Source organism: Anopheles arabiensis, chromosome X (genome assembly GCF_016920715.1).
Source record: "Anopheles arabiensis isolate DONGOLA chromosome X, AaraD3, whole genome shotgun sequence".
Taxonomy (NCBI): Eukaryota; Metazoa; Arthropoda; class Insecta; order Diptera; family Culicidae; genus Anopheles; species Anopheles arabiensis.
This window is the reverse complement of record NC_053519.1, coordinates 14,222,733-14,292,911: the sequence shown is the minus strand read 5'-3', so window position 1 is coordinate 14,292,911 and position 70,179 is coordinate 14,222,733. Positions and strand designations below refer to the sequence as shown.

At 49.0% G+C, this 70,179-nt stretch overlaps 4 protein-coding genes across 15 annotated transcripts in view; 2 read left to right on the top strand and 2 right to left on the bottom strand.

The window, feature by feature from the left end:
• Nucleotides 1-9,078, bottom strand: part of LOC120905895 — a 10,772-nt gene extending 1,694 nt beyond the window's left edge. The window contains exons 1-4 of one of the 6 annotated variants that reach the window (XM_040317201.1): nt 8,751-9,078; nt 7,703-8,014; nt 656-5,215; nt 410-588 (exon numbers count right to left, since the gene is read on the bottom strand). In XM_040317201.1, coding sequence (XP_040173135.1) covers nt 410-588; nt 656-5,188 — 4,712 coding nt within the window. In that variant the 5' untranslated portion in view covers nt 5,189-5,215; nt 7,703-8,014; nt 8,751-9,078. The other 5 variants (XM_040317203.1, XM_040317200.1, XM_040317202.1 and 2 more) reach the window with 5 other exon arrangements.
• A 3,306-nt stretch (nt 9,079-12,384) lies between these two features.
• Nucleotides 12,385-23,647, top strand: LOC120905997 (inositol polyphosphate-4-phosphatase type I A). Of its 5 annotated transcripts, none has more exons than XM_040317387.1 (8): nt 12,385-12,515; nt 13,169-13,450; nt 14,122-14,208; nt 14,757-14,921; nt 14,994-15,194; nt 16,896-17,539; nt 17,613-20,614; nt 21,647-23,647. In XM_040317387.1, exons 2-8 carry the CDS (start codon nt 13,333-13,335, stop codon nt 21,777-21,779), a joined length of 4,350 nt encoding a protein of 1,449 aa, XP_040173321.1. In that variant the 5' UTR covers nt 12,385-12,515; nt 13,169-13,332; the 3' UTR covers nt 21,780-23,647. The 5 variants fall into 5 exon arrangements, with proteins under 5 accessions (XP_040173321.1, XP_040173318.1, XP_040173322.1 ...); XM_040317384.1 differs by having other exon boundaries at nt 14,994-15,224; XM_040317385.1 differs by lacking the exon at nt 12,385-12,515 and adding an exon at nt 12,596-12,972 and having other exon boundaries at nt 14,994-15,224.
• An 858-nt stretch (nt 23,648-24,505) lies between these two features.
• LOC120906376 lies at nt 24,506-49,654 on the bottom strand. 2 transcript variants are annotated; one of them, XM_040317988.1, is made up of 9 exons: nt 48,518-49,651; nt 39,371-39,601; nt 35,001-35,213; nt 34,291-34,932; nt 34,036-34,215; nt 33,265-33,957; nt 32,304-32,970; nt 26,687-26,947; nt 24,506-26,605 (listed from the first exon to the last, which is right to left on the bottom strand). In XM_040317988.1, exons 1-9 carry the CDS (start codon nt 48,606-48,608, stop codon nt 26,389-26,391), a joined length of 3,195 nt encoding a protein of 1,064 aa, XP_040173922.1. In that variant the 5' UTR covers nt 48,609-49,651; the 3' UTR covers nt 24,506-26,388. The 2 variants fall into 2 exon arrangements, with proteins under 2 accessions (XP_040173922.1, XP_040173923.1); XM_040317989.1 differs by lacking the exons at nt 24,506-26,605; nt 26,687-26,947 and adding an exon at nt 28,528-30,778 and having other exon boundaries at nt 48,518-49,654.
• Nucleotides 49,655-68,750: 19,096 nt separating this feature from the next.
• Nucleotides 68,751-70,179, top strand: part of LOC120906395 (patj homolog) — a 14,087-nt gene continuing 12,658 nt past the window's right edge. Inside the window, exon 1 of one of the 2 annotated variants that reach the window (XM_040318019.1) lies at nt 68,751-68,860. The gene's annotated coding sequence lies outside the window, so the exon portion shown is untranslated. Of the gene's footprint in view, nt 68,861-68,922; nt 69,044-70,179 lie in introns of those variants that run through there. The other variant, XM_040318020.1, reaches the window with a different exon arrangement.

Genomic DNA, 70,179 nt, shown 5'->3' with positions numbered 1-70,179 from the left:
CGATTCCGGATTTGACTCCGGAGCTGATTCCGGAATCGATTGCCGGAGCCGTTTTCGTAGCCGATTTCGGAGCTGACTTCGATTCCGGAACCGATTCTGGAACCATTTACGGAGCCGATTCCGCAACCAGTTTCATAGACGAATCCGGAATCAGTTCCGGAGCCGATTTCGAAAACCGTTCGGGAGCCGATTCCGGTTCTTTAGCCAATTCCGGAACCAATTCCAGAGCCGATTCCGATTCCGGAACCAATTCCGGAGCTGATTCCGATTCCGGAGCCGTTTCCGGAAACTGATTCTGGAAACCTTTTATCCGGAATCGATTCCAGAAAACTTCGGAGCTGGCCGGTATCAATTCCGATAAAAACGTCATTTTTTCACAACGAACCACACACATACACACAAAACATACCGAACCACAATCTCCAGAACCTTCTCGCTGTAGTGAATCGGCCGGATCAGCGCATCGTTCGCGATGACCTCGTACAGTGTCAGCTTGTACCAGGGATGTTTGGTTTTGGCTGCCAGCTCCTTGCAGATGTCTGCCGCCGTTTTGGTCGGCGTTACGTCCACGTTAACTTGTGCTTTATCCTAGCGGTAGAGAAAAAGGAAGCGTTTAACAAACGATGGAATCGAGGTGGGCACCGCATACACTCACCTCCCGGCCGACGCTATTCCTTCCGACCACGCGCAACGACTCGTCCTCCGGCGGGCTGTCGCAGTCGATCGTGATCCACACCTTCAGGTCGCCGGAGTGCTTCACCGCGTCGGACAGGTTCTCGGCCGCCGCGTGGTACTTCTTCAGCACCGACAGCATCAGCTGCTCCTTGTACAGCTCGTCGGCGTCCACCGGGAACAGGCTGCTGTACAGCCGGATCAGATCGGCCACCACGTCCGCGTCCTGCTGATGGTAGCCGCCCCGGCCCTCCTGCACCGTGTTCTGGCTCGCGTTCGCCAGCAGCACCGAGCCCCAGATCATCGCCAGGTTCGGCACGCCCATCCGGTTGTGCGCCTCCAGCGACGCAATGAACGCCAGATGCCCGAGCAGCTTCTTGAGCGTGCAGTACTCGAGCCGCGGCAACCGCTCGAGCAGCTGCCGGTACGACTCGATCTTCAGCTGCTGCCCATCGGCCGACCCGCTCAGCGACCCGATCGCCACGAACGAGGCGGCATAGCTGCCGAAGAACGACCCCGGCAGCTCGCGGACGAACTTCTTCAGCGCGCCCGCGACATCGTACTCGTTGTAGTCGTTGCGCGTCAGCTGCACGCCGAACGCGTCCTCGTTGAACAGCTGCAGGATGCGCACCACCGCCGACTGCGAGCCCGACTTCCGGTAGATGCCCTCCGACATCGAGCCGTGCGCGTAGATGAAGTTGATGCACTTGTCGATCAGCACCGGCACGTCGCCCCGCGTCAGCTGCTGGCTGTGCAGCGTCGGCCCGTTCTTGTGCGCCACCTGCCGGATCACCTTCAGCCAGATGTGCGTTTCGCGCGGCGACCCCATCACGAAGTACAGCGTCGTGTACGGCGGACAGTCGATGAACAGGCTGGGCCCGCCCTCCACGTACAAGTTGCCGATCGTGGCCGGCTCGTTCTCCACCACCCCGATGCAGCGCGCCTTGCGCAGGTCCAGCTCCTCCAGCCGGTGCTCGTTGAAGCTGTACAGATAGAGCCGCCGCTTCGCCAGCAGCAACCACGCGCCGGCCCACCCAGCCGACACCGACTTCTTCACGTAACACCAGCCGGCGCGCAAAAACTCCCGCAGCAGCTCGCCCTCCCCGCCGAACACGTCCGTCACCGACTGCAGTATCTTCGCCATCCACAGGTTCCGATCCGACCGCTTGTGCGTGCCGAACATGTACGACTGGCGCGTCAGCTTCACGTTGCCGCTCGTGCCGCTCGTGATCAGCAGATCCGGATGCGTCGACATGGAGGCCGCGGCCAGGGCGGACGAACCGGCACCGCCGCCGGCCGACCCGGCCGACCCGGCTCCCTTCGGCACACCGAGCACCACCTCGAAGCAGTGCAGGTCGAGCCGGCCCTCGCCCGCGAACTTGTGCTGCAGGATGCTCTGCACCGAGAGGATGTGCCGCAGATGGATCGCCTCCTTCGGCAGCGTTTGCTGCGGATCGAGGTACGTCTGGAAGATGCGCTCGCGCAGCACCACCGACCGGGGCGCCAGCTCGTTCAGCACGTCCGCGATCTTGCCCGAGGGGAACTTGAGCACGTGGCCCTTGTGCGAGATCAGCCGCTCGGTTAGCTTCGGCTTCGGCACCATCTCGAGCGTGGTTAGGACGGTGGAGCCGGTGGCGGCGGAGGACGCCGAGTCCCCCTTGCTGAAGCTTGGCTTGCGCTTGAGCGCATTCAGCAGCTTCGTGGCGACGCTCGGTGACTTGGTTGCGGCGGTGGTGGTGGTGGTGGTAGTGGTGGGTGTTGCGGCAAGCCCACGCTCGAACAGTGGGTCCGTGCCGCCGATCGCTTCAAAGTAGGTGGGAAGATAGGACGCTCGCGCATCGTCGATCAGTGCGTCTCCCTTCTCGGCCGGCGCCACCGTACCGGCGGCAGACGACGAACCCGCCATGAAGGGAGTTTTGCTCACTTTCTGCACCGCATCCCGCCCGGAACTGCCGCCTTGCGGGTGATGCTCGTTCACCGGGTCCACGGTCGCCCGCTTCTTGAAGTGGTTCGTGTTAATCGCTATCTCCTCCTTCCCGGCCGGGCCCTCCCTCTCCACGTACCAGCTCGTTTGTGGTCCGCGGGAGTAGCTCAAATCGACCTGCTCGTCCCCATTACTGACCGGCGGTTCGTCCTCGGTTCGGGCCAGGTGCGGCTCGATCAGCCGCTCCTCCAGCTCTACCAGATTGTCCACGCTGCCGGTCGGTAGGTTCAGGTTTTGATGTATGATCTGGCTGACGGTTTGTTCGGCCGGCCTGGACGGACGGTTGGACTTTCGGCGCGCCGGTTTGGATGGCACTGCCCGGTCTGGTGGTGGTGCTCCCGCCTCCGCCGACGAGGCCGTGCCCGAGATAAACAGCGAGTCCGACCGTTGCGGCGGGCGTGGGCACCGTTGCGGGGGGCCGTCCCGCGACACACGCTTCGGCATCCGGCTGTACGATTCCTCGCCGAGCAGGTTCTCGATCAGGGCCAGGTTGCCGCCCAGTGGTGCCCCTTCCGAGCCGTCCTGCTCGATGATCGCTTCCAGTGCCGCCCCCACGCTCACCACCGCCGTCGTGCCGCCCGCGAGCGGATCGAACTCGTCGATAATGTCCGCTATCGACACCTCGTCGTAGTCGTGGCGGAGCTGCACGTCCAGCACGCCGATCGGTACCGGTTGCAGCAGATCGTGCGGGGTTCGTCGCTTGGCCAGCTGTTCCGCAAGTGGCACGGCGGACGGCGGCTCGCTGTTCTCGTAGAACGGTTCCGGCGTGCTGATCTGCGACACACTCAACGCTTCCTCCTCCTCCTCCTCCCCCTCCTCCTCGTCCACCAGTGCCTCGTACTCCTCACCGTCAGTGTTGCGCCGGTCGGCGGCAGGCGACGACGAGCAGGCGGCCGTCACGTCGTAAAAGTTCCACGAGTCGGAGCGCAAGTTTTGCTGCTGCGCCTGCTCCTCGCCCGCGGACAGACGGCGGGAAAAGATGCGTCGCAGGGCGCCGCCGGTGCGTGCCGAGGTGGGGGACAACTTGGCCGACGCCGACGGTTTGTTGGCCGTCGCTTTGTCGCGCACGCGCACACCGCCCGACCGGGACTCGGCTTGGTTCAGCTCGTGCACCGTGTTGTCCTCCTCCGAGCCAGCCCCGCCGTCCACTTCCTCGTGCTGCAGCGAGCCGCCACCACCACCACCACCGCCCGACAGGCTGCTGCTCGAGCTGGAAATCGCTGGGCGCGGAATGATGTTCAGCTTGCCGTAAATGCCATCGCTCGTCCCTCCGCCGCTACTATCCACCGCTGCTGCCGGCGGTCCGACGTAGAAGATCGATTCGTACAGGTTCGACTCGCTCTTGTTCTTGCTGGTGCGCGCCAGCGCGCCCGGCGCGGGCGAATGATCGTTCGCGCACGGTGCTCGGTCCCGCTTCGGCACCACGTGGCTGTACAGGCTCTGGCTTGCTGGCACGTTGCGCTGGAACCGACCGGTGGGCCGGCCGGACTCGCCACCCTCCGACGAGGCGAGACTGCTGCTGCTCACGTGCACACTGCTGCCTCCGCGGGACGACGGAGCGGTGGACGTGGCCGGCGAACCGGGCGACCGGAACAGATTGGTCGGTTTGTTGCTCTTCTTCGGCGTGTCGTAGGTCGCCTGCTGGGCTTCCGCATTGTTCAGCGCCAGCGGACTGTCGAACCGTATCTTGCGCATCACGTCAGGCGAGGTGAGTGAGTGTGGCCGCGGCGCCGTCCCCTTGCCGCTCGTTTCGGCCGTGCTTTCCCGGGGCGAATCGTCCTTGCCATCTGCGGCGCGCTGCTCCGGCTTGCCTCCCACCGATGCCTGGCTGGCGCTCTTGCCCAGCAGCTTGCCGGCCGCGCTCTGGCGCGCCTCCTGGCTCCAGCCCTCCAGCCGATGGGCCACCTTCTTCGTCTTGTGCGCGACCCGCTCGCCGATCGACTCGGTCAGCATGCGGGACGCGGTGCCGATCGTTTTGAACAGATCGCCCGGCGACAGTGTCTTGTATTTGCCACCCTCCCCGCCCACCGTGTGGCCACGATCCTCCTCGTCCTGCTTGTTGGCAGCCGCCGCCGGTTCCCGCAGCTCGTTGCGTATCTGCAGCTCGCTGAAGCTGTCCCGAAGGTTCGTCGTCTCACTCGCAGCAGGAGGAGCAGCAGGAGGAGGAGCAGCAACAGTCGCCCGGTTGCTTCCCGCCCCGCCCTGCGCCGGACTCGGTGGGGCTGGCCGCACGATCACCACATTCTGGTAACGTTCATCCTGCCGGTGGTGGTGGTCGTCGTCAGCGCTCGTCGTGGCGGCGGCGCCGCTCGGGCTCGACTCTTCCTCCACCAGCACTATCTTGGTGCGCTGCCGAGGGGCCGGCACCGGTGTGTGATTCGTGGCTGGCGGTTGTGGCGACGCAGGAATTGGCTCTAGCGCAACGTTTACGTATTGCGTCGCTTCTTGCTGCGCATTCGATTCGACGTGCTGGCGCGGCCGCGGCTGCGGTACCGGCGTTTGCTGGGGTTTATCTCCGCTCAAGTTATTCATCGCTAATGCCAGCCAGCGCACGATGATCTACAACAGCGTGGAGAAAGAGAAACAAAAGCAATGAGTAAGAACGCTACACACACTTCCATCCGTCACATTTCGCAGCGGCGCATGGGTCGGCCCGATAAGCCGTAACGCTGCGGATGAGTCAGAGGAAATGAATGTGTAAAAAGGGCATAAAATGGAGCTGTGCATGTGTGTGTGTGTGTGTGTGTGTATGTATCTACGTGCTAATGGAATATGATGCCTGCTGAGTCGGTGCAAGGTTCTCGGCTTTCAAACAAACAGAGCAGAAAACTCTTCCAATGCGTAACGGTTTATTGTGGCAACTTCTTATCATGTATCAAGATTGGTGTGTGTATGTGTGTGTACAAGCTGCACTAACTTCTTTCGCTGGGAATGATACAGCAATCAAATCAGGGAAAGTAGGCAAAAGACAAAATGAGCATAAAACAAACAACGAGCTGTCGTTTGGTTGCTTTTGTACAAACGATGAAACTGTATAAGAAGATTAACGAGGTCTGAAGTAGTGATGGGAAAAATGAAGTTTTCTGGTATCGATTCCAGAATCGGCTCCGGGATTGGTTCCGGAATTGGAAATGGCTCCGGAATCAGAATTGAGTTCGAGATCGGAGTCGGTTTCGTCACCTCCAGAAGAATGGATGCATTCTCATGGAGATTCCCAGATTGATTTCGCTTCTGAATTTATTATTTCAATTCAAAAACTGATTCTCATTCCGGAGCTAATTCCAATTCTGGAGTCAATTCTGATTCCGTTTACGGAGCAAACTACGATTCTCAGGTCGATTCCGATTCTGGAGCCGATTCTGATTCCGGAACCAGCTCCGTAGTTGATTCCAGAATCGAAATCGACTCCAGAATCGAAATCGGCCCCAGAATCGGAAATGGCTCCAGATTCGGAATCGGTTTTGGATTAGGAATTGGGTGCGAAATCAGAGTTCGGCTTCAAAATCGGAGACGATTTCGGCATCTCCAGAAGAATAGGCGTTTGGGTCCAATGATACTGATTCTCATGCCGGAGCTAATTCCAATTCTGGAGGCAATTCTGATTCCGTTTACGAAGCAAATTCCAGGTCGATTCCAATTTCGGAGCCGATTCTGATTCCGGAACCAGCTCCGTAGTCGACTCTGGAATAGGCTCCGGAGTCAACTTCGGAATCAGCTCCGGAATCGGAATCAATTCCGAACACGGGTAAGTTCGATTCCGAGCACCCACCACTAGCCTAAACCGTTCATGTTATGGAGTGCTTTTACATCGATATAAAAAAGAATTTTAACTTTACATCGATTATATTCTACTTAATGTATCGGACTTAGGAGATAGAGATAGAGATTATTCAATTTGAATTGGGATAACTCTAAATTACATGAACAATCTTTTCTAATTTAGCTTTTTGAACAACTGGATTAATTTGTTTTCTTATATTGAGCACAACCAACTTGAGAAAAGATAGCGTTGTGTGAGACCGGTAGTCATGCGCTCATTTCAAATGGATCTTCATGGGAAATGCATTTTCTTTTCCTCTACTTCTATACTTCAGCCTAAAGGGTAACGGTGTAATTTCTTGGAAATCAATCACACGAAATGCCCATCACGTCGTTCCAATTATCGCCCGCGTGTGTGGCATCCACCAGCACTTTCGTTGAGGCCACAAAATCAGCATTATTAAGTTATCGATGGAACGCATGTGCCTCCGGGGGCGGGGTAATATATCGACCCCTGGCCTGGTGCTGCTGCTGCTTGGGCGGTTCGTTGGTCTTCGCTTATCTCGTGATAACGTCGACGAATATATATCAGACAAGCCGGGAGAGTGTGAGGGTAAAAAAACTGTACCATCAGGCATGGTGAATGATGTGTTCGTTTTTATCGTTTTTTTTTGGTCCCCCTCTAATGTTTGTACTGACACTTTACATCGTTTTTCTACAGGTGTGTTGTGGGGAGCGGTTTTTAGCGAGCAAAGAAAAGCTCGTCGTCTCTCGAGGCGCTTCGGAGTAGTAATGGGTAAAGTTGACAAAAGTCAGGAGTCGACTCCGATCAGACTCCGATAATTTTGACACCGACTGCGGAAGGTAGATCCGCCAAGCATAATCCGTAGTTGTTCGGAGTCGTTCAGAGTTGCCCGGAGTCCTCCGGAGTCTTTTGGAGGTGTTCGGAGTCGTTCGTTCGACTCCGACTCTGAACAACTCCGGACGACTCCAGACGACTCCAGACGACTCAGGACGACTCCGGACGATTCCGAACATCTCCGGACGACTCCAGACAACTCCAGACGACTCAGGACGACCACGACTCCGGGCGGAACTATTGGTTCGGATTTTGTCGGAGTCGGAATCGGACTAACAATAGCCGGAAGCGGATCGGAATCATCACTACTTTGGACTATTTTGTAAACTCCCCACTTTTACGCCTCTTGCTTCTTTTTGAACTGTAGGCGGTACTCACCGCATCGAAATAGATAATTTCCACCGAAATTTTCTTCTGCATGGACTTACCTACCGGCACAATAATTGCATCCAGAGGTGCGCTTCCAAGAAGCAAGGTGATGATGTTCGCTCAACCCACCAAGGCCAGACCCCGTGCGCATAGTTTCCGCAGTCGCAGCAAGTTGCGTTGCCGCAGAAACCGGTTGGACCGCGCGTGCTGCTAGCTTTACACGCCTTGCAAGTGCTGTCCAGTGCGGACTGAGTACACCCCACACACACACACACTCGCCGTCTGTTAGCAGTACACGGAATATGCTCTTTTCACTTCCACTGGAACACAATTTACGACACTTTCAAACACACAAAGAGACGCCAAAGTTGCTGGTGATGAGAACAATAACTGTTGGTTACAAAATTTGCGTTTGACGTGGATGTGTTGATTGGTGGAGCAGGTGAGCGTGTCCGGAACCCGGATACAGCCCGCCAACACTGATTGAAGCAGGGGTGTTGTTTATGTTTTTCTTTAAGCGCTTAGAGTGTGTTGGTTTTCGTTTTTTGAGCACGTTTGTTTAGCTTAAAAAAAAGCGCCGTAAGAAAAATGAACTGCCCTATGCACATGATTTATTTATTTCGCACTAACATCCAGCCACATAAATAAAACGAATAAAGAAATACCAACCAACCAACACCGATCTCGAAAGTGACGAGTAGGCTTATGAGTCATGTATGTTTCTACATAAAAAAAACACACACAGAGACACCATCCCGCTCGCCCGCCTACTGCGCGTTCAATTTAACGCCCCTCCGCGATTGACACAATTGCTCACTCACACATGCCGTCCCTAGTTTGCATACCAATGCACCTCATCCAGTGTGGCCCCAAACTCAACACAAACAAGCACGCACTACGAGGAAGTAGATGATTTATGGCTCCTTTCTTTGGGGCAAATACTGGCTGCGCCAAACCCTTCGAGAGCGCATGAATCACATGTACCCTGCTCTTTGCGCGTTCTGTTGACACAGGCCCGCGCGCTCACACAAACACAAACACAGCGAAATTTGTTTGAATTTGAAATCAGTGAAATAATAATAGTAGGCAATCATAACACAATCCTACCCACCGACACCAACTTCCAGCACACGCAGGTGACAGCGCGTTGTCATGTAATCTTGCGCACTTGCGCCCGCTGTGGCGCACCTTACTGGATATTTACGCACGGCGAAAGCGGCCCGGCCAGACGCGCACGATTGGCACACGGAATTAAAAAAAAAACCACCCACACACACACACACACGCCCCGGATCGCCGTGAAAGCTTCAGCAATGCACCCGCGGCTGCGCACACAGGCACTGGTTGTTCCAGCAAAGAAAGAATGCTATTCCAAGGGAATGGTTCGAATTTCACTGAATAGCGTACGAATGGAAGTGCGGGTGTGTGAGTGTGTGTGTGTGTAGACGAGGAGATAATGCAAAGTGTCGAAGAGGGTAGCACGAGCGAGCGGGTAAGTACAGGCGCCGCCATACTCCCTTGCCAACATGTTCAACGAGGGATGGAAAAATTAACCTTCGTGTCAGCCCTCCGTTTACTCGGGTAAATGTTGCGCTTTTATATAATTTTTAAAAGCTGATGATTGAGTTTAAGAATGAAAAAATTGATGTAAGTTTTTGCCAACTTTATTCATACAAGTAATGGGTAAAGTTGGCAAAAATCCGGCGTTGACTACGATCCGACTTCGATAATTTCGGAGCCGACTCCGGAAGGTACACACTTAAAAATATTTCACGACCTCGGTTAAAAAAACTGCCGAAACCCGTCGGCTCTTTCGATTCTTGCTGATATGTCAGTTGAAAAAACGCAGTAGCCGAAAATCAGTACCATTTAAAACTGAAATATCAGTTAAATAAATATTTGAACCGAAACTCGGCAACACAACATGCCGAGCACATACGTTAACACTGCTGTCACCGAGATAATCCGTCAAAATAACCGAGATTTCAGCTTTACTACTTGGTTTAGCCGAGGCTCGGTATTCTATCTGTCATTCGCCATTCTGTTAATCTCGTGCTAATGAAACGAAAACCTTTCGGAGTGATGTTGTGATGTAAAATAAAAAATGTAAAAAAAAGTGAAAATTAGTCACTCAGCGTGAAAAAAACGAGAATCAGTAGCGTGCGATCGAGCACAGGTATGGAGTGGTGTTGAGGCTAGGAAACTCCATCAGCGCACGCAACCGGTGCTCCTCAGAGCGTCGCTCGGAGCAGTCCCTATTCAAGGATCAGATGTGGAAGCTAATCCGGTTGGTTCAACCTTTGCCAGACCGTTCAGACTTCCAGGATTCATTTCCGGTCACCTACACGAGGTAAGTATCAATACTCGATCACATGAAATCTAAAAAGGGTTCACTCAGACTTGTTTCACTCTGCCCGCTTTACAGAACCGTGCCTGTACCAGTGCCCGCTCCTTGTCCGGCTCATTTTCCTGTACCGGTACCACATCCAAACGCTGTGCCCCATCCGGCGGTTGAATCGGCGCCTGTCCCAACGCTTTCCATCACATCGAAAAAACCCATTTGATACGCAAATAAAATCACTAAAATAAAAATAAAATGTTTTTATATTTAGCCGAAATCTCGATTTGCTCTAACCGAAAATCTCGGTTAAACGTAAACGTCAAAACAAAATGACATTAACCGAGATGTCGGCAAAAGAAATTTAACCGAGATCTTTGCCGAGATCTCAGTTGTGCAGATCTCGGCAAAAATTAACCGAGATTCGGCAAAAAATTTTAAGAGTGTAGGTCCGGCCAACATTATACGGAGTCGTTCGGAATTGTCCGTTGTTGTCTGGAGTCGTTCGGAGCCGGATTCGTCCGGAGCAAGGTGTTTTAATATGGCAAGGTGAAGTTGGTCATAGCAAAATGACATTTCTCAACTTGACATAATTGTTCCGTGGGCTGCGGTATAAAAATCGGTTAGGGCTGATGTGGGGTAATGAAATTTGTATGTAGGGATTGACAGATGTCTCCCACAATGTCGCCCAGCAAAAGCGACACAAATCAACCTTCTAAATACAGGCGGTCTCCGAGATACACGGTTAATGGGAACCGAAAACGTCCGCAAAATACCGCGTATCTCGAATTTCCGCGTAAGTCGAATCTCTTGATTTCCAGCTAAAATATCACTAATTTTCGTGTAATTTTGCAAGCAGGGGGCGGTTTTAGCCTCGTTATTAATTATTTGAGGTGATTCTGACTGAATATGAAACCTTTTGAAATAGTTTTTAACATTCCATCGAAACGGAAATTATTTGGCAATTTACAATTGATGTGTCAAATCAGTACAATTTGCTCAAAGAACTGTCAAATTTAGAAAACCGCGTATCTCCGAATCCGCGTATAAGAGGTACCGTGTATCTCGGGGACCGCCTGTACATACACCTTGGTCCGGAGTCGTCCTTTGAAACAAAGGCCTGTCTATGAAGTGCATGCACAAAGTGAATAAAAAAAAAACACAACGAAATGAAAATGAAAATGAAATGTCTGATAACAAGCATATTGTACCGGACGGCTCCTGTTGACTTCGACCGACTTCGATTGCCTTTGGACGACTCCGCAATTCCCTGATTCAAGTCGACACGGGGTGACTCCGACTCAGAACGACTTCAGGGAAATTCGGACGACTCCAGAGGCGTGCACGGCTTGTGAAGACTCCGGATGACTTCGAACAACTCTGGACGACTTGCGAAGTCTCCCGACGACTCCGGGCGACTCCAGACGATTCCGGCTCCGAACGACTCCGGGGGATTTCGGATGACTCCGAGCGACTTCGAACGACTTCCGAAGACTCCAGACGACTCCGAACGACTCCGGGCGAATTGGGCGGAACTAGTGGTTCGGATTTTTCCGAGTCGGAATCGGACTAGCAATAGCCGGAGTCGGATCGGAGTCGTGGGTTCGCTCCATAGAGCAAATCACTATTCCATACATTTTGTGCGGGTAGTTATACTTTTTAATATTATTTCATCGATCACTTTTGTTGTTTTGAAAACTTTAATTTCAAATTTGGCACAAGCGTACACACTTCAGTGGAATTTTTTTCTGTGCACAAAAGGGAATTTGAAGTTTTCAATTTTTTTTTAAGTTTTTGATGTATCAAATCTTTTTTTTCTCGAGCGTTCAACTTCATAGCATGCCAACTAAGAAAGCATCCATCTACAGTATTTTCCCGAGTTACGCGACACTCGAGTTACGTGAATTTTGATTTTTGACTGTTCAGATGTCAGATCAGTACAATATTCTTCATCAATTGTCAAATGAAAAATAATTTTTCATTTTTTCCAAAAGTTTTGAATCTCTTAAAAGACATAAATAACCGAATTCTCTATACCAATTGTGTCAAAGAAGTAATAAATCACATAAATAAATTAAATAAAATAGAAAATGATGATTAATGAAGTATATTTTGGCTGTAAAACGTGATATTCGGCATAAGCGAAAATCCGAGTAATGTGAATGTCTCCGGAACGCATTATTCGTGTAGCTCGTGAATTCCAACTGAACCATTTCGCAATAAAAAATTATTTCAGTTTGAAATTGAAAAGCGTACCCGTCCGTATCTGGATCGTACCGTTGAAGGTTAATTAAATTCCTTCCGATTAAACACACCTGCAGCGTAACTGCTGCAAAATTCGGCCGTCTGCTGTCACGGCTGCTTGAGGGCCGACGTGTAAACGCAGCCTCAGCGCACTTTGACAGCTGGTGGAAAAACATATACACATCCCATGTATATGTAGCCAGCAGTCGATACGGGTCGGACGGTACGGGCAACAAATTGCTGCGGCAGGAGAATCGCACTGACCCCCGCCCTGGTCCGCCGCACCCCTGGTAAGTGCCGGTAAATGGGTTACATTGGGTGGGGTGGGGATGCGGTAACCCCCGGATGCCCCTAGCTGACACTATCCGCTATCTCTTCGTCGTCTCCGCACTGCACTGAAGAGTGAACCGGGCCAGCTGGTCCGACGAACAGCCAGCTTCCCCTGCCACCCCGTCACACGATGACCACCTAGTGTGTCGGACGATTGCTTCTATGCGTGTGCTAGGCGTTTACGTTAAAACGAGTGCGAGCGAGAGAGTGCGAAACACAAAGTGTGGAGTTTGGTTAATGGATGAGAGGGTGCGGGGAAGCTGCAACACACGGAAGGGCGAGTTCCGTGTTGATACTCCCGGGCTCCTTTGCAGCTGTTGAGCCACCTTTACGGCGGAAAGATAAGCTGCTCCGCCCGACCCTTTGCGTAACGAGCCGCGTAAACAAACATTTCCAATTTCTGCCCTGGGACAGAGGGTTTGTGCTTTGCTCGTTTTCTCCCGTAAACGCCCTTAACATTGCTGGACAGGCCGCGCTCAGTGTGGTGCACATTTTCGTTGGAGAGATCTGGCCATGTTCTGTGCGCAAAAAATGCATTTTATAATTTTAGATCCAACGGTGTTTAGAAACGAAAAACACCCTCTAACGCGCTTGTTTCATTTTATCATTTTAGGCACAGCAACGCAGCACACTACGCCTGCCAATATCGGGGCCCAGCAAGCGTGCAATCGTCACACATTCCAAACGGCCTAATTTGCCTACCCGTTTGCTGTTTTGTTACGGTCATCTTTCAATCCCTTAAAACGCAAAGGATAAACCTCAGCCACCACCATCAGAATGCGGTTCAACAAGCAGGAGCTGATCACACTGGCCACGCAGCCGAGCAACAAGTTTGAAAAGGAAGGGCCGCTGCACGTGACGGAAAAGCAGGAAGGTTTCTTCCGCAAAACAGAAGGCAAGTGATTTCCTACGCTTTCTGCGGGGCTGCAATTTATAAATTCATTCCGTCCGAGGGAATTGTCGCCTGTGTTAATCCCCGTATACACCACCACATCCACGGTTAGAGGTTTCGTCGTGCTAATCTGGGGGGTTTTGTCTCTGTGCATCCATAACGGCGCCTGATGCTGTGTTTGTTTTTTTTTGTTTCCATATTTCATTTCTTGTTGTTTTGTTCTTTTCAAATCAATCTTACCTTACCGAATGTTCACAACCCCTTACACACTTTTCGTGCGTGTTGCTTGGAGCTCCAACCTTGCCCATCTTCGTTGTCGTTGCTGTTGTTCGTTCTTTAGCTACCGTTTCTTTTGAAAATAGTATCATTTATCAATTTATCCTCCTTTTTCCCCCTCTGTTTTTATTTCAATCCATTCTTACGATTCATCTCATTGCCGTAAACGCATCGCGAAACCGGCCCTTCAACCACTGTCGACGGATGGCTTCAATGTTGGTGCGCTCACTGGAAATCGCTCCCTTAACTCGTGGGGATTTTGTTTGTTAAATGACACTTTTTTATTTATAAACTTCAAATCTTTAACTGTTTCGCCATCAAACCCACGTCACGTGAACGGGAATTTGAATGTGTGTGCGCGCGCGCGTGTGTGGGTGGTTTGTGTTTTGGCAAACTAGATGAGTCGCAAACGGGCGCGAACGATCGGCTCGGGCGCGGCAAGCGCCAAAAGCCATTCAGTTGCATCGGTAGCGCATCGAGTCAAGGTTCGTTTTGTTTGTTTTGTTTTTTTTTCTTTCCTGTACTGTTCTGTGAAATGAAGCCAATCACACCAGCACACCCATTAATGTTTCATCGCCTCTATCCTCCTCTGTCCCCGTTACTAAAAACAAACCTCCCTTGTCCCAAAACCCGTTCAGCTGTTGCCCCCCCCCGCCAATCCCTTGCCCTGACTGACACTTATGTAGGTTGGTTGTTCTTAGTGTGTGACAAACTAACACCAAAAAAAAGGAAAAATTGTGGAAACACCTTTTTTCTCTGTATTTTGCAAATCGGTTGCTTCGCTTGGTATTTTTAATGTTAACAAACCCAAACAAATTCACACAGTAGTTAATTTGGAGCAAGAAAGATAGAGAGAGAGCGATAGATTATGAAATGGGAAAACTGTCTTCAAATAACATTTGGACAATATTTCTTCGGCCAAACGATTAACCGCGGTTTGCAAATGGCGTTTTAATTCGTTTCCTTTTGTACTAACGCCTAACCATTACCTGCCTTGGTGTCCACTTTTGTCAACTCGGACGGACACGGACAGTAAGCCTCGAGCGATGGTGCAGGCTGCGGGGCAATCTGCTGTTTTACTTCAAAAACACCGACCCGTTCTCGGAGCCGCAGGGCTGCATCGTGCTGGAAAAGTACAAATGCATCATGCCGCCCAACCACGAGCAGCAGGAGTACGATGGTTACGTCTTCTATTTGGGTAAGGCTTTCTGCTACTTGCGAAACAAAGGTGCGCAATTGCAATTGTAACTGTTCTGGTTTTTTTTTGTAGAGTTTAACGATGGCCTTCGGCAACGCTTTGCCGCCAACACGCAACAGGAGCGACTGGAATGGATGCAGGCGATCGGGCTGGCCGAGTACGACATCAAGCGGGCCCAGCTGAAGTATCTGCGCGAGCAGATCGACCGGAACCGGGGCACCATTCACGACGTCGACATCGATATGCTGCGGCTGCAGACGGGGAAAGAGATCGGTAAGCAATTGGTCCGTCACGAAAGACAAGGTTAGATTTTTGTTCGTTCTGGTTTTTATTTTTTGTTGTGATGTTTTACTAACAAGTGCAACTTCATCAAATCGAGTTTTATGAGTACATTGTTATGTATAAATTAACTGCATGTGTAAGTCAAAGTCGTATGAAAATATTATTTTTTATTTATAAAATGCATTAGATTAGTGATGGGAAAAATGAAGCTTTCTTCGGAATCAATTCAAGCTAGCTTCAAAGTTTTCTGGAATCGATTTTGGATTCAGTTTCTGGAATCGGATCCGGAAAAGAAATCGGTTCTGGAATTAGTTCGGTAATCGGTTACCGGAATCGGAGTTGACCCCGTAATCAGAGTCGGCTTCGAAATCGGAATCAGTTTCGGCATCTCCATAAGGACAGGCCTTTGGGTCCAATGATGCTACTTATTGATAGCCGCTAAGAGTCCAAATTAACTTGTAAACTATCCTTTCTCATGGAGATTCCCGGATTGACTTTGATTCTGAAACATATTATTTGAATTCAAGAACTTGTTCTTATTACGGAGCTAATTCCGACTTTTTAGTCAATTCCGATTCCGTTTCCGGAGCAACTTGTGATTCCGAGGTCGATACCTATTTCGGAGCTGATTTTGGTTCCAAAATCGATTCCGGATCCGCAGTCGACTCCGGAATCGGCTTCGCAGATGGTTCCGGAATTAGTTCTGGTATCGGCTCCAAAATCGGATCCGGAATCAAAATCGGTTGTGGAATCGGATCCGGAATTGAAATCGGCTCCGAAATCGGAATTGGCCTCGTAATCAGAATCGTCCTCGAAATCGGAATCAGTTTCGGCATCTCCATAAGAACAGGCCTTTGGGTCCAATGATGCTACGTATTGATAGCCGCTAAGAATCCAAATTAACTTGTAAACGATTCTTTCTCATGAAGTCTCCCGGATTGATTTTGATTCTGAAACCTATTATTTGAATTCAAGAACTTGTTCTCATTCCGGAGCTAATTCCGACTCTGGAGTAAATTTCAATTCCGTTTCCAAAGCAACTTGTGATTCCGAGGCCGATACCTATTTCGGAGCTAATTTTGATTTCAAAATCGATTCTGGATTCGGAGTCGACTCCGGAATCGGCTTCGGAATCAGCTCCGGAATCAAAATGAGTTTCGAAATCGGAATCAGATCCGGATTTGGTTCTGGTATCGGCTCCGGAATCAAAAGCGGTTTCGAAATCGGAATCAGATCCGGATTTGGAATCGGCTCAGGAATCGCAATTGGTTCCGTAATCAGAATCGGCCTCGAAATCGGAATCAGTTTCGGCATCTCCATAACAATAGGCGTTTGGGTCCTATGATTTGGAGCCTCAAAGAATCCAAATTAACTTTTAAACGATCAACTCCATTCTAATGGAAATTGACGGATTTAATTCGCGTCTCAAAATTTCAGGAACTGATTCTCATTCCGGAACAAATTCCGATTCTGGAGTTGTTATGCGAAGGTCAGGCATTGAAAACAAAAGCGTACTTGCAATAGAAGAGAGAGTGAGGAATGGAGTTACCCTGAAAGAACGAACCGTTCAATCACTAGTGAGATTGTTTCAAATCAATTGAGGCACATTACAATCATTCTGTGGTGGATTTGTAATCATAACAGCTCGTTCCACACATCCCTACTAATCACCCGACCTGTCGCCCGTTACAGATTTGAACGAAATCCCCATCTGCGAGTCGGTCATCTCGTGCGACAACCTGCTGTGCGACGGCAACGGCAAGCCGCCGAACCCGTCGGTCGTGGTGCAGGTCACGTCCAACAACCGGTCGTCCGGCTGGATCAAGTACGGTCGGACGGAGGTGATCGAGCGCAGCTCCAACCCCCAGTTCATCTGCACCATCGCGTTCCGCACGTGCGACGGGCTGCACAGCGAGTCGCTGATACGCTTCACGGCGTACGACGTGCGCGAGAAGGTGACGCAGACGGCCGTTCCGATCGGGTGGGCCGAGATATCGCTCGGCGTGATAGCGGACACGTCCCGGTTGCGGATACCGCTGCGCACCCAGGCTTGTGGCGAGAATGCGGGCTTTCTGACGATCGCGACCTGCACGCCGGACATGGAGCGGCGCAACAATCCCCGGTCGCCGCTAAAGTCGGGCCTGTTCGCTAGCACCGAGGCGCAGGAGCTTCTTCAGCAGCAGCTGCAGCAGCAGCAGTACCACCTCCAGCATGAACAATACCAGCAGCAGCAACAGCTGGGCCATCGACGGTCCCAATCGCTACCGCCAAAGCTGGGCATCAAGCTGTTCATTCCGCCACCGTCAAAGATTGGGCTGGTCTTTACGAACCCGAGCGTAAGTGGACGCTCTCATGGTGCTCTCCCGCCCACAACCTTGCTAACGTGGCGCTTCTTTTTGTCTTCCACAGATCCACACCTACCGGCTGCATTCCGGGCTCGGCGGCGACATCAGCGTGCTGGAGGTAATGCTCGAAAGCTACCTGTGCTACATCATCCCTCAGCAGCTGCTGTCCGTGTGGATCGCGCGCGAGAAGGAGCTGCTGCAGGAGATCTCGGGCATGGGCGAGCTCGGGGGCGAATGGCGCCAGCGGCAGATGGAGCTGCTCGACAAGCACCTGAAGCTGCTGAAGGACTACTCGCAGGCGAAGCAGTACCTGCACCAGCAGCAGCAGCGTGGCCGCTCGTTCAAGCCGAGCTGCCGCAAAGGGGACGAGACGCTCGAGTTTGCGCCGGTCAACCTGCACCTGCAGCGCATGTGGGCCCACAACGACACGCTCAAGCGGGCCGGCATCCTGGACGTCGTGACGGTCGGTGCGTTCACGCGCCACTCGGGCAAAACGAAGACGGGCGGGCTGATCAAGCTGCTGCACCAGATCAAGGACTCGCCGTCGAAGAGCGAGGGCCAGCACAAGGTGGCGGCCGCGAACGATGCGGTGCAGGCGATCAAGCAGCTGCGCAAGGAGATTGTGGAGATCATGTCGCAGCTGCTCTACCTGGCCAAGTCGAAAAACCCGAAGGGCATGCTGCCGCTGTGCAACGAGATGATGACGAAGACGCGCGCCCTGCTGAACATCTGGGAGCCGAGCCTGGTGGAGGAAGCGTTTGCGTTCATCGAGCGGCACCGCATCATCGACGATGCGACGGCGGGCGGTGGTGGAGAGCCAGGAGACACCGGTTGTCGGGATGGTAGCGGTGGTGGTGGTGGTGGTGGTGGTGGCGGTGGTTTGCTGTCGGCCAACAGCCTGACGGTGGCGGCCATGTCGCCGTTCAAGAAAATTACGCAACAGCTCGGTGCGCTCGATCTGAAATCGCCCGAGCTGGAAGACTTCTCCACCCCGATGGGGCCGGCGCCCGACCTGTGGCCGCAGGTACGCACCTCCAAATCGGGCACGCTCGCCGTGCCGAGGGCCAAGCCGCCGGTGGTGCCGTCCCCGCCGTCGCTCGACCTGAGCGACACCATCGCGACCATCCAGAGCAGCTTCAGTCAGCTGCAGCAGGACGGAGCGGAAGGGGAGCAGTCCGGCAGCCAGGCGGCGGCGCCCTACACGCTGCCGAGCCCGTGCTATCTGCCCACCGAGCAACCGTCCACCTCGAAGGCGAACCAACCGAGCGGCGGTGGCGGTGCAGTCACGTTCAGCGAAACGCATTTCGACATTAACGGCGAAGTGACGCTCAGCCACGTGCCACCGACCGTGCCAGCGATGAAGCCGGCCGCCGGCAGCGAGCCGCCCCCGCAGCTCGCCAGCCTGCCAAACATGGGCTCCTCTACGCTGACGGCGAACCAGCTGCTCGAGAACAAGAACGAGCTGCTCTCGAACGTGTACGACGAGCAGGGCTACCTGATCGAGAACACGGCCATCGTGCTCGGCCACAACGGGGCCTTTCTCGACACGAAGGTGATGAGCTCGAGCCCGTCGGCCAACTACTACCGGCCGACGGAGGAACCGGAACCGCTCGACCTGACGCAGCTCAACATCGAGGCGAGCGTGATGTGTCTCGTGTCGAAGGTGAAGTTCCTGTGCGGCCGGTGTGGCAGCCCGGCGGTGCGTTTGCGCGCCCCCAAGGGCTCCACGCTCGGCACGCTGCAGCGCCCGACCAGCATCGAGACGCTGCAGACGTACGTGGTCACCAGTCAGCCGCTATCGCTGCCGCAGGCCGCAGGAGCAGCGGAAAGTGTCAGTAAGCCGGCGGCGGGCAGGGAAGCGGATCCAGCACAGGAGGAGCAGACGCCACCGACGCCCGCAACCATTAGCGATGTGGCGCTGTGCGGCATCGAGATGAAAGCGACCGCACCGCCGTCGCTCAGCACGAGCAAGGAGCTAAATCTGGCGCTTACGCAAGCGGTCGGCGAGGTGGCGCGCAAGGTGAAGAAGGGCAACAAGTTCACGGACGGGCTGGACCTGTCGGCGACCACCGACTGGGCGCTGGAGCTGCGGCCCTCGATGAAGAAGCTGCGGCAGGCGATGGACGGGCTGCTGAAGACGGCCCGCCTCATGCACTCGGTCCAGCGGCTGCAGCAGGACATGCGCAAAACGAGCGCCACGCTCGCGATTATGTACCGGCGGGACGTGTGCTTCTCCCAGGCGCTCACCTCCCTGGTCGCCGGTCTGATGGCGAAGCTGTGGGGCCAGAACGTGACGGAGAACTTCATCAGCGTGCTGGTGCACCTCGGCCCGCTCGCCTACTTCGAGGGGCTGCTGTCGCTATACGGCAACGAGACGGACATGTGGGGCGACATGAGCGTGGCGGTGGAGGACCTCGCCACCGTCGGGTTTACGCTCGTGCGCAGCAACCTGCACCGGGACACGAAGGGCGCGATACCGGTGCCGCGGGTGGCCGGCTCCCGGCAGGCGCTGCGCGTCCTGCTGCCCGTCCCCGAGTCGGTCTTCTGCCACCTGCCGACGAAGGAGGCGGTCAGCTTCCGCGTCACGCCCGTCTTCTTCAACATAGGCATCAACGAGAAGGCGACGGTGGCGGAGACGCTCGGCTTTACGCGCGAGCAGCACCGCTCGAACTGGGACAACTACGACCGGCTGAAGCAGTACCACAGCCGCTACCGGAAGGTGCCGTTCAACTTCGTCAATCCGCACTGCTCGGCCAGCCAGGACACGCCGACGAAGGTGGGCGCGTACACCACGCCGCAGAAGGAGCTGCTCGTGCCGGAGCACACGGTTATGAAGTTTCTGGCCGACCTGGAGGGCGAGCTGCGCGCGAACGGCTCGAAAAACTACGCCATCCTGCAGCTGGCGGAGGAGGTGACGCGGGCGGTGCAGGGGCTACGCTTTACGTCGTGCAAGAGTGCGAAGGACCGCACGTCGATGGCGGTCACGCTCGAGCAGTGCCGAGTGCTGCAGCAGGAGTTCCATCTGTCCGCTGGGAATGCCCAAAACGTGCTCAACACGATGCGCAGGTAGGAAGGGGGTGGTCCCATCCAGTGCTGCAAAATGTCACTATCAATGTCATAAAACAATCTGACTGTAACATATGCCATGTCAGCGTCACGTACTCAACTGTGATAATCAAAGGTGATCAAAACGATTGATGTGACCAATGCATGCTTTGTGACATTTTTGCGAAAAAACGTTTGGTGAGTCGCTATGTCAGGACTTTTTTTTATTGTGATCAGTTCTGAAAAATGTCACTGACATAGTCATGACAAATTCCGGCTGAAACAAAATCATGTCAGCGTCACGATCTCTACTGTGATGATCAGAGGTGAGACTCAATCAGTTGTTGCGACCATCACATGCTCGGTGACACGTTGGTGCAACCAACTCTTGGTCAGTCACTTGGTCGTGACATTTTCTGTCGGTGGTCATCACGCTGTCAGGGGAGATATGCGGTGCGTGTGAGTGAAAATGAGCACGGTTTCTTGCTCTGTTTGACTCGCCATACCATCAAACCAGACAGAGCGAGAAAGCATGCTCATTTTGTTTCTTGAAACCACAAGCCACGTATATTCCAAGAATGTCGTGATTATCACCGACAGAACATTTCGTGACCGAGTGGGTGACCAAGAGTTGAGAGCTAAACAAAATGTCATCAAGCATGTGATTGATCCACCAACTGTTTGAGTCTCATCACTGATCATCTCAGTTGTGTACGTGAGCTGATTTGAGCTTCATTTCAGTCATGAGTGTTGGTGACTGAAATAGTGGCAACTGGTAGCAATGTTCACAGCCAGAAAAAGTCATGATAATGATAATGTGACAGCATTAAGCTCAGCTTGTCAGTCAGAGTATCGCGTTGGACTCAAGCACCCGCACGTCGTATTCGGTATGTCACGACGCACTTTCATTGAGTATCAGCAATCAAACCACCACGGATATGTTCATTGTTTTCGCTGGTGAAAATCTCGTGATGATCATGGCATTTTGCAGCCCAACTGACGTACCAGCTGTGAGGTCCTTTTAATTAATTGTTTTCTTTCTTCTCTTTTTAGTGAAGGCACCCGGTCCGACAATACGATGAAAAACGTGGGCACGCGCAAGTACGCGTTCAACATGCCGCAGGTGCTGTCGCTGCCGGCCGTCTATCGCCCGCCCGCAGGCACGTACGGCAAGGCGCAAACTTAGTGCCTGCCGGGCGCGCCACCAGCCAAGGGTGCGCCATCGTTTTAAGCCCCCCATTACACAAATGCTAGCTTCTAAACACGTCTAACGTCTACGTAATAGTTAAGATTGTTGTTTCGTTTGATCTTCTTTTTTGTTTAATTTAACCATTTTTTTAGTTATTTACATTTGTTGTAGATTCTATATTGTTTCGTTTTATCACCTTCCCACGCCAACCTTACTTCGTTGGGTCGGTCGGTTAACTTTACTTTACACGCGTTAGACGTATAGGTGGCAAAAGTGAGATATCTGTTAATAAGGGTTTTTTTTTGTTTTAAATCTTATAACAAACAGTCTACTGAGGCCAAGCAACAGCTAAGAAAGCTCATTAGGTTAAAAAGCGCACATTAACATTATTTGTGGCGATGCAGCATTTAGTCTACCCTTGGTTTTACCCTTTCGCATAAACGGGTTCAACGCGGTTAGAACGTGTTTGTGTTCCAAGTGTTGTTGCAGCATATTTGTTCGTCTAACTCGTCGTAATACTCACCTGTACCGAATTTAATATTCTACCCCTTCATTATTTAATCCGCCTGGGCTTAACGTTTCATTTCCTTCGTGCTCGTTCCATTCACGCTCGTTCAAGAGCCTCTTACCTTGCTTCTGAACAAATGTATTTCATAATATTAACGTAATATTAAAGTAAATCGAAGCTTTAACGATATCGTTTTCCAGTTAAAAGTTGTAGGGTAGCACCGAGCAAGAGAAAGGGTAGGGAAAAGAAATCTTACTAATCGAATGATATAACTTACACCACTTTTTTTAAATTGAATCTTTTATCCATTACTAATAACACATAACAAAAATACCACAGTCCCCCCCCCCCTCATATTAGCCTATTCAACATTCATACACACACTCGAAGGTTTCTTCTGGTTCTTACCGTAGCAGGAGTGTGTAATATAGCGGGGGTTAAGCATTAAGCATGGAGAGGGAATAGAAGATGAGTAAAATTTGGATATAGCATTTTTCATCGCAAATAACGCGTTATATTAGTGAGGAGGGGAGAAGTACTTAGCGAATTCATCATGAAACTCTAACCACACACCCACATCATCTAGCGTAGATAAATTCGTTCCAAATAGAATTCAACTAATTAAAAGAAAACTACATAGTCATGCATAGTCCAACATATCTTGGAACATTTGTCGAAAAGCAGGCCAAAAGACGGGATGAAAAATTAAACGATAACGAATTAACTGTCAAATACGGAGGCAGATACTTAAACGCGTGTGGTTACATGGATAATGCAGGGTAAAGAAGCAATTGGACTTAAAACGGAACTGTCATTTACAAAAGAAATACCGCAACACTGTTTATCGTACGTTTTGCATTGCATCGCAACATGTGAACTCTGTGAACATTGGTGTTCTAAAAATCAGTGCCAATCTAATTTTGCCTAATCTAATCTAAAATTCTTACTTCCTACGGAAACACATGTTTAAAATTTCGCACGCGTGTGACATTTTTAGTCTGAAGGATTGCCCGTTCTCTGCCCAACGGGTGGCAACTCGAATCCAGGGGGGTGTAGGGTTCGCGATAGGTCAGCGTATGCATAGTAAATCCTCATACATACACACAAACCAGTATCGTTTTCAGCATATTGTTAGGGTAGGACCAACATATTCCGACAAGCGCGTTAATCAAATCGTGTAAACCTACGTAAGCGTAACATTGAGTGAAATTTGAAATCGAAAAACCAAATGCACTGTGTCCCGCCCTTGGTGTGGGACCGATGCGAGTTACAAAACCTGTTTCTAAGCCCGGCTGGAACTCGACGAGAGCGCGATCGGGAGCTGCTGGTAATAAAAGTGAAAAATACTAACCAAAAATAGGATGCGTTGTGTTTAATATTTGGGTTGAAAGTTTTGATTTTTGATCGTAACTTCTTGGTTCTTGGGACATCTACGGTTTAGAACAGACGTTGCGGCGTGACCAGTACTTCTTCTCTGTAATAGTTGGCTCATACTTCGATCTTTGAATGCGGCATACAAATCTCTCCACTCCTCGTCCGTCGAGAACCATCGATGTCTTCTGCAATCGTCTGAGGTTATGGAGGCAGGACTGGAGAGCTGAAAAAATGCGTCTACTTATCTGATCTGTTGATCCGCCTTAACACGCAAGATGTTCGTGACTCTTAATATTTATTTGTTTATGATATGATATGATAACGATATGATATTCATGAATGAATGTGACAAGAAGAAGAAGAATAAGAAGAATATTAGCATACAACAAACACAGTCTAGTAGCTGCTGATTAATTTCCATTTTTTGTAGGCTTCAATAGTTTTAGCTGCCTATCCAGTAGATCTTCCCGTCTCATATCTTCTCGTGTGTCATGGCAGATGATCTTGTTGAATTCATCTCGAAAATCTCAGAATTGAGGTGTAATGTAATCGATAAGCATCTGTCCAAACACACGGGAAGGGATGAACAAAATGATGATAAATAGAGTTTTCGTTTGGAACTGGAAGCAGACCAATACAGCAGACACTTTATTGACTCTTTTTTACAAGAAATCAACTTCATATGATGGGAATTGGACTCTATAACATCTTTTTTGGACAAATCCAATAGGATTTTTCCTGGAGCCTGTCCAAAAAAAAATGCCATAGAAACCATTGCAGGGCAGAAACACATAGCCGAAAATCACAAAAAAATAAAATAAAAGAACAAACACAATTTCTTTAGTATAGCAACATTGATAATGTTTATTTGTAAAAATAACACACTTTTCCCCACCGGCGCTACGGAATCGAGTACGGTATAACAAAATCAAACGTTTTCTCTTTAGCAAAGAAAATAATCCTACATCTACCAACAGCAGTAACGCGAACGTTGCGCTTCCATTTCCCTCCCCACGAATATATTTCGACTAAATTCTGAAGCAAACGTTCGCGGCCACACTGTCCGATCGCGCTTACCCGCGCCGTACGCTTGCGAATGTGGCTCGCTACGATTATTGCAAACATTAGAACAAACTCCCTCTACTAATCTAGCCCTTACTACTGTCTCGCCTTTTCGTCTAAACCTGGTACTAAAAATAGGTTAACTAGAACATCATATTGCCACGTAAATTGTAATTGTCTTTCGGCTTTCGACCCGCCTAGTTGAGCTCTCGGATTGCAACGGTTCGCCTCGTTGTTGATGCGCTTGCGTGACTGTTGCCATTGCCCTTGCCTTCTGAGCCGCGTTTCAATTGGTTTTGTGTTTTTGCTTATAATGCTTAAAATGCGATTAAATCCTTTTAAAGTGCATGCCGGCGTGCAGACATGCATTGAGGTTGCGGGGTGTGACAGAACAAGACGTGGTTGCGTTGGAGTTGAGATGAATGGTTGTTGTTGGTAGTCAGCGTGTAGTGTATTTACATACAGATATTGGAGGATACAGACACAGAGAGAGATAGGATGGACCGATAGGAACGGGGGGAGCAGTACATTGTTCTAACAAAATAGGAGCGCTTTTGTTTATCAACAGATTGATGGAAAGCATGTCAACCGCGTCTAGGGAGTCAGTAAACGCCCGTCTACTACACTAGGCGTGGTCAAAATGGCTTCAATCAGTTACGTTTAAGGAACAGGATAAGCAACAAAACAAATGAAGGAGAAAGGAAGGATCGGGGGGAGGGATGTTGAAAAATACTATCTTTCATATACAATAGCTCTACTACAGTTATCCGATAAATTCGTGATACTAGGTTGTTGTTTAATTACAAGATAACGCTCTGATACTGGCGTGCAGCGCTGTTTCGTTATATCGCTGCCGCCGCCGCCATTGTTTTGTTTTTTTGTTTTTTACCATCCACCGTGTAAAAATAACGAATGACAGCGCTAACACTAACTACAAGTTCGACAAGCGGGCTCCGCTGGTCCACTTAACCACACTCTGGACTCTGGTTAGTACACACGCACACCATTAGTGCCCCCAAACACGTGCTACACTGTTGTCGCTCTACGTCCTCTACGTACACGCTCTAAAAAAACAACCAAACCAAACAAGTGTGTGGTGTTGTTTGGGAAGGGGGGGAAACAGCATAGTGTCCAAACACGTTCGGAGACAACCTTAGTAATTAATGTTGACTGTGGTAGTAGCTCCTAGTAACCGATTGTTATACGCTGTTATACGCTTACTTAAAATAGAACAAAACAAAAGTTGTGGTTATGTGTCAAGCCCCCCTTTCACTATCCTTGGCTAATACTCGCTTGCTTCTACCTTTCCGTCGTGTCTCTTTCTTGCCCCCCCCCCTCCCCATCATTCCCCCTTCCCATTGCATTCCTTTGCTGGAGCTTGGCTCAGCGTCACCGGTTCTACGTTCTAACTGGTTTGGGAATGAGAAAATAATACCCATTCGCTTCGTCGCCACAGCGAAGTCAACTTAAAAAAAAACATAAACAAAAACACCTCCCGCAACCCGATATTGCTTTGCCTGCCTGACCCCACCCCCTCCGCCACCATCACCCCCTCCTCCATCATACATCCTCCTAGATATCGCGAATCGTCCTGAGACTTTCGGCATCGTGGCGGCGCTGCGCACTGCCATCGATCCGGATGGTGATGATCATTCTACCGCGTCAGTAATGGCGATGCTCGCGCCGTCCATTGCCGCTGCCGAGGATGTTCGGCTCGCGGAAATCGTTCCGGTGGCTGCTCTTGTGGTGATGGTGATGGTGCCGCTTCTTCTCGCCCTTCACGCACACGTCCGACACGACCATCTCGGAGCCGTCGCGCAGCGCCATACTGTCCCGACCGTAGTCGCGGCTCCGGGCCGACGACAGGTTCTCCCGGGATCTGTCAAACAAACAAAACAAACACATTGGAGCATGTTGCGGTTAGTGTCCACGGCATGGGGCGTCGGCTGTAGCTTCGTACCTGTCCAGATCGCGCGGCCGGCTGACGTCGAGGTTTTCCCGCGACCGGGACCGGTTCACCGGTGCGTCCATCGTTTCCTTGCGCTTCAGCCCGGAATGGTTGTTGTGGCTTTTGGAGGCGGACTCGTGCAGATTCTCCCACGCCTGCCGGTAGTAGCGGTTGAGGCCGTTGCGCGACTCGGAGCTCGAGCTGGAGAAGGACGCAACCGTGTTGCAGTCCGGCGAGGCCCGGTGCCGATAGTGCTGGTTGGAGGTGCGATTCCTGCCCGGATTAGACGGAAAAGACGTAAGGAAGGCCGGGAGAGAGGAGAGAGAAGGAGAAAGGGAGAGTGAGCCGGAAAGAGCGGGCAGAATGGAAGAGAAAGAGAAAGAGAAGACGTAAGTGACAGTTCGGCAATCGCGCAGGCATAAAACGGTGAACTCGGAAGTGTTTCGCTATGAAATTGGTGCGTGTATAAGTGAGTGTAGGAAGGTGTTGAAACTAACAGACCTGATAGCTGAAGGCTTTAGAAAGCTGTTAGGGGGAGTTGGATTTTGCTTTTGCGATCGGTTCTGTGGGTACGCCAGTGCGAACGTTGCGAACGCTTTTCTAACCATCCTTTTTTGCAAGCATAGACATAATCTTAGTAAACGGGACTTTTGAACTGTTTGACAGACGTGATGAGGAGATACTAACAGCGAAGTACTGTCTACTAGATTCGCTACAGCTTTACGCTTGTCAGGTTTAGCAGCTTCGGCGGGGATAAAAGAGACGGGAAAAGGGCTACAAAAAACAAACCCAAACCTACTGGATACTAAGTACTCTTGAATTAAGAGCTAATACTGAGTAGTGTTGGACGCAGTTCCTTCTTTTTTTAACGTGTGTGTATATGTGTGATCCCAAAAATGTTCCTTTCACCCAATGCAGTCAGATGCACGCAACTAAAGAGTAAAAAAGTTTTTTTTTTATCAACACAGTTAACTTTGACCAGTACCGAATCACGCTAGCGTTTGTTATTCTATGCTACTACCGCAACAACAAAAGCCTGTTACGTACAAATACAGCTCCAAGAAAGAAAGCTGGGAGCGCAGTTTCTAAATTTCATTTTGAGGTTAGTGCTTGTTTTGTTTTGCATGTTACTCTGTATGTCCCTACGCCTTTAAATGTCTTAAATGTAAAGCCAATCTCTTAGCAATGCCATGCACACTACTCTACTGAAACTATTAGTAGCAGGATACCAAAATTAGAACAACCACGATCAAACGAAGAATAGCATACGTGTACTAACAAAAGACGGCAACTCTTTGTGAGCGAGTATTAGTAGTACAGCCGTTACGGCACAAAGGCATACACGTACACGTAGAAAACAGAGGACAGAAAGAGTACAAATACACACACACATACACACATACACATGTGAACAAAACTGTCTGCATGGTATACTCAAGCATAAAGGGACGGAGCAAGGAACGAACGTAGCGAAGCTGCTAATGTGTGGCCGTGCGGTAGCCATTTTTGACCTGTTTGGTTGCGGGAAAGTGAACTACTGGCCGTGGTGTGTATGGCGATAGTGATTTTGGTGGTGATGGTGGAAGGGTAGGAAGGTCGGGAGCAGGGATAGATCACATCTATTGTACTAAAAAAAGGGAAGCAAACAAGGATGGAAGAAAATCGCTGGCAAACGCGTTGGCTTTTCGTTGGTCGCACGGAGTTGCTCCAATCGAATAGGTAAGATTCATCACAGAACGCGCGCGCGCGCATGTGTATGTGTTGTAACAGGTTAGAAAAGAAACGGTGTAACTAATAGCTAAGCGATAAATAGCCAAAAAACACAGAAAATGACAAAATAATGAGCTCTTACATTTACGGGGACTCTATGACCTGTCGCTTGGTTGGTTGTTTTTTGTATTGGTTGGTGGGGGTTGGATGTTGGTGAATAAGTAGTAGTTGTAGTAGTAGTAGTAGTAGTACGTTAGTTTGGGGGTTTTGGGTTGGCGCGTTACCGCACGGTGTTTCTGGATGATTCAGTTTGGTTTCCTGTGCGACCAACTGGGCACTACTTTCGGCCACCAGAAGTTTTGTGTGTTTGCGTGTTTGCGTGGCGCTATCCAGACCATTTTTGCCTTTTGTTTCGGGCATTTTGTGTGTGTGGTTTTTTTTGGCTAGTTGTTGTTTCTATTTTGCTAGTGGTTATGGCACTTCTTGCAGTGATGGATTTTGTAGTAGTTGTTTGTTGTTGTTGTTGTTGTTTGGTTTTTAGTAGCAGGTGATTGTTACTTGTGGTAGCATTATAGTACTGGGGTTGCAGGAGCAAGTAGTAGCGGTAGTAGTAATAATACTAGTAGTAGCATAAATAGCAGTAGTAGTAGTAATAAAATAGCAGTAGTAGTAGTTGCAGTAACAGTAGAAGTAGTTATGAGAATAGCTAGAAATAGTACACGAAGTACGAGCCGGTGGTCGGTCATTTTCCGTCAGAGGGACGCCATTGCATGCGGTGAGGTTTTTGAGTCTGCAACACACATACAAACACACACACACACACACACACACACGTAGACGAACGGCTCGGCGGGGACTGTCCAGTAATCCACCGTCTCCATCCCGCGGCTGACGGCAGGAAGGAACCACTACTATTACTACCAACCCCAAACACGTGTCTGCACTACCACTGCCGCACCCATCCCAACCCCACAGCCAAAAATCGTAGCCCGACGTCGTTGAAAATCGCACCACTTCCGGTCAGCTGTCCATCGGTCCATCGGTCGGCTGAACCTCAATGTGTATGTGTATACCGGCTTCCTCGGCTCTAAAGTCTCGCTCCAACAAATGTCTCCAAATCATGGCCGATCCTCCGTGTCGAGGCCCAATGGTGTATGCAGGTTTACGCACGTGCTGTTCTTAGTTTTTCAATTTACTGTTGTCCATGTGCTTGTGTGGTGGCGGTACACTATTTTGATTGTGTCGTTTGGGTAGACGTATGGCATCCTGCGCCATGCGACATGGTGCCGTTTGACAGCAAGAGAGAGGGCAAACCCAGGCTAGATGTGTAACCCAGCCGCTAGGGCGGCTTAGAACTATCGTCACTGCTTTGTTCCCGGTGGCAGCGATAACTAATAAATGGGGGATGTGGGGGGAAAGAGAGGGGGAGGGGGGAGGATACGCACCAAAAAACACAACCACAACCACACCATCACCGGCACATTCTCCTTCCCTCCCGTCGCGGCTCCAGGATCGTCCATTCCACCAACCGAACTTCAGCCTCGCGCTCTCGTAGCCAAGAAGCGCAACAAAACCTAACCATTCGGAGCTTTACCTTTCAAATTCTATCATTTTTTATAAGTTATCTCTAGAATATCTAGAATATGTTACTGTATATTATGTCAAGTTTGCATTGCTTAAGCTTAATCACGTACAAATACTTATCGTTGCGAGCGATCTCTTGCGGATGAGTTCGGTCGATTACATCTACTATCCTCCAAACAATAAACAAAAAATAAAGCAAGCTCCAACACAAATGTCACACGACCAACGACCAAAAGAAGTCGGCTGTCCAACATTGCGGTTACTCATTGAAAGCCGACGACGGTTTCAGCCGATCTCCAAACCGATAGACACTCAGAGACATGCCAACACTCAGAGAGTGACAGTTGCTCAGTTAGTGTCCAGAGCATCTGGCTACGATTCTGTCACCGAGACATTTAGTGCATTGCGATTGATCTTTCAAACATACTCACACACATACCCAACTCATGATTTGGCATTAGTTTTTGTGTGTGTTTTTGGGGTATATTAGAGCGATATCATTAGTACTACACCTACGCTACTGTATTGCTGTTTTAGTCTCGCAGCACACTGCTACCTGAATCTGAATTATAATGCTTACCCCTGATGCATGTTAAGTTTTTAACGTTTTACAAAACCTTTCCTTTAACCCACGCAATAAATATTATACTACTACGCTGCTACTTAGAGATAAACAAAGCGGAAACCGGGGGAGGCGGAAACGCGTTGCAAGCCTGCGTTGCCTGCGATCGGAAAGCATGCGCTTCCGTTTAGGAGTAGGAGAATGTGTTCTTTTTGTGCACTCTAGCTGTCGTGTATATTGTGTTCATTCTAGAACCACAAAAATCGATGAATTCGTTCATTTGCACGATGGGCATTGTAAAATGTATAGTTTTGTTTGTTTGTTTTTTTTTGTTGGGAATACGGAAGATGGAAAACCATGGAAAAAGAAAAGAAAAACATAATCATTGGGATGCGATAAAAGGCTCCAGCGAACTACTGGCTAAGCGGCGAAGCTAGTCACAGGCAGTGTGTGTATAAATAGTTGATGTTTTTTTTTGTTGTTGCTTTGCTCTGCTCAAGTTACAGTCACTGTTGGTGACAGCTTCTCGGTTGAAAGCGTATTACACGTATAGGTGGAGTTATTTCACAATTGTGTTGCGTATATAGTATACAACAAAAAAGAATAAACACAAACGCCCAAGAAAAAGTAGCTGTGCTCATGCAGGTGTGTGTAAAACGGGTCAAGCGGTCGTCGGGGCAATACACGGTCCGGTACCAGTGGTAAGCGACAATCAGGTGAAAATGGTCCGATTTTAGAGGAGTGTTTGCCTAATACCTAAAAAAACTAACACCTAAAGTAGTGCCTAAAAGGTGTTACCCGACTTCACAGTACACCGCAAGCTACTGAGAAAAAATCCCCACAGCGTAGGCATTTTTACAGTTAGCAACCACAACCTGTTCCGCACACTAAACTAAAATCTACACCTAAATTGGCTAAAAACACGCAAGAAGGTTAAATAGCTTAATGTACTAGGCTAGACTAATAAGCAAACGATACGTTAAGTACCATCACCGGAGCTGTATTTGGGATGTGTTAGAGGACAAAGCAAGCGCACTAGGTAACTAAAGACACTACTGGGAGCTAACTAACTAATTTTAATTCTAGTGGTGTAATGGATGCTTTATAAATGCCCCCTTATAAATAGAGAGAAATAGTGTAGAGGTAGTAACAGTCGTCCTGGAGTGTATGAAATCTGCAGTTTTTTTTTGGTAGCAATTGTTTATGATCACTTCGAAAACGGTTGTCCTGTCAGACCTAACAAAGTAACTGAGCGAATTTGAAGCGTTTCTGGTACCCTCTAGGTCCTCTGAATGCGATCGTAACGCTTCGTAACGATGCTCGCAGCAGCCCGAATGTAGCTCAAATTGGACAGATGGTGTAAGGTGAAGTGTAGCGTCGCTTTCTGAATACTTGCTTCATCTGTGCTATGTGTGTGTGTGAGTGTTTGTTTGTGAGATCTACAAGTCTGCAACGGATAGGTAGAGTGTCAGTATGCACATACGTTCCCTTTGTTCTGCAAGCATGCGAGTCGATCCGGTCTATTTTGATTTTCAGTTGAGCGTCATGTAAGCTTGAGTGTGTGAGAGCAGTGTGCGAGCTAGTACGTCCCTACCTATTGTTAGCGTGTGGCTTGATGGAAGTGAAGTTGTGAACACGGCAAGAGCAAATCTAAGCGCAAACAGAAGAGCTATATGCAAGCGTTGTGTGGTGTGTAAGTGTGTGTCTGGCTTGCTCTGCTGCTGGCGTGTGTTACTGTGTGTATGAGTGTGTTTTGCAGTCACGGGTAATCACCTTCGTACGACGATCACGATGGTCGTGATGACGGCGGCCAGGAAGACGAACCCACCGAACGCACCGAGCGCCACGATCGCGCCCAGGTTCAGCTTCGCGTTCTTCGACTCCTTCCGATCGCCGGCTGCCGAACCGCCCGCACCGCCCAGTCCTCCTGCGCCACTGCTGCCACCCGCACCGCCAAAGCTGGTGATGAGCCCGTCGGTGCCGCCATTGCTGCCGCTGCTGCCGTCCGCCGGCACCAGATCGTCCACGTTGTTCACCGCGAACGGTACGTTCACCTTGGGCGACTGGTCCTGCCGGATGTTGACGCTGCCGGGGATCTCGTTGTCCTGCGGGTGGTGCGACAGCAGGATGTCCTGCTCGTGAGCTGGATGGCGGCCGCGCGTCGTCGTGGTCGTGCTCGGACGACGCCCGGTCGTGCCAGTTACCTGTGGTCGGTGCGTCTGCACCTGTGGCGTTACGCTTACCACTGCCGGCGGGCTGCTCGGTTCGTAGACGGCGGGCTTGGGAGAGGCAGGTTTCGAGGCGGAAGAGGAGGAGGAGGAGGAGGAGGAGGAGGAGGAGGTGGAGGACGATCCTGGCTCCTTGGACAGTATCACGACGGACGGTTGCTGCGGCCGGTACGGGCGTCCCGCTTCCTCGCCCATCGATCCCGGGCGCACTTCTGAAGGTGGAGGGGGAGGAGGAGGTGGAAGAGAGTAATCTTCGTTAGTGCCGATGAAGAAGCCCTCGAGGCTGTCAAAGTTATCGTCAAAGGTCGGTTCGTTTGCGTGATGGTCGTGAGCGTCGTCGTCGTCGTTGTCGTCATCGTAGTCAGTGCCTGCGCCCGGCCGGTAGCCGCCGTGCAGGGTCGGCTTGTTGCGGTAGTAGTAGTCGTCGTCGGCGTCCTCGTCGTTTTCGTCCCGGTTCGTGTGCTTCCGGTTGGGGCCGCCGTGTGGCAGATAGTCGTCATCCGTACCGTCATCGATCTCGATGCTGAAAAGCGGCGACTCGGTGGTGCTGGTCGTGCGGCTCGGCTGTGCCGTCGTCGGGCCGGCCATGTTGTTCACGATCGACGCGGTGGTCGACTCGGCCGCCGAGACGGTGCTGCTCGCCGGTGGGGCCTGGGTCGGATAGCGCACCGTGCTGCCCGGTCGTCGCCCTCCGGTAGGCTGCCGTGCGCGCGAAGGAATGCCACCGATCGAGGCGGGTGTGGTAGGTGATACGATCAGCACCGGGGGTGCACGGGAAGAGGCCGGTGTGGTGGACACGGCACTCGGTCGGACCGTCACTGGGCCGGCGCTCTGGTCCGGGACGCACTTGGGCAGTGGGTGGCTCCACTGGCCCGACGCAGTACAGACGGTCTCGGGTTCGCCGTCTGGGACGAAGCCACGGTTGCAGTGGACCTCGGCGCGCGTACCGTACACCGTCTGGTTGGTGGACACGATCACACCGTTCGGGAAGAGGGTCGGCAGTGGGTCGCACTCGATCAGCTCGCAGCGTGGTGGCGGTCCATTCCAGCGCTCGTCGATGTCGCAGATTAGAACGGCGCGACCAACCATCTCGTAGCCCTCGGCGCACCGGTACATGACTGTGCTGAGGTAGCCGACCGTGCCGTTGACGAGGTCGTAGTATCCGTGCGGTATAGAGGCGGGCAGTCCACACTCAATGTCTGGAAGGGAAGGAAAGAGAACAAGGGATCAGAGCGTCAATTCTTCAAGAAGATGAGCTGAGAGCACGTGCTACGTACATTTGCATACAGGCGGGAACTCGTTGTAGAAGCCAGTCTCCAGACAGGTGCGCTGCTTCGGACCAACCAGCAGATGACCCTCGTCGCAGCTGTACTCGACCACCGCACCGACATCGAACCCTTTCGGCGCAATCATCGTCGAGTTCGGCGGCTGTTCAGGACGTCCACAAGCCTTCGGCTCTGGAAATCAAACATACATCGCGATTGAAGAGCTGGCCACATCCCTGCCGGTACCTTCCACCACTCTATACTCACGATGTTGACAGATGAAGTTGAGCTGCGTGTTGCAGTTGGTGTCGCTCCAGAGCCATCCCTTGGAGCCGTCGTACCGCGCGCAGTCCTCGTCACCGCCGGGCAGATTCCAGAACGATACCGACACCTCCTCGCCGCCGATCCACTTCCAGGTGTTGCGGTCCTGGGCGTCTCGCACCGCTCCCATCCAGTACTGGGACGAGGTGTCGCTGCGGTGCCGTCTCCACAGCTCCCAGCTGATGAAGCCCTGCAGGGCCGGGTTGCTCTCGTTGATCAGGGTGCCGCCGCGCGCTCGACAGAAAGCGAGCGCGTCCCGCAGCGTGGCCGGCTGGCGGCTGTAGAAGATGTAACACTTGCCGTTGTACGACGCGGACGCACCGGGCGGCTGGTCGCGGAAGGCGGGGCACCGCTCGATCGGTAGCGCCTGGTCGGTGTACACGAACGCCTCGCAGATGGACAGCTGGCTCGGTGCGTTCGTCTCGAGGTGGACGGACACGAATGCGCCCGGCATCGGCGGGTTGCAGGGCAGAAATAGGGGCTGGCCTTCCTCGAGCGAACCGGTGAACCGGTTGCAGATCGGGTTCGTGCCCAGATCGGGCCGATTGTTGCCGACGCGCACGACGATGGTGGCGGGCTTGCCCTTACCTAGGGACAGAGGACAGACCCGTTGGTGACCAGTGGCAAACAATCTAGAAGTAGCAGAGGATACTTACCGCAGCAAGACTTGCCAAAGTCCAGTCGCACCAGCTGCACCATGTACGGTTCCAGCAGGTTGACGTACCACCATGGGACGCGCTCCGGCTTCGTCAGTGAGCAGGTGTCCGGCGAGAAGAAGGCGGACGTCGAGCCGTCGATAGCTTTCTGTGGAATGCCCGACGCCTCGGTCGAGATCTGCATCGGCGCCTTACCCGCCGCTACGTTTAGCACTGTTGGGTGGAAGGAGCGTTTGAGCGCATGGTTTAGTACATCAGAAGAACATCGATGTTTTGAGATGTATCTTTTTCAAACTGCCTTCGAGATACAGTGGTATTGAGTAGTGATGAGAAAAATGAAGATTTCGTCGGAATCGATTCCGGCTAGCTCCGCAGTTTTCTGGAATCGATTACGGATAGTAGGTTCTGCTTCAGTTTAAGGAGTCGATTCCAGAATCGGCTCCAGATTTGGTTCCGGAATCGGCTTCAGTATCGGAATTGGCTTCAAAACTAGAATTGTCTTCGAAACGGAGTCGGTTTCGGCATCTCCATAGGAATAGGCTTTTGGGTCCAATCAAGCTTAGTATTGATTGTCGCAAAAAAATAAAATTTACTTGTAAACGATTCATTCTCAGGAGATTCCCGGACTGATGTCGCTTCTGAAACTTATAAGTTCAATTGAATAAATAATTCTCATTCCGGAGTTATTTTATGATTCCGAAGTCTGAAGTCTGAAGTCTGAAGTCTGAATCGACTTCGGAATCGACTCCGGAATCGGAATCGGTTCCAGCATCGGAATCGGCTTCGGACTTGATTCCGAACATAGAATCGGAATCGGTTAGGTCCTATTCCTAGCTCCCACCGGTGCTATTGAGACTTGGGTCTTTGAAAGACTGTTAGTAGGAAATTCGGAGAGATGTCTGTAGAGATTGAATGATCAATTGTGAGAATTATTGTAATTCTTCAGCAAAAATAACACCTCACACAGATAAGAGATATCGAAGTATGGGTCCTTTGAACCAGATATTACTCCGAAATCGTAAAAATAGAACATCGAATATCCGCGCATATCAAAAAGCTTGGGATCCATCCAGGGTTCCTCTGATGTATGAGTACTTTGGATTGAAAATGATGGTTTTAGCAACAAAGTAATAAGTCAGATTGGGAAACACATCGAAGACTCTGGAAGATGAATCTTTAAGAGAGCTACAGCGTAAGGATGTAAATAAATCAATGTGATAGAGTATCCATATGTTCCAAGAGTATCAATAAGGCCTCATTTGACCGTCAAATAGATGTGAACTGCCATGCAAAAATGAATCTGGGAGAATCGAGACGGCCAAATCATACTCCACACCTTAGAGAATATTCACCTTAGGGAGACATGTATCTTGGAAGAAACCAAAAATGTACAGAATATAACGGTACTGTTGAAAATGTTCATCTTGAAGAAACAATTAATCTTCAAGAGATTACAACTGTACGCATACGTCAGGCACATAGCATATCTCCTGGAGTTCCCGCACAACAGTGGTAGGGTCATCTGTACGACCCCAGACCCGAAATGGGTACGTTACCTACAAAGCAAACCATAGCAATACTTCAAAAAGCCGTTTCGGCACCAGTGCCTCCAACGGCCCGTGGAAATGTTTATCTCTTAAGTCGTCCCAATTCATTTTCAATCGATTTCAACGCCACTGCCGGTACCGTTTGCTTTAAAAGGTTGCTATTGTTTCCCCCTCTTTTTAAAAGGCAGCAAGTAGGTCACGCGCAAACCTCAGGCTCGTCTTGGAACGCCCGAAACCCTTTGCCGGAATTCAATTTCGATGCGTCTCAATTAGGGCCGATAGCGAGTAGGACCGATTACGGATATGTTTTTTTTTTTTGCTTGGAGGTGAAAGAAGGGTAGAAATAAAAAGCTTTACCACTTTGGAGGTCAATTGACCTGTTTCGCCCCGCCGTAACCTGCAGCAGGTTGCGGTTATAGCAGCGCCTAACTGGATATGGCATCCACCAGCCGAAGCCACCGATCCGACCGTTTTGATAGGGATGATAAATGAGTTGATAATGATAGTAAATGATAAACAGTGATCCGCTTTGACGTGGCATGCGGTGCACAGGTCTGTCAGGTTCAGCCTGAAGAATCAGTTCGCCGCTGAAGAGGATTAGCTGGAGGAGCTGAGCCTTTGCCGTACCGCGTTCATTAGAGCTGTACGTGAGCGTGGAACGATCGCGAGGACCACCACCGAATTCCAACGACCCTATCGGAGGAGGCTGAATTCCTGTACCTTGCCGCGGCATTTCTCGGCACAGTTCTGAAACCAGCGAACGTTCTCCACCTGCTCAATCGTTGCTGCGCGCGCACAGCCTCATTTTTATCAGGCTCAGCACTGAGCTCCGAAAAATGAAGCAATTTTGATGAACCAGCAGTGCGTGCCGGTGTATCCCCCTTACCACTATTATCCATTAATTATGCTCACCAGCCCCCGGGAAGCCCCACCGATAATTGCCGCAGTCGGCCACCGAGTCGGGATCGGGGCGTACGGGACCTGCCCAAAAATGGGGAGAAATGGCATCATTTGGCAGGCAACGACGGCAGCCCGGTGCCTCATGTGTGTGTGTGTGTGTGCTCGCGCCAGGTGTGCGCCACGGCATTGGAAGCATGCTTGCTTCCGTGAATCTCGCTGCTCTCCCGGCAGTGGCTCACGTTTAACGGTGCTGTTTGAGCAGGCGCGGTTGTGTCGGTCCGAATCGACCAGCAGCCCTGCGCGCGGAAGCAGGGGAAATCATAACCATCGTTTCGGCCGAAAGGTGCTAAGTGGGGAGTGGTGTACTGTACCGGGGACGGCCCCGAAAACTGCCCGCCCGAGTGCGGCAGAAAACAAATCAGTAATCATTCATCCGCGGCGTGCGGCTCCGCTCGCTGCGTCTCGCGGGCTGAATCTAGCGCGCGCAAACTAGATGCCGTTAATTTCCCGCGTGCCTCCGTGGCCCTCGCCCGTGGTGCGCGTTTGCCTTGGGGCGGACGTTTGTTGTTACAGTTGCAGTCGGGGCAGTCGTAATCAAAATGAAAATGGGGGGGGGGGGGGGGGGGGGGAGGAAACGAAAATCAATTATCAAGCCCCGAGAGCACTTGCTGCTGCTGCGGCTGATCTAATAGGGGCATAATTCCGCCCCATTGCGGAAGGATGGGATTTTCCTGGCTCTTTCCTTCAAGAACTGGGGTGTGAAATTGGTGTTATACAAGCAATTGGTCGGTGGATTGATGCTGCGGCACAACGGTTTGTGGCAGAGCCACATTGTTGGAGAAGTTGGAGCGATGCTGTGACATTTCAATCGCACTGCTCCGTAATTCCTCCATTTTTCACGGAGCACAGGTCCCACTAAAACCATTAGGGGTACTTAGGGCCGGGCAAAGCTAAAACGTGTCCGGATCAGCGGCAATCTGCTTAGCTGGAGCGCGCCCGCGCCCGATGCCGTCATCGTGACACCGTTCGTACGTTCGTTCGTGTGCTTGTATGCGAGCGACCACCGCGCAAAGAATGTGGCATGGTGAAAGCGAAAGAAAGCGCGACAAATTTAGCACACACGCAGACGCTGCCGACTCCTCATCGAAAGACATCATCGTCGTCGTCATCATCATCATCAGTCAGTGAGTCGGTCAGGCCCCGGGCCGTTTGCTGCCACTATTGACACTGGCTAGCAGATAGCAGACACACACACACACACGGAGACACGGCTCTCGCTTAATGACGCTTGCGTGTAAAGTGGAGAAATTCTTGGAGACATCGTCAACTTTCCAACCTGCCAAGTCGTCTTGCGGTTTAAGCGACGAACCCCTTTTTTTTAGTAACGTTTCTCTCGCATATTACTTCTTCTCTGTTTCGAATTGTGTACGTATGTGTGTGTGTGGGTAGTCATTCGAAAACGGAAAGAAAACACACACATACACACTCTCAAAGTTCGCTAGGGCGCTGGCACTGCCGTCAGTAAGGGAGCGAGCGAGCAAGAAGTAGCGAACAAAAAAGAAAGTGTGGCCTTCTTTTGTTCTGTTTCTGTTGGTCGCGCGCGCACATTTGCCCTGTGCACCAGTGCCGTCGAGCGTTGCCCCCCCACCACATTTGCTTAGGGAGGCTCGCGGGTTTGCTTCCCACCCGCGCCAACGAAGGCGAAAGTAGCGAAAGAAAATTGTCTTCCCTATGAATGGTTTGTGTCTTGGCAAAAGGAAATGGGAATTAGTTGTAAAACAGTTTTTCTTTGTTGTTGCTGCTGCTCTGTTTTCACTCTGTGTCACAAAGATGGTACACTGCAACAGTAGCAACCATTTGTTGCTATTATTGTTTGCGTGCAATATGCCCGAGTCGCTGGAGAAAGTGTGTGGGGTGACTTACCGCAGAATGGAATACCCTCCGGGATCCACTGGCTGTCGATGCAGGCGCGCCGGGACGGTCCGAGCAGCTCGAAGCCCCGCTCGCAGTAGTACGTGGCCACCGTGTTGTTGGCGAGCGAGTCGTCGGAGAAGATGACGCTCCCGTGGGCCGGTACGCCCGGGAAGGGGCAGCCCTTGGACGATGCGACCGGTCCGGTCCCGGCCACCAGGCTGGCCGATGTGAAGTTTTCCTCTGAAACGGGTAAGCAAGGGCGAACGTTTATGTTAGCTGTGCTGCTGGAATTATATCTTAAAATTAACCTAACACAAAGCACATGAGCCGTTGGACGTTGAATCTCGAGGCAAGAAAATAGAGGAAAAAACTCCAGCATTGCACCAGTGTAGCAGGTTTAGAGGGAATAGCAACGCGTATCGATAAAAATAATACACTAATTAGACTCTCCTCTCGCAGCAAGTTGAAAACGTACGAGCTGTTCATCTTGCTGTAGTGTGTTTTTACGTTTTTTTGGCTTTGTTAGCACCGTTACCCAATTTACCGTTCCACCCCGGCCTGTGCAACCCAGCAACCAGTTGTTTGCTCTACCGTCGTTCTTCCCCTGTCTCTTGATTATTGCATTGTCCGTTACGTCTATTACTACCGCCGAAAAAAAAAAGAAGCAGCTAATAAATCGGCGATCATCCACTTGTGAAATATTTCACGCCAAGCAGGCATTCTCTACCAGTGCACCAAAAGCAGCGCCCGATCGAGCGCATCCGAAGAAGAAATCAACGCTGGAACTGCATCGCACCGCCGAGATTACAAACCGGCCAGCAATCAAATCAACAACTCCACGCTCCTTAGTAGGGAGTGTGTGTGTGACCTACATACCACAAGACGATGCTGTCGTTCTTCCAAACGCAAACCGCGGTGTTATTTTTTTTTTCAAATATTATTGTTATTATTTTTTATTTCCCTCCCCTTTTTTGGACCGATCTCCAACCGATCAGGTGGAAATCCGGCTTACCGGGGGCCCAATCAAATGTGTGGGGTGGCTGGGAAGGAGGACATCGCGGCTGACCACACGCACCGACGGACGCACTACGACGCAGGGCAGGTCCAGAAGTTTGTGATCTTGTTTGTGAAAGCGGAGTGAGAGCCACCCATTCCACGGCCGAAACCTGTTCTGTTTGGGAGTGATGAGGAGGATGATGATGATGATGGGGTGATGATCGAGCAGCACTCAAACGTCGGAATCTCGGCCTGGAACTTGTCTGAATGGTTGCGTTTCGCGTCGAATTAGGGAATGGTCTGCTTTTTTCGTTGTGGTGAAGCAGCTGTTGATTAAAGGCCTTCCCTTCTGCTTCACCACAACAAACAGGCAGGCTTGGGCCGATGGAAGGCTTTGATTGGGCTTGATTTAATGAGCGGTTTCGGGCTGGCTTTTTTTGACAGTTATAGTGCGGAGGGAAGTGTAAATCATCCCCAACTGTATCATCAATCAAAGATGCGCTGGGGTGTCATAACAACGGTGCCGTCGGAGTGGAGCCCCCCCATGTTTACACTTCAAATGTTCGAGCAAACACACAGCACAATCCAGCTCCAACAATTGACACTTCATGTTGTGGGCACAAGAGCAACACAAACAGAGGTCCTCCCACAGCCAACGAAGCAAAAAAAAAAAAGACCCCCGAACAGGAAGTGTGTCGTCTGGAGCACCAATTCCCCGTGCGCATTGAGCAGTTTGAGGCACTATTTGTACAGACAAAAGGGTTTGGCCACATTGGGACGTGTGCGAAGGCATGATTGTCCCGGGCCGGCGAGATGAGATGTCGAGGCCTTTCCCAAAAAATGGGCGATGGGTGCAATTCACTTTCGCTTTCCACCGGGGACACCGGAGGACTGTCCGTTTTGTTTGCGTTTCGGCCTGTCATTCTGCGGGTGAAAGTGAGTTGGCCAAACAGTTTTTTTCTTTTAACGCCAACGATTCCATCCTATATTGGTTGGCTGTTGTTTTTTTTTTTGGTTTTGTTGGCTCGTTGGTTTATTTGTTCATTTCATTTCCTGTCCAATAAAGCAACCTGGGAGAGGAGCGGACGATAATGGGAGGCTTGGACGGTTTGCCAACCACGGGGCTTTGGCTCTGGGGCACTGCTGACGAGTTGGGAATGGTTAGGAAAATGGAAATAAAAAATGATTATTCCCCCCCCACCCCTGCATTAAATCTTAATGCTGTCTGCTTTAATAGACCTTGTTTGATGCTCACTCGCGCACACACACACACAGAAAACAAATCAATTACACCAAGCCTGCGCCACCACCACCGCTTAGCATGGGAAACGGACGCACGCTGCTCACATGCGGAAAACGGTGGCGCAGCAGCATGCAGCGCCCTAACACGATTAGCGAACGAACTGCTGGAATGCTTAACCTGCCCCAATCAGGCCCCCCCCCCAAGCGCGTGTCATCACTCTCACGGGTTGCGCAAAAGCAACAACAGAAAAAAAGGGAGCAACAACTAACTCCAACTAACGAGTAGGTGTGCCCAACAATCCCGCGCGTAAAAACACGCCGCGATTCTCTTGCGCTTTTCGACTTTCCAACTTGCGCGGAACCACCAACAATGGTTCGCAGTTTGCAAGGAAAGCAAAAGAAAGCAAACGAGATGGAGTAGAAAAAAAGATGACAATGATACAGTGCGCGCTTGTTTGTGCCCCCCCCCCTCCCCCCCCGAAGGGGTGGGGTGAAGGGAATTTTCGGCCGGCAAACCCCAACCCGCCTGGGTGCGCCTGGTGTGAGTGTGTATGGGAAACTCCGGTACCCACCGGTAGGCCAACCGATGCCAACTGTCTGTGAAAGTGATATTGGCACTTTGGTGTCGTAATGGTGCGCTCTCCCTTCCCTCCCACCCCATTCCCAAAACCTCCCAAAGGTGGTTCCCATTGTTTCCACACAGACACACACACACACAAACACACGTAGATATACAAAAGGAAAAGTGAATAAAGTGGAAAGCAGAGGGAAAACTCAGCAGCAGCCACGCGCAGAAGATGGAGCAAAGCGATCAATTACAGGGTTGAAACCCTCACCCCCCCCCTCAAAAGAGGCATGAAAGGGTAGAGGCAAAGGTGAAGCAGAAAGGTAAAAAGTCACACGCCGGAAAGTGAGAGTGGGTTCGCCGAGAACGACACAGTAAGAGGAAAAGCACGCTGTGGGTTTGAAAAAACATTCAAGCCGTAGCAACAAAATCTCAGCAGCGGCGAACGAAGCAAAAGAACGGAAAGTGAGGTACAGAGAAGAGAGAGAGAGAGAGAGAGAGAGAGAGAGAGACACAATAAAAGAAGGTAAAGGGGCACTTTGCGTGGCGAAGGAAGGGATGAAACAACCACAACAACGGCAGCAACAGCGACAAAATCCAACCCAAAGAGCAATCAAAACAGCGCGGGGGCAACGAAAGCAGCGAGCAAAAACAGCATTCCAGCTCTTCTCTAATGGCAATGGTTTGTGTGGCAGCGGGGAGGCTGGGAGGCGAGTTGAACTTGAATCGTAACCCCTTTGCGGTCGGCGGGGCCGGTCTCGGTGCGCGGCGCGAGTTCACCAGCGCGACGGCGCGCACTTACACATACCGCCGCTTCTTGCGACGAGCTGCGGAGAATGTGAAAGTATCTTTGAATGGTTTTACATGATCTACCAGGAACTCTCTGTTTCTCTCTGTCTTTTTTTTTCTCTCTCTCTCTCTCTCTCACTTCGCACGAAAGACCGTGGAACGTGAAAGCAGGGAAAGCTACAATATTTGCATTCAATCCTGGGAACGTAGGGAAAGCAAGCGAAAAAAGCGCCTCCTCCCCATCCTAAAGGCGACTGCGTGTGTGCCAGGAGCATCCAGTTCGCTGCGTGTTTGTGTGTGTGTGTGTGTGCGCAATTGCAACTGGATACTGGATAGCTGGGGTGCAAAACAAAGCAGAGGGTCCGGTTTGGGTTTTTTGCATGTTGTTCTACTCCTATTAAAGAGCATGTGTGGTGTCATGTTTTTGGAAGGTGACTACAAAGTAGTGAGAAATTTGCTGCGAAGATGACTGCTAGATGAAGGGTACGCTTGGATAGATGTGCTTTTTTTCTTCCCTTCTACCTTCTTAAGTGTGAGTTACCTGAGACAGTGCGGGGAAACTCAATCGCAAAGATAAGGTGCACTGCGTGGGAAAGCGTGTAGCGGTCGAAGAGTGTCAATGTTTTAATTTCTAGGCAGCCTGGTCGGTACATGCTAGGTATGAGTTCAAATGTTTCAATTGGAAAACGGCGTTTTTGACATCTTAAAAGCCTCAGATCAATGAAATTGCGCAACTGATGAACTTATGAACCTCAAAAGAGTAGCAATCACAGCGACGCTTAAACTACATCAAGTCATCTTTGCTTTCCTATACAATATCTCATAGGTTTTGCACGTCCAGATATCATCCAGATGTTATCATCAATGTAAGATGAACATTGGAAACTACGAACACATTGGAAGTTGTAGCCTCTTATTATACGATATATCGATAATGTTGGAGTTTCGAATATCTCTACATCAACGTTCACTACGTTTAAATGACAAGATCATGCATAGATGACCTAAGCACAAACTAAAGATCGTGTAGGACATTACCTTATAAACTTCAAAATATATCAAAATTGGAAACTCTCGATATAGTGCGAGACATCTCCAAACCCAAGCATGCAGAATATCAACATTGGAAACTCTAGTTCCAGACATCCCTGTTCGCAAGTTTTCAGGTTTTATTCCTGATATTTGAACATTAAGGAGTGCAACATTGGGAGTTCATGATTGAGTTCCAAACATCTGTGCTGAGCATCCAATACAACATCTTATTATATGATATATCGATAATGTTGGAGTTCCGAATATCTCTACATCAACGTTCACTACGTTTAAATGACAAGATCAAGCATAGATGACCTAGGCACACACTGGAGATTGAAATCGTGAACACGTATATCATAATGTAGGACATTAACCTATAAACTTCAAAATATATCATAATTGGAAACTCGCGATATAGTGCGAGACATCTCCAAACCCAAGCATGCAGAATATCAACATTGGAAACTCTAGTTCCAGACATCCCTGTTCGCAAGTTTTCAGGTTTTATTCCTGATATTTGAACATTAAGGAGTGCAACATTGGGAGTTCATGATTGAGTTCCAAACATCTGTGCTGAGCATCCAATACAACATCTTATTATATGATATATCGATAATGTTGGAGTTCCGAATATCTCTACATCAACGTTCACTACGTTTAAATGACAAGATCAAGCATAGATGACCTAGGCACACACTGGAGATTGAAATCGTGAACACGTATATCATAATGTAGGACATTAACCTATAAACTTCAAAATATATCATAATTGGAAACTCGCGATATAGTGCGAGACATCTCCAAACCCAAGCATTCAGAATATCAACATTGGAAACTCTAGTTCCAGACATCCGTGTTCGCAAGTTTTCAGGTTTTATTCCTGATATTTGAAAATTAAGGAGTGCAACATTGGGAGTTCATGATTGAGTTCCAAACATCTTTGCTGAGGATCCAATACAACTTGCAATATTATTGGATGGAATTTGAGCATCTATATACATATGAATGGCCCTCAGGTCTTAAGCGTCCAAATATATAATTGAGATTAGATACTTCCAGGACCTCTGTTGACTCTACAACTCCAGAGATATAAGATCTATGCATGTTTCTGAATAAGCTAGTGATGTTACCTCGATAAATCCAAGAATTTATAAAGAATTGGTGTAATATTTTTGTCATATCTGTAGTTGTCAAAAGTACCTTCAGATACTATTGCTGTCCTGTTGAACAAGACATCTGCGAGCAGTTGAAATGTACCAACAAATACGTTTCATCCTTACACATCTCCCATCTTACATCAACCATTGCAGTTAGTTGCAATCAGGTATAGTTGCAATCAACCTGTCACGAACTGTCGCACAAAACCCCGCCCCTAATTCCAGCGTTCTCCTCATCATGATGTCAATATATCGTCAAACGTACCATCGTCGGTGCGGCAACGCACTGATTCAGCTGCAACTGTTGCGTGAAAAGTAAAGCGCGCCGTACTATTTGCATGCTCCCCCTCCTGCAAACCTCGTTGCCGCATTCGAGTCAATCTTTCTAGCTCCGATCACTGCAAACCGTCAACCGTTCAAGAAGCGCCCCTGCACTCGCCCAACATTAATGACAATAACAAAACAAAAAGAAAAGAAAACACGGCGCTACAGCAAATCATTTGTCGACACAGAAACGAATGGGCACACCAGCCGTATCCCCGGCTCGTGGAGGGCCCCGTCGTTCGCGCAATGTACCGTAAGCATCGCCAAGGTGCAACCACAGCGTGGCGGTGCAGGTTGTGGGTAGTAAATGTTGCGAAACCTCGCAAGACGCCACGCTTTACGGTACGGGCGAGCCTTAATAGTCCTGTGGTTTACTGATTCATAGCGTGTACGGCTACGGGCTTGGGGGCTTGGGGCTTTTTTTCGGTTGGTTATTTCTCATTTCTATCTCCTTTCTTTTTCTCAAACATAGAAAGATGCAAGGTGGGAGAGTAGGAAGATAAATTAACAGTAGGCAATGAACTATTAATTAGCGAACCGTCTGTAATCCCTCCGCTTCAAGGTATTTTTGCTCGCAAGCGAAACAAGCGAGTCGCCATTCCTTCGGGGCTTCCCCGGCGCCCCGTTGATTGCCAGAAGGAACCAAAAAAAGCTGACCAAAAACTCTGTGTGTGTGTGTGAAATGAACAAAATTTTATTACACCCCGGAACACGAAAACAAAACAAAAAAAAACAAGCAACACATTCTCTTTTCCGCATTCAGCAGAGTATGCAGAGTTGGCCGCGCGTTCTTCCGTTTATCTCGTTGGTCATGGAAATTAAAGCAGAACCCAGGATGAACTGACAGTAAACCACCTGTTTAACGTGCCCTTTTTCCCCGCACTAGCAAGGTGTGTTTATGTGAATGTGTGTGTGTGTGTGTGTGTGTGTGTGCGCGCAAAAGAGTGTATATTAGCGTCGCCTGCGGTAGGATTACAGTTATTTCCAATTTGAAGCCGTTTTTTGTATGTGTGCTCTCTCTTTCTCTCTCTCTCTCTTTCTGTCCTTTTCTATCTCCCAAAACCATCCAGCTGAGCGCAACAGCATCTGGCAGGGGTCGGGTGGAGGGGGGAGGGTGTCTTACGGGAAAATGCGGACCAAAGTGAAATTGCCTGCCGAACCGTATCGTACAAACGGGGCCGCCAGAAATTAGTGGAAGAAACCCCGGGCAGGCAGTGGCAAAAGGCCACTATCAAACATTCGGCGCTCCAAATCGCATAATACATTATTATAAAGGCAGCGGATTTGAAACGACGGTTGTTGGATTGGAGTTGCGGAACTGCCGGGGTGTGTTTCTGCTAAATGCAATGCAGTTTTCCTTCACCCGCGTGGGCTTTCCATGGCTTTCCAATTGGAACATGGACAGAATATTACATCACGCATTGATTTCGAGTCGTTGGGTTGTCCAGTAAGCTTACAGCTTACTTCACTTAGGAAAATTGCATGAAATTGCCATAGCAAATGACCAGCGAGCTGCGTAATATTTACATGAAGCCATCAGGAGTTATGTCCATCGCCTACCCAATTGGCTCTGCCAGAAAAGCACATAATTTTTTTTATTAATTTAAAAAAAAATCACACATATTAACGCACGGGAACTCGTTTTGCCTTAATAGCTGTCTTAATAAGGTGAGTGCCACAAGCAAAAATAAGATCGGTTGACTGCAAGCAAATAAAACAGCAAAATAAAACGCATTAAAATTAGTCATTAAATTACTTTCAGTGTAATGTGCGAGCACGTGATGAAGATAACCGATTAGCAGCAACAGTAAAGATCTGTCAGACACGACACCGTTATCAAGCGCCGTTAACGAACTGCGGTTATCATACGTAACGCTTCGCTTAAGCCGAACCGCTTCTAAAGCAATACCCTGAAAGCGTACGAGTGTTGCAGAATCATCACGGGTACCCTAAGCGACAGCGTGGCGACTCCATTCTAAGCGACAAATTGTGAGATGGATAAGTAGATAAAACTGTTCAAAAAAATCGCTCGAAAGAAGCATTCGGGAAAGTCGGTTACAGATAATCTACCGGCAACCGGAAAAAAAAAACAAACCAAACGGATGCATTATGTATTGCTTGTTAATAAAAGGAATAAATTCATATAACATGTGTGGTTAATGAATTTATAACGGCTGCCGCGGACGGTAGTTGGGTTTGGGGTGATGCATTAGTTACACCTGTTGGCTACCGGTTGGTTTGCTTAGCGATTCGTTTCGCCTGATAGCAGAGACCGTTTGGTCCGGGGTTTGACCTCCTCTGGCTAAAGTGAACCAATTTCGTTTTTTAGCAAGCACGATTAGCGCTGCATTCGGTTAGGCGCACCCCCCTTTTTCTCGTCTGCTGCCAGAGCCGTAATTCAACCCCGTTATAGAAAGTGTGCGCCAGCGGCTGGACGATGTCAAGATGATGCGCGAGCAACATTGAACAAGAACGGTTCTAGTTCAACGCGCGGGCCAAGATGCCACGACACAGTCTGGCAATATATTAATATAGGTCAAGGCCTTGGAGTAGAAAACAGGGAGAAGTACCATTCCGAATGGTTGCGCTAGTTTCTAGTGCGCATTCTCGCATGCACCATTCCCCACCCCGCCCCTGCACCGAATGACTGAATGACCGGCGCGAATGGATCGAGCGCAAAACCAGTACAACCTGTTACTGGAACCATGCTACCTCAATTATAGCGGTACCCGCGGTACACCGGCAGCGAGCGGTGTGCGGCGAAGTGTGGAACACACGGTACAGGAACTACACCTAGCCAGTTTTTTTTTATTCCAAACCCCACTGCCAGGAGCTTACGGGACTTGCATCGATTCCCTTTTTGCCCGAGCGCTTTGCCCGCGTTCGTCTCCTGCTGCGTGTTGCGTGTTGCATCCACAGCGCTTGCTGCCGAGCTCCAGATACCTAGATATCTTGAACTGCTTCGCTTTATGGTAGGGGGGTTTTCTGCGGAGAGACGCATCTGGAGCACGTCTGATGCAAACTTTTACTCCTGCCGGTCACACTTACCTTCATCGGCGTATGTGCAGGAAAGCAAGATGCAACTGAGCAGTAGTAGCACCATCTGCCCGGGGCACCTTCGCTGCTGGCAACGAAGCATTTTTGTGTCGTCTGTCCGTTGGGACGGGGTCCTCGTCGGGGAAAGGGGTTTTTTTGGAGGATCTCTGGGATCCTTTGAGGTTACCGACAGCAACAGTACGGCTTCGTTTGCAGGATCTTTAGACTCTACGACAAAAAAACAGATCGCCCCTGATGCCTTCACCTAGGGTGCGTTGCTTGTTAAGAATTGGTTGGTTGATGTTGAAGTCAGTTGGTTGTAGAGATATTGAGCCGTTAGCCGTCGGACCCCCGCTGGCCCTGTGCAAAAGCAGTCCCGTCTGTTCGTTGGGTTAGGCTCGACGTTGGGAACTCCACTGGGACTGTACGTGGTTAAACTGGCACACCTGTAGCATAACACACTCCACCCTTGACACTTGACCAACTAGTAGCGAATTCCGCTGCTCAATCACACACAAACACACTCTTATGCACTTCTGCACTCTTCGCTTCTTCCGGTAACCCACATGCACTAGCTGGTAACACCACCAAGTCGCAGCTCAGCTTTTCAAATTTGCATACAACAAATTCTGACACTGACACTAATAACACTGTGTGTGTGTGTGTGGGGCTGTGAGTGTACGTGTGAGGATCACACTCACGCTCACGGCAGGACGCTCGTGATCCTGGTCCCCACTATCACTTTCCAAAGGCTCGAGTTCACACCACTAACCACAACGGGATACTTCAGGAAAAGAAAGTTACTTGACCGGTGACATCCAAGCAATGTCCTTGGAATGTCTGGGACGACACACTTCGCACTTCGGGGTGTTCCGGGACCCAATTTATTTATTTTTTAAATCCCCTGCTCGCACTTAAAAAAAAACAAGTCTTAGTTCGCGCGATCCCTGCGTGATACTACTGCGTGGTACTGTCCGCTTGCGCAGTACCGAACGAGCTGTGCGAATGCGTCCTGCTGGAGTCGCTGTAGCAAACCTACTGAAAGCTGGTAGCTGCCGCTGTGCCCGACGTACCTGTTCCGTGGTTTGTAGGTTAGGCGTTTTTTCTTCTTTCAGCCTCTCTGTCTGTCTCTCTTTCTTCGCTTTCCCCCAAACATGTTCGTACTTCCGATTCCCGAAGCAGCGCGCTACGGCGGCATTCCCGAGCAGAGGAGATCCGTTAGCTCAAGCCAACTGAACGTATCGAATCGGTACGCATACGAATCGGCTGACAGTGAGAGAATAGCGCCACCTCCACCACTGCGTTGCACCCTTTTCGCCGCCACAGCACGGAGCGCGCTCTCTCTCTCTCTATTCCGGTTTCTTGAGCTTTTCTTCACCTTGGCTGAGCACAGGTGGGCTTGCGATCTGCGCTCCCCACCGCCCAGCAGCAAACTTTCTTTTATGACGAAGCAGTAGTAAGCGAAAAGGGAAAGACAGTACGCCGTCCAACGAAAGGCACGGACGGTGGAGTGGAGCGGTAAGCAAGAGGTGAGAAGCGACACAGAGACAAACCACGGGCCGAAGAAAGAGGAAACGGAGCAACGGACATGCAAAGTGTGAGAAGCGAACCGGGTGAGTGTAGCCATCCTCACCGGACGTGCGCAGGTGAGTCGCTCGGGGTGAGTCGCTGGCTTGGGCCCGATGCTGATGCGTATCGGGTTCACGCTCCCGAGCCGCACCGCGCAGGGAAAATCGAAAGAAGAAACATAAAAACAACACGCGGGAGACGGAGAAAACGGTAGTTGAATGAGCAATATCACACCCGGGCTAGGGCCGGCCCGGGATCCGATGCAATACTAGATTTTAACTCCATGCTCATGGGTCTGCTCTGCCAAAGGTTCAGCTGCAACTCCTCTGGTGGCTTTCATCTGGATCAATCTGTTTCGTGTTGTTTTTTTTCTGTTTTCGCACGTACCTCGGGCCGGGCGCTCGGGCGTACTACTTTCTCCGCTCCGCAGTTGGCAGTGTGTAAAGTTGCACCGGAGGTTACAGCGCTCGAAGAAGAAACTCGAGCACACTTGGCGTGTGTTTTAAATTTCACTGCCAAAGTGGGACCCCACGGAGTATGCGGGAGCCGCTGTTCTTGGGCTTGGCGAACATTCCAGGATGTCAAGATGCTGTAATGGGTGGCGTGTAAACATGCATCGCTAATTAATTACACTTTGCTTAATAACATTCTACACTATTCCTCCTTCCCGTACACTGGTCCGGTACTGTACTTGCGCTCCAGAAAGTTTGCCACAAGTACGGTGGGAAGCAATGGGATCCCCAGCTGTCTGGGATGGACCACAATGCGTGAGCAGCTGACAATGTGTGCGCGGGAAAATATAACTCCGTCATGTTGCGCGATCAAGAACATCTGTTCGGGTGGGGAGTTGCGACCAGAAGCGCCTAATGCTGATGAGGAGTTAAAGAGCTTTTGATTGGGGATCGATTAGCTAGTGGTGGCAAGCGGGGCTTGGAAGGTGATGAGGAGATTCCTCAATGTAGTGAAAATGTAACGAATATTTAAAGGAATGTTACGACTTGGGTCCATTTATTCCAATGGTTGGAGATCTTCAGAGATCTAGATTACATACTAGTCCTAGAGCTACTCTAATAGGCACATTGGAGTTTAGAAGTCTCAAGTAATTAGAGCACCCGAACACGTATGCTTCATGAGCAGATGTTCATTTCGCGACATCTATCGTCGAACAGAGCTCCAGCGATATGTGATAGTCATTCTTAATCCCTGCAACTAAGATTTAACTGTGTAAATCTGTGCTTTGGAGAAGAGTAATTGATCATTTAAATGCGTAGAATTTGCAAGTATCAGTTGTCTCCGAGATACGCTATTAATGCGAACCGAGAAGAAGAAGAAATCGTGTATTTCTAATTTCCGCGTTAGTCATTCATTTCGCAGTTTCCACAGACCTAATTCTATCGACATAAGAAGAAGAAGAAGGCGAATCACTGAATCTGCGTACAAGAGGTACCGCGTAACTCGGGGACTATCTGTGGGATGCTTGAAGTACGAGTAAGATCGTCCAGCAGAGCTCAGAAGTCTTGTGGCAGGCACTCCAGAACTCGACATCTTGGCTCAATCAGCATAAATCTGTTTTCCCAAGTTGAGACTGTGATGAAGTTTGGAGCATTTGAATATGTATATATCTTATGCAGATGTTCATCTGATGTTCAAGATCACTCAGTAATACTCCAATGATCTGTGGCCAAGCACTTCAGAGTGGGAAAACTTTTCTTTGCAAGGCTTTAGTAGATCTCAAAATTTCTGGTTTGAGGTTCTCGTATTTCTTATCTGGATCAGTTGATGTATTTGGCTACATCTGTTAAGATATCTTATTACTGCTTATGCTATCCAGTTCTCTTCCTTCATTGATCATTCATTGATCACAATTCCAGAGCATGAGATCGTAGTGAATCTAAAATTTGTTCCTTTAAAATCGGAAAATTTCTCATCGTACCTATAGTACCAATGAAAAAAGTAGGTTCAAAATTTCCAACATTCCCGTCTTGCTTTGATATCGCACACTCAAAGCACCCTGTTGAAGCGTTTCAGCTTCTAGCTCCAGACCCTTTTTGACAGCCATTAGCCCAGAGTCCCACCGTAACCCTGTAACTACAAACGCAATCTTACACTCCCGTACACCCGCCGCCCGCCAACCTTGTGCAACAGTCCCGTCACAGAAAACCCGGCGTCAGACATACCGCACATTCTTGCTTTGCGAGCGCGCTTTCTCTCTTCCCTGCGCTGCCGTGCGATAGGTCAGCGCGCGGTGAAAGAGAATGAATCATGGTGAAGGCCTATGCAGCAGCAGCAGCAGCAGCATTGCTTTACCTCACATCCGGCACCGGAGTGGAAGGATTTCCCAAACCCAAAGTGTAAGAGACTCACTCGTGCCGGAGGTGAAGCAACAAAACCGAGAAGCGAGAAAAAAAATGGCACGCGTCACACAGTTTAGTCTGAAGTCACCGGCTTGGGAGTTTTCGGTCCAAGTGGAACAGGACCCGGACGGAGTCCAACGCACAGCATCCAGTCATCCCCGGGGGTGGTAAGTTTTTGGTAGTGCGTGGAATAAAAAAAAAGGGTGAGTAACCGGATAATGTCGAAGCGATGAGCTCATCTGGCGACACCTGAAGCAAGAAGACTTTCTTTCGAAGAAAGTTTCCACTTTACAAAAGCGGAAGCGTTTTCATATTCCTCAGACTCAGCCACACACACACACACACATGCGTGTCCCTCAAAGGTCACGGTTTGTTTGAGCAAAGCTCACACCCTCCTTCCCCCTCTATCCCATTTTTTACGCCTCCCTGCCCATCGCAGTCAATCGAATGCGCGCTGCATTCTTCGCGAGCCAATTTCCGACTTCCAAACAGTTTCGTTTGTTGTTGCGTTTTAAGGCAAATAGGCAGTTGATTTCCTTTTTCTTTTCATTTTCTTTTTCTTCTTCAATATCCAGCAAACACCCTGCAAGAAGATGTCAGTGGACACACACACACACACACACACACACACACACACACACACACACACACACACACGAATACGCACACACATGCGACGCACTGGTGACACACTTTAACCGGAGAGTGGAGAAAGTTTTTTTTGTCTTCCCTCGTCTTCCTTCATGGACGCGTGTCACGCGCGGCACAACACGCGTGTGTGTGTGTGTGTCCGGCGGAGCGTCACAACCCGCGGGGACGGTAGAGGAAAAGGTAGAGGACCTGACCGCGCGTGCCCACCATTGTGGCAACGCTTAGTTGCGCTTCGACAAAAGGCGAGAATTAGTCACCGCGCGATCCTGCTTGGAGTCTTCACCAACTGGACCGGGAAGTCGTTGGCAGGGCGAGCAGTGTGGCAGGCGGCAGCAAAGGCGTTGCCTCATCTCAGTGTGTTTGCTCTCCCCTTCTTCGGCTCTTGTTTTATTCGTTAATGTAATTAAAATGTATCTCCAATCGAAGAAGGGACGATGGAACATGGGTGGAAAGGGAATGGAATTTTTCGGGTTTTGTGATTTTAGTACATCCCGCGGTACGGTGCAGATTATTCGACCCTCGAGTGAAGGAGCGGATCAAACGGTGTGCTGTTTCTCATTGCTCATCGCTAACGACCACGGGGGCCACACCGCGGACGGCTGGTTTCCGTTCGCGCGCGCGCGCACTCTCGCACTGAAGATTGTTTGTATTCACACGCGCTACATGCGGCTGCGCAAGGCTTACGTGCACTTGGGTATGCGCTGCGCTCGTAATGAGATTTCATACACACATACCAGAGCGAATTGAGGGCGAGATAAGTGGGTTCGTCGGTTGGTTTTGCATGGCGTGCTCGGCCAGACTGACTGAGACTGAGCGACCCCGACCAAGGACAATAGCTCGCTGCAATAGTGGGGGGTTCGTCGCTTGATAAACCTGCTCATATTCACGCGACATCCCCGGGTCCTATTTGGTGAACAGTGACAGCAGCTCCGGACGGATGACGGGATTCTTCGATCATTTGTATCCCTCGAACAAACATCGACCTCAATCCGATGGTCCACCCCACAACAAAGCGTACGCCCGGCTGGCGGCTATCAGTTCCAACGTAGCTGGTACGGCTGGTCGTTAAAATTTCCCTAGCCCGATAGCCGGAAACCTCCGTTACTGTGGTTGTTTTTTCGGTGGAATCCTTCCGTGGCGCTTCTTCCGTGTGTTTGTGTGTGTGTATGTGTGCGTATGTGTGTGTGTGTGTGTGTGTTTGTATAGATATATCGGCACAAAACGGTACACTACGTACGAAAAATATGCTCGGTGTAATTAGGCTCGCCCGGGGCGCTGATAGTACCGTTCCGAATCGTTACGGTAACGCTTCGCTAGATTCGCTGCTGTGATAATAATGACGCGGACTGCGGGATGGACTGCTTGAGCCCACCCATATCCCCCCTTTTCTACCTATGTTACAGTGGAGTTGTTGTTTTTTGAGCATTTTTTGCTGCTTTGCTTTACTTTGCTTGCTTTCTTTTCCTATCGCACGCACACACACACACACTCTGTTGCGTCGCCGGGACTGCTGGAACGGGTCGGCCGCGGTGCTGATGGAAATAATTATGAAATGATTGTTTGGTTGATGGTTAATGAAATTTTTGTTACTGCTAATGCAATCGAACGCCCGGTGCTCTCGTTTTTATCTACTTATTACAGCGCGCGAGCGATACCCGAAGTTCTCACCGGGATATGCATCTGGCCGGCGGTGTTGGTGCGAACGTGTTTGATTTGATACTTGGTGTGAGGCGTGGGGTGTGTTTAAGTGCATGCTACATCTTCCAAAAGGGCATGGGGAGGGTTTTAAGTGTTCCCTTCAATTTCCAAAAAGGCGTAGACAAACAACAATCAACATCGGGTGGTTTTTTTTTTTTGGAACAGAAATTGTTTATTTGTGAGGAAATGAAGGTTGGAAGCTATCAGAGCGGATTCCAGCATGGAAAGTTGTATACTTACCACAGCTTCACCTTCAAATTAATAATAATAGATGGCAGCAGTGAACTCTTCCAAATGAGATTCCGAAAATGCACTTATATGCGCGTGTGTCTCCAGCATATGCTGTCTATTTCTTCTTTTTTTCTAATTTAGTTTAATACATCAAGAAAAATCGTATCATCAACATCAAGCTGGTAAGTGTTGTACCATTGAATTTCCTTTGCAAGAATTAAGAGTTTCGGGCGCTGTGGGAAAGGAAGTTGGGAACCCTGGGCTCATCGGCTCTGCGTGTACAGTGCCGATAAACTTCAGAAACTCGAACTATGCGTGCTCCCACATACCTCCCAAAATTGTAGTTATAAAGGTCATGAGCTATTACACAATCCGCAACAGACTCTACAGACCTCCATTGACGGATATGCAGCATAACAACAGACGGCGTACGTCGACCACATCCAACAACTAACCTCGTTTTTGGTATGTCGGATGAAAGCCAAGGATACTCACGGGTGAAGACTTCCAGAACTACCTTCTGCTGCAGTCAATCCAGATCCTGACATGGCTTCTGTGTAACTGAAGCCAACTTAGGGACTGAAGAACAGGTGACTGATAATGTCAGATAGCATAATAGAATGAGACAGAACTGAAATTGATTTCACGGGACCAAGAAAACATCTCGGATTCAACTTCAATATGAAAGTCAAGGTATTCTACAGCCCATGATAGTATTTCGTGTTAAGGAATCTTTCGAGATGAATGGAGATTAGACAGTACTGTCCTTTAAGGTTCCCACGCTCATATACAGAGAACATCCCAAGGTGAAGAATAGGCATGATAGACTTAGACTTATTTGGGAAGAAGGTTTCTTCTAAACATGATTCTAATGTTGTGATCATAGCAACCTCGCTAGATTGAACGGAGTGTAGTAGGCTTTAGTTAAATAGAGAATAAATCAGTCTGAATTTTCTTTTCGTACGAACAAAAAGTTCCAACAGGTTATGGGCCCAGTATTAGTGACGTTTAAAATGATGTAACCAGAAGAAAGCAGAAAGAAAGATTGAGCAAAATGGAACGATTGGGAATTGTAAAACTCAACGGAGGTAGTTACAGTGTAATGCAAAGTGCATTATCAGTGTAAGACAAAGGTCGAATTTTACCTCATCCGAGAAGATTTGTGGCAGTATGTGATCAGCGATGGACCAGGTAACACGACGGCTAGTCCCACTACCGAAGCTACCGGAGCAGTATGAAAGAGTGGTGATCAGAAGGCGCGAGCGACAATCGGCCTTTTACTAGAAGATAACCAACTCAATCTAATTAAGGACTGCAAGATGGCAAAAGCGACGTGGAAATAGCTGCGAGGACATTACGAAAAGGCCACACTAACTTCGAAGGTATCGATTTTAAAAATATATATGTGAGAAGCGTTATTCTGACGGTGAGGATATCGAGCAGCATATCTTCGAGATGGAAGAATTGTTCGATAGGCTAACATTGACCGGTGAGGAGCTGAGCAAGAGCCTGCAAGTGGCAATGGTGCTCCAAAGTCTAATGGAATCTTTCTCGGTTCTGACCACAGCGTTGGAAAGCAGGTCTGACGACGAGCTTACGATGGATTTGGTGAAAACCAAGGTGGTGGACCAAGTAGCCAAAAGGGGAAACTGAGGTTGCCTGATTCTAATGGAGAAGCGGTCCAGAGATTTAAAATAGTCGGAAGGCCAGCATGGTATGAAACGGAGCCAGTTATGTGCGCAAACAACTGATGAAGAAACTCTGGAGCAGGAATATTCGTTCACGATGGGTGGACTTACAGCCAATTCGTGGATTGTTGATTCAATCCACGTCCACGGAGAAACGTCGCATATGTGCATCGATCAGTCATGTTTCGTGGAGCTGGACGAACGTTATCAGCAGGATCTAATTTTGGCCGATGGCCGATGGGTAAAACATCAAGAGTAACTCTTAACGATGTTTTGTTCGTCCCGAGGTTAGAGACGGACCCAGTTCACGGACACTAACGTGAAAAAGATAGCGGCGAAAGGCGCTGTGATCCTTTTTGACATGAGCGATTGTCGAATCGTAAAGGATCAGAAGGTTATTGCACTAGCAACAATTTCAAACGGATTATATTCGCTGAAGACCAAAATGCTGAATGTTTCCACCCGAAAGAATGTCAGATATCGATCAATTGCAAAGTATTTCTTGATGCCAATGGATCTTGAATATCGGAATGTTTAGCAGAAGGAGGAGAGACTGATGCTTAGAAAAGGCGGGCTTAGAAAAAACTAGTTACGAAAAGGCGAGTCATACTCTTCTGTACATTGCAAAGATCGGACAATGTCATCAGTGTCTCAAATCTGGGTTGGATGTAAAAGATATGTTTGGAAGGTGTGAGAAGTCCATACCATTAAATAATGAATTTCAGAGCGTGTGTTGTAGATCATAGCAACCTCGATGGTTAGAATATGCGCCTACGACTTGGTTTAGAGACATCCGGGATTGAGGAGGAGTGTTGTGATCATAGCAACCTCGCTAGCTTGATTGGAGTTTAGTAGGCTTTAGTTAAGTAGAGAATAAATCAGTCTGAATTTTCCTTTTGTACGAACAAGAAGTTTCAACATCTAAGACATTAATTCTTGTCATCACCTCTCAAAGTAATAATTGATCTGCTGGACAGATTCGACACCTCCTATACGACCGATTATCATCCGTCCAATTTCAAAAGCATGGTACATAGTGATAGATTCAAAAAAATACGTCATACTACCAATATTGTAGGTAGGTGTACTACCAAATTCTAAATCCAATCTATTGAAGCAGCCAAATTCTGGATTTCTGGCGCTGGATAACATCAAAATGCCCTTCAACTTTTAGGCAACCATTGAAGACGTTGACTTGAATTTTGCTGGAACTTGCCTGTGCATCCTGATTCTTCCAACTGAAAACAGAGATAGAGAGGGAAAAACGAGAAACCCAAATCGTTCCGATACGGTTTGACACTAAACACACTGGTCCCGTTCCATAGTTACGTGCTGCGACTGGCTAATTGGTTGGCGCGACCGGCGACCACAACTTCAGCCCCGTTTGCACGTGACGCCGGTGACCCGGGGACGAACGCCAAACGATGTCACCGAAAGCGGGAGTGTTCTAGCGCTCGCTAGCGTGGGGGAAGCGAAAGACGTGTGCATATTAATCAGCTCGCTCGCTCGCACTCTCCACGCTCCCTCGGACTCGAATGGATGCCATATTTGCACAAACGGGGCGAAGAAAGTTTACCCATTTTTTGTTGCTTATTGCTTCTTTTCTGCTTCTTTTTTTGGATTTTAATACCATTTGAACGGTCATCCTCAAGCACCTGCCCGGGCGCAGTTAGGGCTAGCGGTATGCGCAGCCTCGATCCAGCAAACGGCAAACAAACAAACAAACAAACCGAAAAACTGCCTGTCCGAAATATGGGAATGTGCCAATTTCTCCCTCCCTTTTTCGCTCCTAGCAGCAGCGATGATGTGGTACGAACCTGGCCTGAAAGCACACACACACACACACCCAATCTGGCCAACGCAGCCCACACTCCGCAGCCGCAACCGCTGCATACCGATGAGTTTGGTTGGAAATAGTTTGCATTTTATCATGCGCAAAACAGAATAGATTGATTTTTACTCCTCTGTCTTCTTTTTCACCTCCTTCTGCTCCCTGCTCCCTTCTTGGGGAAGTTTAAGGGAAGCTTTGCGTACAGTTCGCTTTCGCGATACAATCATCGATAGGCGCAACAGCAAATGCTCTTCGCGCGAAGGAAAGTGTTAAAAAGTCCCTCTGAGATGAACCATTTTTATATTTTTGTGGGGCTATCGCAACATCGCACGTGAACCTTTGCTCCCGGTCTCCTGTCCTGTCAAGCCTGACACGCGGGAGATCACGCCCGCCTGCCCAACGTTACGCAGCCACACACACACAGGCTGATCTAATAATCTCGTGCGCTAGCCAAACATACACAGGTGCCGTTTCATTATAATTGACAGCCACATCCGACTCACTAACCTACAAAGGCACGCAGCCAGAAATAAAATAAAACACAGCAGAACTAAAAGGAAGGCCGCTCTCGGCCACCGACGATCTCCCCCGCCCGCGCCCGATCCAGGTGGAACCAGTGCGCGGAAATGTTTGCGCAGCCCCGTACGGTTTGCGCTTCATGTTGATTGGTTCGCAGCAGCAGCAGCGCAAACGAAAAAGATACACCGCGCGAGCAATAATGATTTTTACCATCCATTACTACCACTGCACTGTGTGTGTGTGTACGTTTCTATTACCGTCCATGCATCTTTCAGCTTCCATCTCCCCCTTTCTCGCCCTCTCCCTGTGCTGCCCAGTACAGATGCCCTCTAACTCTCCTCGTCGTCGTACGGCTGTTCGTGCCCGCTTCAATTGTTGTGTTCCCTTTTTTCTGTACGTGGTGTGTGCTTTTGTGTTTACTATAATTTCTTGAAGTGTGCTGGCATGAATGCTCGGGCACTCTGCTTTGTGCGCCACGCTATTAAGTGTACTTTGGCGCCTAATGCATGGCAGCGCCACTCGCCAAGGCGCTATCTAATTAAACGCGCTTGGGCTGGGATTGGAATTTGAGTGAACCCTCCTCGCTTGGCCATGTTTTTGATTCGAATGGGTTTTCAAAAAGCGATTCGTACGTGAGTTATTCTTTCGCGCGCCTACCGTGCGTGATAACGTTCTCGTGGGCCATTTGGAATTTTGGATTTTGGGTGTGAAAAAAAAAGGGTCAGTGGTGCTGATGTGCGCTGCTGAGAGGACATTGTGCAAACAAACTTCAAACTGTAGTGGATAGGCCTGGGAAAAAGGGAGGATTAGGTAGAAACTTCGATTCAATTTATGAGAGAAAACAAAATACGAGCAATAGGCAGGAAGCTAACAAATACTACGGTGCACAAAACCAAGAAGACAGCATGTGCAACAAAGTGGATAGAATGTCTGAGAACAAAGGATTACTTTTCATCGTACACAAAACTTTTTGTTTGAGAGTGATGGGTAATAAAGTCTCCACGTTAGAGTAAAAAACAACATGAAAAAGGTCAATTGTTCTATGATCTTTCTGGAGATCAATATATACATACTAGCGATGGGTATAGTTGACAAAAATCTGAAGTCGACTCCGATTTGACCCCGATAATTTCGGAATCGACTCCGGAAGCTAGGTCCGCACTGCAATATCCGGAGTCGTTCGGAATTGTCAGAAATGGCCCGGAATCGTCCGGAGTCGCCCGGAGTCGTCCGGAGTCGTTCGGAGTCGCCCGGAGTTGGAGTCGTCCAGATTCGTCAGAGTCGTTCCGAGTCGTTCGGACTCCGACTCCGGGCGGATGTAGTGGTTCCATTTTGCCGGAGACGGATTCGGACTAACAATAGTCGTAGTCGAATCGGAGTCGTGGGTGCGCTCCATATAGTACATCACTAATACATACTGTTACTATTGGCATAGTTGATAAAAAATGATTCTTAGAATGCTTAAAGGAAAGAGAATATAAAAGTTATAAAAAAAACACGGTAAGGCTAAAGATCAGGCTACTAAAGCTTCATAAGAAACAAAACAATCACAAAGAATGAAGAGAAAATTTAAAAACATAGTAAAAAAATAGCTAAACGGAAGCAAAACATGAAAGGTGAGAATATATTGCGAAAAGTAAGTTAAAACCTTGCTAAAAGTACAATGAAGAGTAGAAGAAAAGAGAAGCTAATGCTCATCCCACTGTAGAAGGTTTAGTTTTTGGGTAAGGTATTTCTGTATTTTTGTTAAATTCTTCACATTGCACTGAGCATGTAAAGTATGGTTAGAGGTGCTTTGGTGTTTTACAAGAATATTATGGAATGAGGCCAGTAGTATAATGCAAAACAGCAAAAAAGAATTATTTCAAAAAGAACAAAAACAAAACCATTTGTAGGTAACGAGCAAGAGCAGAAACGAGCAATTGAAACTGGAAAAGTGTAACTGACACAAGTTTTATGTAGGGAAATAAACAAGCGTGAATGAAAAAAACAAAGCAAACCAGAAGCAAAGCATGCCAAAAACTGGTGCAGGAACAGAAACAGCAAAATCATAGAGCGATAAAGCAAAATATTGACTAAAACAAAAACAGACCACCAACCATCATACCAAATGATTGCATCAATGAGCCAAAAAAGGGCTAAAAATCATAAAACATTTGCAACATAGTAGCTGGAATGCCACGAGCAGGTAGCTTGCTCGCATAGAAAAAGGAAGGAAGGGAAGGAAGAAGAAGAAAAAACCCCGATTATTAACCCTACCATTCGTTTGCATCCGCATTTGTTGCCCCGAAGGGAAGTGCGGCAGACTTCCTTGCCAGTCCGTGTGCGCAGGAGAGAAAAGAGCAACACAAACCCCAACAAACCGTATATTACACCGCACTACACTCCTGTATCAGCGCAAAAACATGATGTTGCTTTGCTGGGCCACTGTAGCCCTTGTGTGTGTGTGTGTGTGTGTTTTTGTGCCCCTGCCCTTCTGCCCATATCATACACCTAGAGCCGATGCATTCACTTGCACAGCCAGCAGCGAGGGGAACAGGTGCATCTACCGCTCGATTTTCGAACGCAAGCGTGTATAATATTTGAATTTTTACACCACTGCACTCGAACTGCCGGATGTGTCGAACAGCAAAGTGAGTCGTAATTAGACGGTGTAAACCTGCCCCCTAGTCCGGAGAGGGGAAGTTGCCAAACAGCTCCTTGGCTGAGTGACTTTTGCAGCAAACCGCTTGTGCGTAGGGCTCTGCCCAGCGCTGGCCGTTACTCGCCTCCTCGCCAGGTTGTAGTGCGGTGCGGTAACATAGGTGTAGGAAGCAACCTGCTTCGCTACCTTATCCTGCTGATAGCCGATACCGGGTAGGAGTAAGTGTTTGTACTTTCGGTTAACATGAAGGTGGAGACTGGCAACACATGAAAGAAACATACAAAAACATACACAGCTGCACCGTTGTTGCATCCATTCCAGAACGATTTGCATCCTTCCCCCGCTCCTTGAGCATTCCACTGTTTTGTACGTCTGTTTCACCCCAAGCGGGTGTGGGGCGGGGGATGGGTGTACCTCTGTTAATTTAATGTAACGCGTACAAGCTAATAGGCTGCGAGCGACCCGCGGTTGGGGAGCCCATTTTTGTGTGTTTCGGCCATGTGCTTGCAGGGGGGGATTGGGGCGAGCTGTGGCGCAAAAAACAGCTCGCTGCAGAGTAGGGGAGCAGCTACCCCTCGCCGTGTGCTCCAAAATTATGTTACGGTATGTGTGTGCGCCGCTGACGTAGTTTGTGCTCCTTTGCGGTTGTTGCACTCGCGTTCGCCGGCCGAAGAAAATTCATCGAAAACCCATCGAACCGAAGCACGGCCACCGGTTAATGGCTGTGTGGGACTGAGCGAGCGGAGAGTAGTGACGGAGGGGGTTTGCGGGAAAGCGGGAAAATAACAACAATCCGCTCTCGGGGGGGAAAAACGGAACCAACACGCGGTACGCACCGCTTTTCGGTTTGTGTATGTGAGATTGTGTATGTGCGAGTAGATTTGCATGAAGGGGGGTAAGGGGTAAGGGGAAGGACCATTTTTGGCCATGCATATTGCATCATCAGCAGTTGATCTGTTCCGTGGCGTGGTTGTTGTTTTGTATTACTTTTTTTTCTTTTTTGCAACTCTCGCAACGCAAAACGCCGCATATTTCGAACAATTTTCCCGGCAACAGTTATGGAAAACATTTCCACCGAAATTAGAGGTTTCGTGATGGGCGATGGGGAGGATTGTTTGCCATTAAACGATGGGGAAAAAACAAAAAAAAAACGAGAGAGATGGCTGGAAGATGCTACATCCGGAAGTGAAGATGCACACCGATGCACGTGAGGCTCCGAGTTAGTGATTTGAATCATCGCAGAAGAGTGGTTATAGCGATTTGAATCTTTGAATCACGCTTTAAAGACACACTTTGTATGTGTAATCCAAAGCATACATCATTTTCTAGTATTTTGTGACTCAATTAGCCCACTCTCTGTGACGACCGATGACTCACTATTTTTGCAATTGAACTCTTTCACTCTCTTTGACAAATAGCGACTCATTCTCTGCGACTCACTGTTCACTCAGTCACTCCGAGCCGACTAGTGTTGGGTTTCATGAATCTTTCGTCGAGATTCACTCATATGAATCTTAAGCGATGAGTGATTCGAATCTCGAATCTCCAAACATTCATGAAACTCCGAGGAATCGTAAATATATGAAGACTTACGGATCTTCAAAGATTCACGAATCTTTAAAGATTCACGAATCTGTAAAGGATGAAAGATAAATATTTATTATATTTATTAATGATTCAACTTATTGTGTGCCGCCTGATACTTGTTTAATGTATGCTGACGACATCAAACTCTCTTTACCGGGTAAGAGTCCTAACGATTGCATCATCCTTCAAAATATTATAAATGAGTTTGGTACTTGGTGTCTAAAAAATGATCTAGACTTAGCCCTTGAAAAATGTTTCATTATTAGGTTTCATAGACTTAAAAAAACTATCAAGTATAATTATTCGTTGTTAGGCAGTGTGTTAGATTGTCGCCAGGAAGTTTGTGATCTAGGTGTTACACTAGACTCTACTTTAAATTTCCGTTTACATATTAAGGCATACAAGATGCTATGTTTTATCTTTCGACAATTCCGTGAATGTAATGATGTCTTATGTCTTAAGTCGCTGTTTACTGGTCTTGTGCGCTCGTGCGTGGAGTATTGCCCAATGCTTTGGTTCCCCAATTGCACTACGATGATTAACAGAATAGAAGCAATACAACGGAAGTTTACCAGACTTGCTTTAAAATGCGACCAATTCAGGGGACTTAAAACCATGCCAAATTATCGCTCGCGTTGCCTTCTGCTTGGCGTACAGACGCTCGAACACCGTTTTAAGGTTAACCAATGTGTATTTGTAGCCAAAATATATAAAAAAAAAACTAATTAGACGTCCCGTGTTTACTAGAAAAGATCCATATCTACGCGCCTTCGAGACCTCTTGGCTCTCGTAACTTAATTGTCGGCGAGAACAAGGCAATTCAATACATGGTCCCATCACTTCATTGATTCATTGAGTCATTTCAAAGATTCTTTCAGATTCATGAATCTGAATCAGATTTACCCAACACTAGTGTCGAATAGTGAACCACTCTTTTTGTGTCTAAATCACTCACTCTCTGAGATGACTACGAACTAACTCTAGTCGAATTCAACTTTATTATTCTCTGTGATTCTTCATTTTGGGATTGAATGGATGCAATCACAAAAAAGTGAATAGTGATAAGAATCATATCAAAACTCTTCGCGGTGCGGTGGATCTCTATGTCTCATCGTTCGCCCTGATTGTATTATGGCAATATTAATGTCTTGCACGCGCGAATCTCGCTGGCATGCTATTTATTTTCACCACCGTGTCCGGATCGGCAGAAAGGGTAATGTTCGTTTCTCTTTGGATTGCACGTTCTGGGCACGTACGGATTCCTTGCGGTTTGACTATGTGTTGTTTTGCAGCGGCCAGTGAACGCTTGGAATTCCGGAAGTTGACATCCAAATTAACGCAGCCAGCGCATCCGCGTGAGTTACATTTGAATGCAGTGCCTTGTCCGCTTTGCAGCGGCACGTACGCGACCGGCACAAATTTCGTGAAAGGGATCCCTCATCAGGATGCACCCTGAATACGAAATCGACGGCAACAAAAGCAGCAAACGGTATCTTCCTCCCTCGTTGTCTGGTCACGCTGGCGGGTGTGTTTGTGTGTTGGTTTTATTTAGGTTACAGCCAAGGTAGGTGAAAGTGCACGCGTACGATGATCGCGTATTTTGCACATCGCTCACCGTGGACTTGAAACTCCCGATCGCTCCGCTTGTCGGCACCTTGAACTGGGCGGGGTTGATAAGAACCGTGCTGAGGATACTGGAGTGGAACTAATTTTCCTACCAAAACAAACACACAGCAGCGATGGCGGTAATAACGATCAGCTGCGTTTCCTCCCCACGCGCCATCGTGTGGACAGACAAACTCTGCCGTGCGGAAAAAGGCAGCTGTGGCGCGTGGCCGTTATATTCCGACAGGTTGCCCGGGAACGTTACTGTGGCGGAGGGGAAGGAGGAGGCAGGCAAAAGCCGAACGCCGAAATCATGTCAGTGCCGCTGACTGTGATAAGTGCCCGCTCTTAACCGCACTTTTGTTACGCAGTTTTGCATCCGCAGTTTAGCGAAGTGGAAGAACATGGAAGGAAAGGCAAAACCTAAAAGGGAAATAGGGTTAGTCGCTGCTGCGTTGTTGTACGCGAAATGATACCGTACGGTACACGCCCGGAGTCGTAACCTATTAACCTAACACGGCGTACAAGGGCTAGCGTATCGGTGACCATCAATCTGGCCTGTACGCCTGATAACAGCAATTTTGCGCTTCGCTTTTTCTCGTGATTGGTTCTTGTTGAGTTGAGGCAGCTGGGGAAGGTTTTTTTTTGTATTATTGGGAATACATTTAAATTGTTTCATTTAACCCAGATAAAGCCGTTCGGGGCGGGTGGGGTTTTCAGTGATTAATGTTGTTGAGGAAAAGATAAATAAAACGGCTACCCTATTGGGGAAGGAGTTTAGTTTCCTCATTTTTCGATTAGAGCGCAAACCAATTTCCGTCTTAAAATAGTAGTGCGTGCGAGATCACGCGACGATGTGATGAGATTTTCTCGAAATCGCACATATTTAACAATAAAGTTTTCAAATTTGTTAAACTTTAGATTCTTGTGAATGTCTTGAATAAGATCAGAGCAGAATGTTTGAAACTTATAATAAAGTACAATGTTTTGAGATAAAAAGCAGTACAGTACACAAGAGACCAAGAGATGAAATTTGTTAAAAAAATATGATGGATCCAGTATTAAGAGTCATTCAATTGAGTCGCTGAAATTCACTCCTTAGGAATTGGAGATGTAGCTATGAGATGTAGTTACGAGATCCAAAAGACTTTGATAACACACAAAATATGAGATATACTGCACACTGATTCGCCAGGTGGTCCTCTATGGACAAGTTCTTGGCCTGCCTCAAGAGTATTCGAAACCGCTCACGGTCTCGCGCCTTTTTCTGCTAACCCCTTATCCCGAACTTAATGACGGACGCCTCTACACCGTCTTGCCACCTGAATTTAGGCCTACCACGCCTCTTCTTTCATTGTGGACGGCCTAAAATGATATTACGGGAAGGGTGGTCCGTTATCATGCGTACAACATGGCCAGCCCACCGGAGCCTGGCGAGCTTGATTCGTCCGTCGCGATAGGTTCTTTGAGGTGACCTGATTTCTCAGAAATCAGTAAAAAGACCCGTTGTCAGCCAGCGTCCTTGCCCGCAACACAACTACAATGCTATTGTCGTTGCTGACCTTTGACCCGAGATGATCTTTGATATCTGTACGTCACGCTTACGTAAGTTTATATTTGTTGTTGGTAGGGTAGCTGATATTGCCATCATCAGTTTGCTCTTTGCCTCGTTATTCTGCAATCCGAGGTTCTCAGCCGCCTCCTCGAGCCCTTGGTAGGTTCAACTACATAGGAGAGCCGCAGACCAATGACGTTTGTATCATCAGCGTATGCCAGGATCTGGGTTGATTTATAGAAGATGATTCGCGAAGTCTCCACCCACGAGTTGTGGTATGTTTTGAGATAGTCACGGTATGTTCGATTTTGGGACAGTTGCCATGTAGTACCTTTGAACTAGCGTTGGCCAGGGTGGCCTTCAAACATCGTTAAGGAAGGTCATCGTTTGCCGAATTAAGCAGAGCTGAGGAGGATACTGTTTCGTAGCAGACTTTCGACACTTGATCGTCTAGGCGATCATAGAAACCTTTAAGAGGTTTCCCTTACTGGAAACGTTGGAGTTTAGAGGCCTTACCTTGGGTAGGGAGACATAACTAAACTCTTTAAATAAGAAGTCGATAGATGTTGGATGGGCATAGTCCTCTTGACAGCCCGAACGAATCTGATCTGCCATCATCGGAGTTGGTTTTATTTATACTCAAATGAAGTTAAGGGCTTCGTACATTTGGTTCCGGGTTGTATGTTGGAAAGTTATTCTTTGCACTCAGCTAGTTGCGTTTGTCTTTTCTTGACAAGAACGATGGTTATTGTCACTAAGTTCCTGTTTTGGGTTTAATGCATATACTGTTCCTGCTTTGGGTTATAATGCTTAAACTGTTTCTGCTTATGTTGTACGTTTCGGTTGGTTCTGATAAGTGTGTCTCATCTGTTATTTGTTTGAATGGACGGCCTGAACTCTTCCGGGTGTGTTGCTATGGAATGATCTGATTTACTGAATGTGTTATAATGAATGTGTTACAATGGTGTGGTTTAGCTTTCCAAGTGTGTTACAATGTGTCTATAGCTGATAGTGTGTAGTATAATATGTTCTGTATAGCAGATATGCTATGGCTCTCTCTAGCCAAGTTGATTAAGAGACAGGCAAGCCCATCTCCTGACGCAGAACTTATGGTGGTAACAAAAGGCCCTGAGAGTTTTCCATCCACCTTCCCCTAGCAAGTGACGTTGGCCATAGTCATTTTTACTAGCCTTATCGGTTTGGCCGGGATTCCCAAAGAGCTCAAAGCGTCGAATAGTTTTGGTCTGGCTATGCAATCATATGCAGCTTTGAAGTCAATGAAGAGATGGTATTGGACAAAAAAGAAATGGTACTATTAGCAATAGTTGAAGCTATTGTTACAAAGCAGTAAATTGAATTGTTAAGTCCATCCACCTTTTTCCACACAGAACCGTTTCAAATAATGAGCTTATGTGAATGAATCAGATATCTGCCGTGTTAGCAGCACGAGTAGGGCATGACGTTAATGAGATCAGCAAGACGACGCGCACAAGAATATTGGGTTCGATTCCCCGCTAAAATGTTTTATTTCCCAATTTTCTTAAAAAAAGCCATTTGTTTATTAAGTTCAATAAGTTTACCTAACTTACTTCATTTGGACCTGGATTTGTCTCTTTTGTTTTTATAGCATACAATAAGCTTACTCTGCACAACAATGATACCCAACAAATCATTAACCATTCATGATTAATCAATTACGATAAACGATTGATTGTACGATTCTGTAAATGAGTTTTATTTAGCAAACACATGTTTTCTTTCATCTCCAGCAATAATTTACCTTAAACCTGATTGTAGTTTGGAGCAGTTACAGTAACGGAATTAAGTGTTCTATTTGAGTTTTAAAATACACCCAACACAACAGCAAAGATTATGGTACGCAGTTATTATGGTACAAAGAAACGAGTTGTAAACGAGGAGAAGATTCTGAAGACGCAACGAACAGAACAGGAAACTATTGAGTCGATTTTGCTGCACGAGATACTAATCTTCCTGTATTGTTAATCTGTTCTTAAGCAATTTTCCCTTTATCTGTATTACAAATTTAAATGCAAGCAAATGTAGCTCGATCCGCTTCCATAACTTCCCATTCGGAGTGAAGGCGCTGTCATCGCCGTCACACACGCTGCTCGAAAACGCTACTGAGCATGTGCGCGCACTGTCACACCAGCCAGCCAGTGCGTCTCTGTGCTCGTGTGTGTGTGTGTGAGTGTGTTTATCTCACTACCAAGCCCGACTAAGGAGGCGGAAGGGAGGGGGTTGGAGTACAGCAGAAGGACGTTTACGGTGACGCGTTAAGGCCGAACGCCGTTTTTCCCTGCATCATCGTGCCCGCTGTCACAGTTTTCGATTCGAACTGCTGGAAAGTGCTGGAAAGACGGGACCCAAGCGACGGTCCAGGCCCGACACCGAGGACCGACACGGTACGATCCTCTTCGTTAGCATCCTCTCCTCTTCTCCCCTCCCCGCAAACGGGAAATGGGGAAAACCGAGTTTGCGGGGTGCAGGGTTAGATCAATCGAAGCTTTCCCACAGTACGGTTGCCTTCGCGTTCGCGTTCTCGTTGCGCTCGTTCTCGTTTTGTTTGTTGTTTGTAACACTCGCTGGTCGGTGCGGGAGGGGGTAGTGTACGGAGGACTCGTGTAGGTGTGTGTGTGTGTGTGTGGGGGGGAAACGTGTGTGTGAAAAACGTGAGGAGCAAATAACAAAAAGAAAATCAAATCAAAATCAATCCACACAGTACGCGAACGGACCTTTGGGGGGAGGAAGAGAGTTTAGCTTCCAAAACGGGGAAAGGTGACTAGCCAAGGTGTTAGTATTGGCCGCTACAGTGAAAGCTTCGTGAGGGACGGCTGGTGTGGTGCCAGTTTTCCTCCTTCCCCCTCCTCCACCTCCATAAAACGATTCGGTGACTCGCGGGTGCATCAACATATGTGGGTGTTGTTTTTCCGAACCGAAGTGCAGCCGAAACGGCACGGGTGGACTCTGTGTGTTTGAAAAGCGTGTGTTTCTAGCTTCCTTGCTCTACCCCTCCTTCCCCAAGGACCTGCTCAGTCCTCTTCCACAAAAGGGCAGTGTGTTCTACAAGTGCAGCAAAACGGTGCCAGACATTGGGCTAAATGTCAAAAATACTCCATACACTGACTCTTTTCTCTCTCTCTCTCTCTCTCTCTCTCTCTTTGTCTTTCTTTTTTATTTCTCTTTCTTTTACCTCTCTCTCACACACACACACCCATTGCCACGCGCTTTCCACCAAATCCCGAGTAATTATTATGCACCTGAGGCAATGAAATTTTTACACCCTAAATCATTCACCAAGTTCCCACTGACCTATCACACACACACATACACACATACACATCACACACACCACGCATGCCACACCACCATCCGGGTTTGCCACCCCGGAAATGGGTTCAATCCAACCGAGCACACCCTCCACTTTTCCCACCGCTTTTCCACCCCCTCCCACCCCCTCAACCACACCACCTCTCACAAGCAAAGAAAACACGGCAGCTCGAGCATTCAAAAACATACACACACACACACACGTGTGCAACCACAAGTGACCTTTTCGGTGGGGGTTGGGTGGGACCCGAGCCAACCCGGGTGGGTGGGAAAACATTTGCATATCGGAGAACCTTTGCCCCCCCCCCCCCCGCCATTTAAACCGAGCTGCTAATTTCGTAACAGCACCGTTTCAACTACGAATGATCTCCACACCACCAAAACCCTAACCCAC

Excerpts from the sequence above, each read along its gene's own strand:
- LOC120905997 (XM_040317384.1), top strand. The coding sequence starts at position 13,333 with ATGCGGTTCAACAAGCAGGAGCTGATCACACTGGCCACGCAGCCGAGC. Across the intron at positions 14,209-14,756 it reads CGGTAGCGCATCGAGTCAAG|TAAGCCTCGAGCGATGGTGC; the intron begins GTTCGTTTTGTT and ends GGACACGGACAG. Across the intron at positions 14,922-14,993 it reads TGGTTACGTCTTCTATTTGG|AGTTTAACGATGGCCTTCGG; the intron begins GTAAGGCTTTCT and ends TTTTTTTTGTAG.
- LOC120906376 (XM_040317988.1), bottom strand. The coding sequence starts at position 48,608 with ATGCTTCGTTGCCAGCAGCGAAGGTGCCCCGGGCAGATGGTGCTACTA. Across the intron at positions 32,971-33,264 it reads CAGCATCGAGATCGATGACG|AAGTGCGCCCGGGATCGATG; the intron begins GTACGGATGACG and ends CTCCACCTTCAG. Across the intron at positions 26,606-26,686 it reads CGGCCGCGCGATCTGGACAG|ATCCCGGGAGAACCTGTCGT; the intron begins GTACGAAGCTAC and ends TTTGTTTGACAG.